We start from the raw sequence: 57,766 nt of genomic DNA, 5'->3' as shown, positions 1-57,766 counted from the left end.
GCCGAATGGCCTCCTCCTGCACCTATTTTCTATGTTTCCCATTTTCTGTCTCCCTCCTTTCTCAAAAAGTGGAATAACATTAGCTACCGTCCAATCCACGGGAACTGCTCCTGAATATATAGAACATTGGAAAATGATCACCAATTCGTCCACAATTTCTAGAGCCACTTCCTTAAGTACCCTGTGATGTAGACCATCAGGCCCTGGGGATTTATCAGCCTTCAGTCCCATCAGTCTACCCAACACCATTTCCTGCCTAATGTGAATTTCCTTCAGTTCGTCCGTCACCCTAAGACCTCCGTCCACTAGTACATCTGGGAGATTGATTGTGTCTTCCTTAGTAAAGACAGATCCAATGTACCTGGTCAGCTTGTCTGCCATTTCCTTGTTTCCTTGATAAATTCGCCTGCTTCTGTCTTCAAGGGACCCACATTTATCTTACCATTTTTTAAACTCTTGACATACCTAAATAAGCTTTTACTATACACATTTATGTTCTTGGATATTAGGTTACCGCTAAACTGTAGCCTTGAAATCAGAGGAATTAAACATCAGCAGGTTGTCCACATTGCTCAAAGATGCAAAAAACATAACATAATTGCCTGTCATATACATTGGTCATTTTTACAATAGTCCTTGATCATTGAAGTGTTTAGTTCAGTGTCTACGAGTGCCAGGTTTGCACTGCACGACGGGAGATTTTCTCGCTTGAACTACTTGATAAATAAGCACACAAATAAAGTCTGCGTGTGTGGCAGCTTTCTCTGTGCCGTTGTGTGGACAGCCCAGACGGATGAGTTGGTCATTTACTCTCAGACCGACCTTGTGGGTTTGGCCTGTGGGTTTGAATTCACATCTACCTGTCGACTGGTCTGAAGTAGTTCACTACAAAATAAACTGCGGATTGAACAGACCCACAGGTAGTGTTCACCGCTTGGAATTAATATTCCCACTGGGCGAAGGGAAGAGCACAGTTACTCAACTCCCCCTTTCTCAGATCTGAAGATACATTTTAATTTTCAGCGTTGTGTATTATTCTTTCAAATGTATGCCGGAGAGAGTTCATTACCATTTCTAACCTGTGTTAATTAAGAAGAAAATAACAAGTTAATACATCTTCAGCTGCCGTGTTTACCAGCGTGGATCGAGCAGGAAAATAGAGTTAGTTCTCATTAAAGTTTAGATTAATTATGGATATTGAACTTGAGTCGACCCTTTAGAGTCGAACATTTGAATTAAAAAGAAGGGATTCTTTCAGAGGATCTGGGAAAAATGGATCGTTTATTTGAGCCATGACACCAACTAGATAAATGCCGAGCTAGATATTGGAAGATTGTGTTATATAGAACTAGATGGTATGTTTGTGCGAATATTGAAATATCTCTAGATAACCAATCATTGTTACTTTTTAATATTTTATTTAGTAAGTGTACCACACTGTCTTATGCATATGCATATATTTATTTATTTATCTATCACCTTTATTTATTTATTCATTTTTGATGTTTTTCTTATTTTATTTTATTTCTGTCGATGATGTACTGTTTTGTATATATCTCTGTGAAAAATCAATAAAATCTGATTGAAAAAAAGAAAGGATCCTTTATTTTACATCGTATCAAATGTAAAACATCGGGGTCAGATTTAATGTGATCATGTCACTGCTTATCCAGACCCATCACTGACCACACTGATAATGTCACTGCTTATCCACACCCATCACTGACCACACTGATAATGTCACTGCTTATCCAGACACATCACTGACCACACTGATAATGTCACTGCTTATCCACACCCATCACTGACCACACTGATAATGTCACTGCTTATCCAGACCCATCACTGACCACACTGATAATGTCACTGCTTATCCAGACCCATCACTGACCACACATATAATGTCACTGCTGATCCAGAGAGAGAGAGAGAGGAGTGTGGGAGAAAGAGGGGAGGAGTGTGGACGGAAAGGGAGGTGTGTGGGAGGTGAAAGGGGAGGAGTGGAAAGGAGGAGGATTGTGGGGAGAGAGAGCGGAGCGATGGGGAGAGGTGGAGGGGAGGGAGCAATGTGACGGGGAGAGAAGAAGTGGGCAAATATTGAGCGACGTGGGGAGAGCAGGAGGGGGAGAAATGGGGGGGAGGTCACTGCTTATCCAGACACATCACTGACCACACTGATAATGTCACTGCTTATCCAGACCCATCACTGACCACACTGATAATGTCACTGCTTATCCAGACCCATCACTGACCACACTGATAATGTCACTGCTTATCCAGACCCATCACTGCCCACACTGATATTGTCACTGCTTATCCGGAGAGAGAGAGAGAGAGAGAGAGTGAGGATTGTGGAGAGGAAGAGGGAATGAGTGTGGAGAGTAAGGGAGGTGAGTGGGGAGAGAGCAAGGTGTGTGGGGAGAGAAAGGGGAGGAGTGGAGAGAAAGGAGGAGGGGTGTGGGAATGGAGGATGGGAAGAGAGGGGGTGTGGGGAGAGGAATTCAATACTGTGGGAAGAGAGAGAAGATAGGATGAATGTGGAGAGCGAGGGGGAGTGTGGTGGGAGAGAGGGGGAGTGTGGGTTAAATGACGGGGAGGAGTGTGGGGAAAGAGGTTGTTTTAGGGGACAGGGGAGGGAGGAGTGTGAGAGAGAGGGAGGAAGGATGGTATGGAAAGAGTGGAAGGATGGGGACAGGGAGGAGGGGAGAGAGAGGGATATGAGTGACTGGATGGTGGTGGAGTATTGGGAGAGATAGAGGGGGTGTGGGGAGAGAGAGGGGGATGAGTATGGGCAGAGAGGGGGGTGTGCGTGGGGAGAGAGATGGGGAGGAATGTGGGGAGAGAGAGAGGGGGAGGAGTGTGGGGAGACAGAGGGGGAGGAGTAGTGAGTGTGTGGGGAGAAAGACGGAGTGTGGGGATGGAGAGTGAGAGGAGAGTTGGGAGAGAGGAGGTGCGGAGAGAGAGGGAGAGCAGTGTGGGGAGAGAGATTAGAGGAGTGTGGCAGGACAGAGAGGAGTGTGGGGAGATAGTGGGGAGGAGTGTGGAGAGAGGGGACGAGGTGGGAAGTCAGAGGGTCGGAAAATTGGTGAGCAAGAGGGGGATTAGTATGTGGGGAGAGTGAATGGGCGGAGGGGGAGGGAGAGAGGCAGAGAGAGTGAGGAGTGTTGGGGGAGACGCATTATGTGTTACTCTATCACTTGTATGCCGGAGAAAGTTATTTACTCATTTTAACCACTGCCTATTAAAATGAAAATAACAAATAAATATGTCTGCACCTGCCAATGCGGATAGAACAGGAAGATGCAGTGAGAGCTCATTGGAGATTAGATTAATTACTGATAATGTCACTGCTTATCCAGACCTATCACTGACCACACTGATAATGTCACTGCTTATCCAGACCCATCACTGACCACACTGATAATGTCACTGCTTATCCAGACCTACCACTGACCACACTGATAACGTCACTGCTTATCCAGACCCATCACTGACCACACTGATAATGTCACTGCTTATCCAGATCCATCACTGACCACACTGATAATGTCACTGCTTATCCAGACCCATCACTGACCACACTGATAATGTCACTGCTTATCCAGACCCATCACTGACCACACTGATAATGTCACTGCTTATCCAGACCCATCACTGACAACACTGATAATGTCACTGCTTATACGGATCCATCATTGACCACACTGATAATGTCACTGCTTATCCGGACCTATCACTGACCACACTGATAATGTCACTGCTTATCCAGACCCATCACTGACCACACTGATAATGTCACTGCTTTTCCAGACCCATCACTGACCACACTGACGTCACACACAGGTATGTTCTTTGTATCATCCATTCCAAGGACATCTCACATACTGTAACAACCAGCTACCCAGTTCCATCGCATGCTGCTCAAATATATTTTCACCACCTTTGACAACATTTGCCCCGTCCTGATTGGTACGGACACCTCTGAACTCACTGGTGGTTTCACTTCCCATCTGCGTATGATTCTGAACACACTTACACTACAAATGATCACCCAAATACAGAAAAATCAAGACTTAACTGCTCTTCCAAGTTCCAGTGCTCTCCTCAGTTGTACTTCAAATATCTGCAAGGCCTTTTTGTGTAGTTCTGGTCATCATATTATAGATATGATGTCCTGTTGCCAGAGACAGTGCGGAACAGATTCACCAGGATGTTATCTGGAATGGACAGCGTTAGTTTGAAGACATAATCAATTGGCTGGGCTTGGTCTTCTTGGAGCGCAGGAGGATGAGGGGGTAATCTCATAGACGTGTTTTAGATCATGAAAGGAATAGATCGGGTAGATGCTCAGCTTCTCCTGCCCTGAGTAGGAGAATCGAGGTCCAGAGGACATACGTTTAAGTTGAAGGGAAAATGATTGAATAGGAATCTGAGGGGTAACCTTTTCACACAATGGGTGGTGGATGTATGGAACAAACTGCCTGAGGAGGTATTTGAGGCAGGGGCTATCCCAATATTTGTGAAACAGTTAGACAGGTTGGGTACATGAATAGGACAGGTTTGGTGGGATATGGACCAAATGCAGACAGGTGGAACTAATGTAGATGGGGCCTGTTGGCTGGTGTGGGCAAGTTGGGCCGAAGTGCCTGATTCCACACCATATCACTCTATGACTCTATGAGTACAGGGCTGAACTACCTCCTCTGGCAGTTCGTTCCACACCCCCCCCCCACCCTTTGTGTGAAAAATACCCCTCAGGTTCCGATTAAATTCCTCCCCTCATCTTAAACCTAGCCCCCCTGGTTCTTGATTCCCCTTTTCTGTGCATCTACCAGATCTATTCCTCTCATTATATTGTCCAGCTGTAGAAGATCATCCCTCATCCTCCTGCAGCAAGGTATATAGTACTAGCCTATATGCATCAAGGGATATAGTACTAGCCTATATGCACCAAGGGATATAGTACTAGCCTATATGCACCAAGGGATATAGTACTAGCCTATATGCACCAAGGGATATAGTACTAGCCTATATGCACCAAGGGATATAGTACTAGCCTATATGCACCAAGGGATATAGTACTAGCCTATATGCAACAAGGGATATAGTACTAGCCTATATGCACCAAGGGATATAGTACTAGCCTATATGCACCAAGGGATATAGTACTAGCCTATATGCACCAAGGGATATAGTACTAGCCTATATGCACCAAGGGATATAGTACTAGCCTATATGCACCAAGGGATATAGTACTAGCCTATATGCACCAAGGGATATAGTACCAGCCTGCTGAACCTGTCCCTCCAGATCAGGTCCACTGTTCCTGGTAACATCCTCGTAAATCTCCTCTATCACCTTTCCAGATTGACACCATCTTTCCTGTATCATGGTGCCCACAACAGAACACAATATTCCAAATGCGGCCTCACCAACCTCTTACACAACGGCAACATAACCTTCGTATATCTATACACAATGCTATGACCGAAGACGGCCAATGTAACAAAAGTCTTTTTGACCACACTATCAACCCGTGACGCTACATTCAATACACGATGTACCTGTCGTCCTAGATCGCTCTGCTCTACAGTTCATTCACCTTTCTGCCTCGGTTCCAGGTCATCGGTACTGACACTTCTGAACTCACTGATGGTTTCACTTCACATGTGCATCTGATAGTGAATACATTTGCACTACAGGTGAACATCCAAATAAAGAATAATCAAGACTTAACTGCTCCTCCAAGTGCAGCGCTCTCCTCAGTTGTACTTCAAATATCTGCGAGGCCCTTTTGTGTAGTTCTGGTCACCATATTACACAAATGATGTCCTATTGCCAGAGGCAGTGCGGAACAGATTCACCAGGATGTTATCTGGAATGGACAGCGTTAGTTTGAGGACAGATTTGATCAGGTGGGATTGATCTCTTTGGAGCAATAATGCAGAGGGACGACCTTACTGAGGCTTGTAAAATTATGTCAACTACAGCAGGGTTGAGTAGATGGTCACAGCTATTTCCCAGGCTGGGAGAATCTAAACCTAGGGAACGTACGTTTAATCGAAAGGGGAGAGATTTAAGGGAATTCTGACTTCAACGATGGAGCAATCTTTTCTTTTGAGACGGTGGGGACAGATACCATCTCAGCAAATAAACAGCATTTGGACAGCCGTTTGTTTCGGATGGAAATGGACGGATCTGGGACAAATACAGGTGAATGAGATTACCGTAGATAGGCATCTCGGTCTGCACGGACGAGTCGGGCTCAAGGGCCTGTTTCCCTGCTGTTCCCATGACTGGAATCAGCGGTTCTGTAATCTCTAATGTGCTCTGTCGTCGGTCTCCCCAGTTGTAGCCACATAGCAGACACATCACTGACTGCACAGCAGTGGCGATGCTGTCATCAACAACGGAGACACGTTGTTCATTTCCCTCGCAAGTGTGCAACATGTTCTTCACTCTCCTCAAACTAAACTCCAGCCTGGAAATCCGAGGAATTAAACGCCATTAGGTGTCGAATTTTATCAAACTTGCAGTTTAAGCAACAACATGATATAAATGCCTGTCATACACGTTGGTCATTTTAATATGTCTCTGATCATTGAAGTGTTTTTTTCAGTTTCTATGTGAGCCAGTTATACACAGCAGGAAGGGAGAAATGCTCTCTTGTATTATTAATAAATAGGCACAGAAATACAGACTGAGTGTGTGTGAGAGTTTGCTTAAATTCACTGGAATTTAGGATGAGAGGGGATCTTGTAGAACATATACAATTTTGTGGAAGGGTCTCCACCCATTCCTTGTCCCCAGAGATACTGCCTGTCGTGCTGTGTTACTCCGGCTTTTTGTGTCTGTCTTCGGTTTAAACTAGCATCTGCAGTTCCTTCTTACACATATACAATTCTTAAGGGATTGGACAGGTTAGATACAGGAAAAATGTTCACGATGTTGGGGGAGTCCAGAACAGGGATCACAGTTTAAGAATAAGGGGTAGCTCAATTGTTACTGAGATAAGGAAAAACTGATCTGTCATCGGCCTCCCCAGTTGAGATGAATTGTGAATCTGTGGAATACTCTGCCACAGAAGGCAGTGGAGGCCAATTCACAGGAGGTTTTCAAGAGAGAGTCAGATATAGCTCTTCGGGCTAACGGAATAAAGCTGCATGGGGAGAAAGCAGGAACGGGGTACTGATTTAGGATGATGAGCCGTGATCATATTGAATGGCGATGCCGGCTCAAAAGGCCAAATGGCCTACTCCTGCAAGTATTGCCCATGTTTCTATGTTTCTAAACCACTGTGGACAGCCCAGACAGGTGAGTTGGTCATTCACTCTCAGACTGACTTTGCTGTCAGGTCTGTGGGTTTGAATTAGCATCAACCTGTCAACTGGTCTGAAGTAGTTCAATAAAAAATAAACTACAGATTCAACAGAATCTTGTGTTCAACGGCTGGAACTAATATTCCCCACTGGGTGAATGGCACAGCTCAATTGCTCAACTCTCCCTAGCTCAGATCTGAAGCTGCATTTTAATTTTCAGCATTATGTGTTATTCTTTAAATTATATGCCGGAGAGAGGCAATTAGTATTTATAACCATTGTTAATTAAGGTGAAAATCACAAATGAAAGCATCTTCACCTGCCGTGTTTACCAGCGTCGATAGAGCAGCAAGATGGAGTTAGTGATCATTCCAGATGAGATTAATTACAGATACTGAACATACGTTAACCCTTTATAGCCAAACATATGCAAAAATGTAAAACACAGGTTTGTTATCCACTTTCGTATGAAATACAAAACACGGGAGTTAAGATGAAATGGAAGCATCGCAACCTGATGCATAGACACAGAAACATAGAGAAATAGAAAATAGATGCAGGAGTGGGCCATTCGGCCCTCGAGCCAGTACCATCATTCAACATAATCATGGCTGATCATCCAAAATCAGTACCCCGTGCCCGCTTTCTCCCCATATACCTTGTTCCCGTTACCCGAAGAGCATTATCTAACTATGCCTTGAAAACATCCGGTGAATTGGCCTCCACTGCCTTCTGTTGCAGAGAATTCCACAGGTTCACAATTCTGCGTGAAAATGTTTTTCCTCACCTCAGTCCTAAATAGTCTAACACTTATTCTTAAACTGTGACCCCTGGTTCTGGACTCCTCCAACATCGGGAACATTTTCTGCATCTAGTCTACCCAAACCCTTTATAATTTTATGTTTCTATTAGCTCAGTCCGCCTTAACCAACCTGATCTCCAGGTGGCTGAGCACGTCAACTACCCGTCCCACTCCCAGTCTGACCTTTATGTCATGGGCCTCCTCCAGTGCCATAGTGAGGCCCATCGGAAATTGGAGGAACAGCACCTCATATTTCGCTTGGGCAGCTTGCAGCCCAGCGGTATGAACATTGACTTCTCCAAATTTAGATAGTTCCTCTGTCCCTCTCTTCCACACCCCTTCCCAGTTCTCCCTCTATCTTCCTGTCTCCACCTATATCCTTCCTTTGTCCCGCTCCCCTGACATCAGTCTGAAGAAGGGTCTCGACCCGAAACGTCACGCATTCATTCTATCCTGAGATGCTGCCTGACCTGCTGCTTTACTCCAGCATTTTCTGAAATAAATACCTTCGATTTGTACCAGCATATGCAGTTATTTTCTTACACGTATGTTTCTATTAGATCGTAAGATCAGTGATAATGTCACTGCTTCTCCAAACCCATCACTGACCACACTGATAATATCACTGCTTATCCAGAACCATCACTAACCACACGGATAATGTCACTGCTTATCCAGACCCATCACTGACCACACTGATAATGTCACTGCTTATCCAGACCCATCAGTGACCACACTGATAATGTCACTACTTATCCAAACCCATCACTGACCACACTGATAATGTCACTGCTTATCCAGACCCATTACCTACTTCACTGAAATCACACACATGTACTTTCTGTGAATCATGCATTCCAAGGACATCTCACATAACAACCAGTACCCAGTTGCGTCGCACAATGCTCAGATATATTTTCACCAGTGAAACCATTGACAACATTGGCCTCGTGCTGAGCCACTGTAGATGATTGGACATGTATGCAGGTTACCGATCAATGGCTAACCATTCAACAGAACTGCTAACTGTTGATGTTTTAAAAAAGTATGATTTACATGATTTGTCTTGAAGTGGATGATCAGCCATGATCACAATGAATTGCGGTGCTGGCTCGAAGGCCCTAATGGCCTCCTCCTGCACCTATTTTCTATGTTTCTATGCTTCTATATTTCTAAGTGAATCTGTTCTCCGATCCCAGGACAGAGATCCATGGACAAGTGTGGAATATCTTACTGCACTATTTGTGCACACACCCTCCAGTTATAGAGACAGAGTCATAGAATCTTACAGAGGCTTCGGCCCAGCCTGCCCACACCGGCCAACATGTCTCCTCCACACTAGTCCCACCTGCCTGCGATCGGCACATTTTCCTATCAATGGCTTATCCATGCACCTGTCTAAATGTCCCTTAAAGGTTGCGAGAGTACTTTTGTGTTAGCACCATTAGTTCGTACATTTTATAGTGAGTAATTTTAGTACCTATGTACCTCAAAGTACCTTTTATAGTTAGCTTTTTGAAGACGTGACCAAAAAGGTCGATCAGGTCAGAGCTGTAGATGTTGTATACATGGACATCAGCATAGTATTCGAGAAGGTTCCTAGTGGTAGCCTGCTCTTGAAGGATAGATCGCATGAGATTCAAGGAGAGATAGCTTAATGGATAGCACATTGGCTTCATGGAAGGAAGCAGAGGGTTATGATGGAAGGTTGCTTCTCGGACTGGACCCCAGTGATTAGTGTCGTGCCTCAGGGTTCGATGCTGGGCCAGTTACTGTTTGTCGACTATATGAAAGATTTGGATGAGAAAACACAGCAGCAAGAATAGCAAGTCTGCAGATGATACAAAAGTAGGTTGTTTTGCGGAAACCAGTGAAGATGGTTGGAATGAAGTGTAATAGGATCTTGACCGATTAGCCAAGTGTACCGAGGAATGGTTGATGCAATTTAATGCAGATAAATGTGAGAAACATAGAAACATAGAAAATAGGTGCAGAGGGAGGCTATTTGGCCCTTCGAGCCAGCAGCGCCATTCATTGTGATCATGGCTGATCATCCACATTCAGTTACCCGTGCCTGCCTTCTTCACAAATTGCTTGATTCCCCTAGCCCCTAGAGCTCTATTTAACTCCCTTTTAAATTCATCCAGTGTATTGGCCTCCACTGCCTTCTGTAGCAGAGAATTACACAAATTCACAACGCTCTGGGTGAAGAGGTTTTTCTCACCTCAGCTTTAAATGCCCCCCCCCTTTATTCCTAGACTGTCGTCCCTGGTTCTGGACTCCCCCATCACCGGGAACATCTTTCCTGCATCTAGCTTGTCCAGACCTTTTATTATTTTATACGTTTCTATAAGATCCCCTCTCATACTTCTCAATTCCAGTGAATAGAAGTCCAGTCTTTCCTATCTTTCCTCATGTGACGGTCCGGCCATCCCAGGGATTGATCTAGTAAAACTACTCTGCCCTGCCTCAATCGCAAGGATGTTCGTCCTCAAATTAGGAGACCAAAACTGCACACAATATTCCAGATGTAGTCTCACCGCTGACCTATACAAATGCAAAAGGTTCTCTTTACTCCTATAGTCCAATCAAATTATAGTATTGCAAAGTGAGGTATTGCATTTTGAGAAATCTATCAAGGGCAGGACCGACACAGTGAATGGTAGGGCTCTGGGTAGTGTTGTAGGGCAGAGGGATCTAGGAGTGCAGGTGCACAGTTCCTTGAAGGCGGAGTCACAGGTAGATCTGGTGGTCAAAAAGGCTTTTGGCACATTGGTCTTTATCTGCCAGAGTATTGAGTATGGATGTTGGGAGGTCATGTTGCAGTAATATAAGACCTTCGTGAGACCGCATTTGGGATATTATGTTCTGTTCTGGGTACCATGCTATAGGAAAGATGCTGCCAAACTGGAAACTTTACAGGTACATTTTGCGATTCATATGCCGGTAAATGGGAATAGTTCAGATGAACTAAAATGCACCATCTCTCCCCATGAAACACGGCAACCTTTGTCTGAAATTTGCGCCAGGTACAGCACTAACAAATAAACTGCTTTTCAATGGCCCTTGGATATTTTGTTACCACTGAACTCCAGCCTTGAAATGAGGGGATTTGCCTGTCATGTACATTGGTCATTTTTAATAACATTCCCTGATCATTGAAGTGTTTATTTCAGTTTCTACGAGTGCCAGATTTGCACTGCATGATGGGAGATATGCTCTCTTGAATGACTTAATAAATAAGCACATAAATGAAGTCTGCGTGTGTGGCAGCTTTCTGTGTGCCGCTGTGTGGAAAGCCCAGACGGATGAGTTGGTCATTTACTCTCAGACCGACCTTGCTGTCTGGTCTGTGGGTTTGAATTCACATCTACCTGTCACCTGGTCTGAAGTGGTTCACCGCAAAATAAACTGCAGATTGAACAGAGCCACAGCTAGTGTTCACCGGCTGGAACTAATATTCCCCACTGGGCGAAGTACACAGCACATTTATCCAACTCCCCCTTTCTCAGATCTGATCCTGCATTTTAATTTTCAGCATTATGTGTTATTCTTTCAAATGTCTGCCGGAGAGAGTTAATTAGCATTTCTAACCTGTGTTAATTAAGAAGAAAATAACAAGTTAACGTATCTTCAGCTGCCGTGTTTACCAGCGTGGATAGAGCAGCAAGATGGAGTTAGCGCTCATTGCTGATGAGATTAATTATGGATACTGAACCTTCGTTAACCCTTTAGAGTCCAACATTTGAAATAAAATAAAAGGATTCCTTATTTACATCATGTCAAAGGTAAAACATCGGGGTCAGATTTAATGAGATGAGGGTCACTGACCACACTGATAATGTCACTGCTTATCCAGACCCATCACTGACCACACTGATAATGTCACTGCTTATCCATACCTATCACTGACCACACTGATAATGTCACTGCTTATCCAGACCCATCACTGACCACACTGATAATGTCACTGAGTATCCAGACCCGTCACTGACCACACTGATAATGTCACTGCTTATCCAGACCCATCACTGACCACACTGATAATGTCACTGCTTATCCAGACCCATCACTGACCACACTGATAATGTCACTGTTTATCCATGGTGACTTGGACAGGTTGAGTGAGTGGGCAGGTGCATGGCAGATGCAGTATGACGTAGATAAATGTGGGGTTATCCACTATGGCGGCGAAAACAAAGACGGAAATTATTATCTCAATGGTGTCAGATTCTGGAAAAGGAAAGAACCAGGGGCCACGGTCTAAGAATAAAGGGGAGGACATTTAAAACGGAGGTGCAAAACAAAATCACCCAGATAGTTGTGACTTTGTGGAATTCTCTGCCACAGAAGACAGTGGAGGCCAAATCACTGGATGCATTTAAAAGTGAGTTGGACAGAGCTCTTGGGGCTAGTGGAATCAAGGGATATGGGGAAAATGCAGGCACGGGTTACTGATTGTGGATGATCAGCCATGATCACAATGAATGGCGGTGCTGGCTCGAAGGGCCAAATGGCCACCTCCTGCACCTATTGATCTATGTTTCTATGTCTCTAATACCCGTTCACTATGTGCCGTCCATTTAATCGACCGGGGCAATTCACCGCAACCATCGTGTCCACATACCACGCAAAGTCAACACCAAGATGGCAGCGGATGAATTATACTCGGTCATGAACTCTCTTTAAGAACCAAACCCTATGGTACTGTTCATCATTTGCGATGAACTCAACCAATCTAGCCTCAGGAATGCACAGGTAACTAAAATCAACAACTCTCTCTCTCCCCCAGCCCATCCCCCTCGGCAGGGCTCAAGCACGACCTAGTAAGTAGGCCTACACGACCAGTAAGTATGCCTGCCGTTCCATTTGACGGTCTCGTTTGTCATCCGATCATCTATTGGTGGTGCTCCTGCTGGCTTTCAGAAAGATTTAATAACGAAGCACCAACGAAAAGAGCAACACCGCAGTGGTCTGAGGAGACCGGGGGTCTCCATTAGGTCTGCCCTCAGTCGATGAAGTGGAACTCTTATTAAGCTATTTGCAGTTTTACAGAGCGAAGGCACAGTAATCGGTCCGATTGGATAAGCGTTGGGGAACATTGAGTCGTAATATGAAGGCGAATTATCAGGAAATCAACTCAATCGAAGTCCGGGCTGCATACAAAAACTGTGGCAAATCTCAATAATCAGCAGTTAATGGACGACGAAACAAATCTGTCATCAAACAATACAAATCTTTCATGTCAAAGGAGAATACAGACGCTGTAATCTAGAATAAAGAGACATAACTCAGCGGGTCATGCAGCATCCGTAGATGCAGCTGACGTAAGTTGAAGATTCGGGGCCATGAGACGGAGCAGAAGGCATCAATGATTAGAAAGATGGAAAGTAAATGATGGGGCCGATCAATGGGAACATGTGAATGTTCCTGTGTAGCGTCGTGCATGGCTGGGGATCAGTGAAGATGTTCCGTCTGCCTGTACGGGAGGACTGGATGAAGCTCATGACGGAACAGATGGGGAGTGAAGAGAGAGGTTCCACTGAATGGAATAGACAGAGAGCGGGTGGTGAACAGATTGGCGTCACTTGGTGTTAAATATTATCTGGGCATGTTGGGATCTGTCCTCGTCTGGGGTGGGAATCTGCAATAAAGGGATCAGGAAGATGCACTTCCGTTTACAGGGCAACGGATCTTGAATGGAAATTCCATCCCCGATGCACAGACGACCTCACAGTGAATAATAATTGCCTATGGGATCCATTTTACTCCAGAACACCTTCCTGCATCATTTATAGGTTTAAGGTGAATGTGGAAAGATTAGTAGGAACCTGGTGGGTACATTTTTCACGCAAAAGATGGTGGATGTATGGAACAAGCTGCCAGAGGAGGTCGTTGAGGTAGGGACTGTCCAAACATGTAAGAAGCAGTTCGAAAAGTACATGGATCGGACAGGTTTGGAGGCATATGGGCCATACGCGGCCAGGTGGGAGTCGTGTGGCTGGAACATGTTGGCCGGTGTGGGTAAGTTCGGCCGAATGGCCTGTTTCCACTCTGTATCATTCTATGACTCTATGAGTCTATGCATGAATTGCTATCGGAATTAAGTATCTGTGCTCCCTGAAGGCAGATTTCCCGTGCATTGGGAATGTTGCGGTGATCGGAATCGAACCCCGGCCACCTGCTCGGGATTCAACTGGTGAGGCACCGTTGCCGATTGATGAAAGGAGACGCACAAATAGCACAGTGTTTCCCCCGGAGCGGGAGCCGGAATAATGACAATCTGATGCAAAAACTCAGGAAACATAAAATCGGAAAATATGCGAGGATTTCTCACGGAATGATATCGCGCGTCCGGACGCCGTGAGACCAGCGGTCGGCGGTCTGTCGAGGGAAGTGTTCGGTTTCATCAAGAAATGCACGTGACGACTGTTTTACAATAGAAACATTTAGGTCTCGTCCTAATCAGAAGCCTTGGATGAAAAGGGAGATTCACACTTGGTTAATGTCCTGATCTGAGGCTTTGAAGCAAGATGACCCTGAACGGAACACGAAGGACAAGTGTGATCTCCGCAAGTCAAACAGGGATAAGAGGATTCCAAATCAGGCTGGGGGCTCAATTCAAGCAAGCGGATGCCTGGCGACTGCATTGGCTCTGATGACCACCACGGTTTACGAGCCGAACAATGTATCGTTGGATAACCCGCTTTGAACAGGAAAACACTGTTTCATCAATGCGTATTCACCCACCACCCGATGGTTCTGTCTAATAGATCCCGATGGCAGAGATCATAAAGCATGGAGACATATAGCGCGGAAACAGGCCGTGCCGCCCAACATCCACATGTCGATTAAAATGGACCATCTGATCTAATTCGGGTTGCCTACATCCCCGAAAACCTTTCCAAACCATGTACCCGTCCAAATGTCCTTCACATTGTGTGTGCCTCGGCATGTTTCTGGGCAGGTCGTTTCACATTTCCCCAACCCTCTGAATGAAATAGTTGCCCCTCACGTTTATATTAAACATTAACACCTCTCACCTTAAACCCATGCCGTATCGTGCTTGATTTTCCTACCCTGTTAAATAGACTGTGCCTTCACTCCATTTGTTCCCCTCATACCCTTTTCGCCTGCAGAGGTCACCTCTCAGGCCCCTGTGCTCCTAGGAATAAAGTCCAAACATGTCCAACCAAGCCCTGTAGCCCAGGCCCTCGAGTGCTGGCAACATTTTCATAAATCAAGCATGATGGCATTTTTCACGAAGATCAATTCTCAGTGAGCGGTCGGTCCGAACGTACCATCTGGCCCGGTTTTGAAATCGTGCGCCTTTCAACGTATTCGCCGCCATCTGTAAAAATTGGTTCGGTGTCAGTTGCAAACATACTAACTATGGGCGCACAAGTAGAGTTGCTGCCTTACAACGATTGCAGCTGAAGACCCGGGTTCGATTCCGACTACGGTGCTGTCTGTTCGCAGTTCGTACGTTCCCCGTGAGTTTTCTCCGAGATCACTTCCTCACTCCAAAGACCTACAGGTTTGTAGGTTAATTGGATTGGTATGAGCCAAGTGCATGTAGGATTGAGTTAATATGCGAGGATCACTGGTTGGAGCGGACTCGATGGGCCGAAGGGCCTGTTTACGCGCTGTAAGTTTAGACTGTGGCAAAGGACAATGATCAGCAGGTGATGGAAGAGGATAAAACAAATATCTTCCACCGACCCAGAAAAAAAGTTTAGTATCAAAAGGGAATAAAGATACTAAACCTGGAATCTTGAATCTTGGAGGAACTCAGCTGGTCAAGCAGGTCTGTGAAAGCAACAGGTCGAATTCGACGTTTCGGCCCTACTCCCAGTGAGGTACAGCACAAGGAGCTGAATTATTATAAAATAGGTAAAGGGTTCACTGAGATTGTCAGGGAGAACATGGGATGTGCTGTGTAGCATAGCGTATGGCTGAGGGTCGGAATTAGATGTTCCGTCTATCTGTTCGGGAGGACAGGATGAAGGTCGTGACGGAACAAATGGGAAGTGAGGAGAAAGATTCCACAGAGAGAAATAGACAGAGGGAGGGTGGTGAACAGACTGACGACACTGGGTGTGAACATATCGCCTGAATGTTGAGGTCTGCTCTAGTTAATTGTGGAAAGCTGGAATATGAGAGCAGAAAAACGCACTAATGCTAATATAAGAAAATAACTCCAGATGCTGGTACAAATCGAAGGTATTTATACACAAAGTGCTGGAGTAAATCAGCAGGTCGGGCAGCATCTCGGGAGAGAAGGAATGGGTGACGTTTCGGGTCGAGACCCTTCTTCAGACCCTTCACTAATGCTAATGGTATGTTGGCCTTCATAACGAGAGGATTTGAGTATAGGAGTAAAGAGGCCATTCTGCAGTTGACCCGGCCCTGGTGAGACCACAGGTGGAGTATTGTGTGCAGTTTTGGTCTCCTAATTTGTAGAAGGACATCATCATCATATCATCATATATCTACAGCCGGAAACAGGCCTTTTCGGCCCTCCAAGTCCGTGCCGCCCAGCGATCCCCGTAACATTAACACTATCCTACACCCACTAGGGACAATTTTTACATTTACCCAGCCAATTAACCTACATACCTGTACGTCTTTGGAGTGTGGGAGGAAACCGAAGATCTCGGAGAAAACCCACGCAGGTCACGGGGAGAACGTACAAACTCCTTACAGTGCAGCACCCGTAGTCAGGATCGAACCTGTGTCTCCGGCGCTGCATTCGCTGTAAAGCAGCAACTCTACCGCTGCGCTACCGTGCCGCCCATCCTTGCTATTATGGTAGGTCCGGAGGATAATCCCCGGAATGGCGAAACTGACATATGGGGAAAGTTTGTAAAGATTGGGCTTGTCTTCACTGGAATTCAGTAGTAGCTGGCTGCCCTGATAACTAGATGGCTGGATAACCAGTGAGCTACATTTCTAGCCAATAGGATGGACAGCCAGAGAGCATATTAGCTGTCTATATAGAAACATGGTTTGCTACCTGGGTAGCTAGCTACCCGCATTGCATAACTTGAAAGCTAGATAGCTGGATGTGTAGATAGCTGAATAACTAGATTGCAAGATCGCTAGCTAGAGATATAGGCAGCTCTCTGTGGGGTGCGCTCTCTCTCTCGCGAGGCCCACAGAGGGAGATCTAGTCATATCTAGGTTTGTAGATAGCTACCTTGCAACCTAAATTGACAGATAGATCGCTCACGCCGGCTATATATATATATGGCTGGATGCCGAGATGGCTAAATGGCTTTCTGGCTAGATGGTTGGAAGGCTAGCTGGCTACTTGGGAAATTGTTCAGCTTGGAAGCTGGCTCGCTAGGTAGATGGCGAGCTGAATAAAGCCAGATGGCTGGATGGGCAGATGGCGAGATGGCTTGATGAGTAGATGGCTAGAAAGCTTGATGGCCAGCTGGCTAGATAGCTAGATAGCTTAGCAGCTAGCTAGATAGATAGATGACTACATGGCTAAATGGCTTGATAGCTAGGTAGCAATAGGTGGTAGGTAGATAGCTAGATAGCCAGTTTAAGAAACAAATAGCTAGATTCATTGCGACAGAGATAAATGGATAGATAGCTCTATAATTAAATCACTAGATAGCTCGTTAGACTGCTAGCTAGATAGCTGGATAGCTAGATAGGTGGATTGCTAGCCAACAGGATAGATAACTAGGTAGATAGCTAAATATATAGTAAGCTAGATAATAAGGTAGCTCGCTTGGTAAATTCCTACAAGACTAAATAGCTATATAGCTAGGTGGATAGCTAGATAGGGAGATAGATAGACAGATAGACAGATAGATAGATAGCTAGTTAGTCTGTTAGCTATAGAGCTAACAGCTGGATGAATAGTGAAATTGATAGGTAGCAGGCTCCCTACATAGGTGGATAGCTGTTTAGCTAGTTAGCATGACAGCTAGGAAGCTGCATATCAAGTTATATAGATTGATTACCAGCGGGAAAGAGCCAGATAGCGTGTTAGCTTTCTAGATAGCCAAATACCTGCATTGCTAGATAGCTTGAACGCTAGACAGATTGATGGTGTGATAGCCGAATCTCTGCATAGCAAAAATAGTTAGCTAGTTGCGTAGGCAGCTCTTTGTGGAGTGCGGTCTCTCGCTCGCTCGCTCTCGGGGGGGGGGGGGGAGGGAGAACGAGAGAGACCCATTTCGATCTAGCTAGATAGCTCATTAATCGCTATAAATCTCTCTTGCGATCTGGCTCTTGAGCTATCTACTGGTATAGCTGGCTAGATGCCCAGCTCACTAGCCATCTAGCAAAGCTTCATCAAGCTAAACCGCTATCTGGCCGCCAAAGCTGTTGGCTAACAACCTAGTTATCTAGTTATCTATCTCTCTAGCCCTCAGGCAAGTTAGTGACCTAGCTATGTTGCTACCAAAATAGTTAGCTCTTTACCTATCAATCAAGCTATCTCGAGAACTGGATTGCTAGCCAGCACGATAGACTGCCAGACAGCGTGTGAGCTATCTCGATAGCAAGATAGTGAACTACTTAGATAGCTATCTACATGCAATGCTAGACAGCTAGAAAGCTGGATATCTGTACATCAGCTATCAGCGAGATAGCTGGAGATATTGATAGTAAATAGGTAGCTCTCTATCTAGGCAGCTATTTGAGGGGTGCGCTCTCTCTCTCTGATCCTCTGTGGGCCTCGTGAGAGAGGGAGATCTTGTTGAGTGGGAACGATAGGTGAGCCATGATAGAATGCAGGAGTGGACGCGATGGGCCTTGGTGCAATAACTCTGCTGCTATGACTTTTGTACCCAGTGTTCTTTTTTAACAGTGCACTGCAGCATCCTCACAAAGCGCACCCTAGTGGATATACAGTGGCAATAGACTGTCACATCGCTCTCCCGTGGATGAACATCAGCAGCACACGGCAACATCCTCACACAGCGCACCTCAGTGCATGTACAGTGGCAATATACTGTCACGGCGCTCTCCCCTCGATGAACATCAGCAGCACTCGGCAACATCCACACACAGCGCACCTCAGTGCATGTACAGTAGCAATAGACTGTCACATCGCTCTCCCGTGGACGAACATCAGCAGCACACTGCAACATCCACACACAGCGCACTTCAGTGGATGTACAGTGGAAATATATTGTCATGGCGCCCTCCCGTGGATGAACATCTGCAGCACACTGCAACATCCACACACAGCGCACCCCAGTGGATGTACAGTGGAAATATACTGTCATGGCGCCCTCCCCTGGATGAACATCAGCAGCACACGGCAACATCCACACACAACGCACCTCAGTGCATGTACAGTGGGAATAGACTGTCACAGCGCCATCCCGTGGATGAACATCAGCAGTACACTGCAACATCGAGGCACAACAGCCCTCACTGTCTGTACAATATAAGTGCATCGCAGCATTAGCATTGCTTATGATGAACCATGAGTTCCCAATGCGAAACACGCAAATCGTGGTAGTACGTTTAGAGTAATAAATAAGCCACGTACAATGCTTGCTATATTTGACAGAGTCATTGAATATGAGTCAGATGTCAATATTCAACTTTAGAGAACTTTACTTCAGCCGCTTTTGCAGCATTGTGTACAGTTATGTTCGCTCTCGTACACGAAGGATATGGGCGCTTCGGAAATCGTGTTCAAGACGTTTACAAGAACATCGCCTGGAGCGTATGAACAACCCGTTGTTGGACTGATTCATCGGAGGTCGGGCAGTAACCTGATAGATCGATAGCAAATTATGAGAGTCAAAGATATGGTAATTAGTCAGAACATTCCTCTCAAGATGGAAATATCAAGTATTGAAGGCCACCCCTTTATGGTGAAAGGGATGAAGTTTAAACGAGGTGTGCGGGGAAAGCAAGGGGCAGTAAGTGCATTGAACGCATGGGTGATAAGGAATATGAGTAGAATTAGACCATTCGGCCAATCGTCTTACCGCCAATCTTTTGCCCTCCAAACCCCATTCTCCTGCCTTCTCCCCATAACTTCTGATACCTGTATTAATCAATAATCTTTCTGTCTACGCCTTTAAATATCCACTGACGTGACCTACACAGCATGTTGTGGCAAATAATTCCACAAATTCATCACCTTCTGACTAAATACATTTCTGATCAACTTCAAAAGAGAGCATAGATTAATTCTGAGGAAATGATCTCTTGTCCGAGACGCTCCCACAAGTGGAAACATACTTTCCACATCCACTGGATCTAAACCATTCACATATCTGTATGTTTCAATGAGGTCCACCCTCATACCTCTAAACTCCGAGTGCAAGCCGGGAGCCGACAAACGCTCGCCATAGGTTAACTTATTGTTGGGATCATTCTTGTAAACCTCCTCTGGAACCTCTCCAGAGCCAGCACACCTTTCCTCTGATATGGTGCCCAGAATTGCTCACAATATTCCAAATGCGGCCTTCCCAGCGCCTTGTATAGCCTCAACATTACATCCGTGTTTCTGTGTACAAGTCCTCTTGAAATAAATGCTGGCAATGAGTTTGCTTCCATTAGACAATAGACAATAGACAATAGGTGCAGGAGTAGGCCATTCGGCCCTTCGAGTCAGCACCACCATTCCATGTGATCATGGCTGATCATTCTCACCGATTCAACTTGCAGATAACATTTGGGGAATAATAATAATAATAATAATAATAATAATAATAATAATAATAATAATAATAATAATAATAATAATAATAATAATAATAATAATAATAATAATAATAATAATAATAATAATAATAATAAACATTTATTTTTTATAGCGCTTTTCCAATTGCCTAAAGACGCTTTACAAAACAGTCAAGACATATAAACAAACAAACGAACAAAAGATTTGTCCTGACGGAGAAGCGGCGAACAAATAGCGCCAGCGTCCTCTCACGTCAGGGTCCGGCAGTAGACAATAAAGAACACAAGACACACAATTACAAATGTAACACAAACAGCCATCACAGTGATTGCTCCAGGCCCACTCTCACTGTGATGGAAGGCAAAGAAAAGTCTTATTTCCTCCTCATTCTTCTCCCGTGGTGCCACGAGGCGATCGAGGCTCCCGACTTTTGAAGCGATGGAAAGTCCCAGGCCGAGCCGAGCAGGCCGATGAAGGTCCTGAGCCCCCACCGGGCGATGGAAAGTGCCGCGGCCGAGCCACGCAGGGCGATGAGGGGCCTGCGAGCGGGTCGATCGAACCTCGTGCTTCGGGGCGGTCGAAGCTGCTACGGCTGGAGCTCCCGAAAGCCGGTCGCCACCCAGGGACCTGCGAACTCCCGATGTTGCGGTCTGCAGGGCCCACGGCCGAAGCCTCCGAGATGGTAAGTCCAGGCCCTGCGACCGGAGTCTTCAAGGTCGATCCCAGCTGGAGGCCGCCGACTCCACGGTGTTAGGCCGTAGCGCGAACGGAGATACGACACGGTAAAGGTCGCATCTCCGTTGAGGAGATTGGAAAAAAAGGTTTCCCCCCCCCCCACATAAACAGAGTTAAAAATAGATCAAAGCATACATTTAAACGATAACAATAGACAAAAACCAAAAAAAAGACAGAGACTGCCGGTGAGCCGCAGCTGCAGAATGTAGCCATGCCCCCAAGATGTAGCTTTTGTACAAGAAACTCACCTTCTATTCTCAACTCATGAACAACTCAAATCCGGATGGGTCGGCAATGTATTGAATTTCTCCTTCACTTCCAACTCGAGAGGTGTTGCAATTCTCATCAGAAGAAGTCAAATCTGATTTTTTTTAAATGGTCGATTTATCTTTGTCAGGGGCCTTCCTGACCAAGTCAAAATCATTTTATTAAATTGTCATTGCCGTAATTATTATCAGCCCAAATTCATTAATGATCTTACATTGATGGTGACATAATTTAAGATTCCCATTTTTTGGCTGCGGGTGATTTCAATCACATTTTGGATGCTAATCTGGACGTGTGTGGGGGACTGGGGGTCAGGGTGTCAGGTGTTTGGGGGCTGGAGGTCAGGTGTGTGTGGGTGGCTGGGTTTCAGGGGGTCATGAGTGTAGGGGGGCACGTGTGTGGGCACGGGTGGGGGTCAGGTGTGTCAGGGTCAGTGGGTCATGTGTGTCTGGAAGGTGGGGTCAGGTGTCTACAGGGTCACGTTTGTGGGGTGGAGGTCATGTGTGTGAATGGTCAGGGGATCATGTGTGCAGGGGGACATGTGTGTGGGAGGCTGGGGGGCCAGGTGCTTGGGGGCTGGGGGTCAGGGCTCAGGTGTGCATGTGTGCAGGGGGTCACGTGTATGGGGACGGATGGGGTCAGGTGTGGGGGGTCATGTGTAGGGGGTCACGTGTGTGGGGGCGGTTGGGGGTCAGGTGTGTCGGGTCAGTGGGTGATGTGTGTACGGGGTCACGTTGGTGCGGGGTGGGGGTCAGGTGTGTGGGGGGTCAGAGGATCATGTGCCTAGGTGGTCACGTGCGTGGGGGGCTGTGGGTCAGGTGTGTGGGGGCACGTGTGTGGGGGGCTGGGGGTCAGTGGGTCACGTGTGTGGGGGATGGGTGTCAGGTGTGTGGGGCCTAGGGGTCAGGTGTGCGGGGGCTGGGGTCAGGTGTGTGGCAGGTGTGTGGGGGCTGGGGTTAGGCGTGTGGGGGCTGAGTGTCAGGTGTGTGGGCTGTCTGGGGGGTCTGGGGGTTAGGTGTGTGGGGTGTCAGTGGGTCATGTGTGTAGGGGGTCACGTGTGTCTGGGGGTAGGGGTCAGGAGTGTGGAGGTCAGAGGGTCAGGTGTGTGAGGGCTGGGGGCTCACGTATGTGGGGGCAGATGGTGGTCAGATGTGTCGAGGGTCAGTGGTCATGTGTGTAGGGGGTCATGTGTGTCTGGGAGGTGGGGTCAGGTTTGTGACGGGGTGTGGGGGAATCAGGCGGTCATCTATGTAGGGGGCACGTGTGTCTGGGGGTTGGGAGTCTGGTGTGTGGGGGTCTCGGGGTCACGTGTGGGGCTGGGTGTCAGGGGGTCAGGTGTTTGGGGGGGCTGGGGCCAGGTGTGTGGGGGGCTGGGAGTCAGGTGTGTGTGTGGGGGGCTGGGAGTCAGGGGGCCATGTGGATAGGGGGTCACAGGAGTGGGGGTCAGGGGGTCTTGTGTGTGTGTGTGGGGCTGGGGGTCAGGTGTGTGGGGGGGTCAGGGGGTCATGTGTGTAGGGGGTCACGTGCGAGGGGCCCCTGAACCCCATCCGCCCCCACAAGTGACCACCTACACACCTGACCCCCAGCCCCCACACACGTGACCACCTACACACCTGATCTCCAGCCCCCACATGCGTGAACACCTACACACCTGATCTCCAGCCCCCACACGTGACCACCTACACACCTGATCTCCAGCCCCCACATGCGTGAACACCTACACACCTGACCCCCAGCCCCCACATGCGTGAACACCTACACACCTGATCTCCAGCCCCCACATGCGTGACCCCCTACACACATGATCCCCTGATCTCCCCACACACCTGACAGAGAGAGAGAGAGAGGTGGGGGGGAGTAGAGAGAGATGGTTTTGGGGGCGGGGCCGGGATGCGGCGCGGGGGCGCGGCTGAGCTGAGCCGGGTTTCAGGGCGCTGGAGCTTCAGGGCGGTGCCGCTGTCAATCACCGGGCAGGTTCGTCACCGCCCGGTGCGCGTCACGCATGCGCGGCTCGCGCGGAGACGGTTTAACGGCCGTTCGCCCGCGCGCCGCCGCCGGTCACCTGACCCTCCAACCGTCAGCGCAGGCCGCGCCCGCCCCTCTGCTCCCATTGGTTGTCGGCGGTGTCCGCCAACTGCCTTAGCCAATGGTGGAGGCCGAGGGGGGGAGTGTCCCCGCGGGCACCGCCCCCGGACAGTCCCGCGCGCAGGCGCATTGCGGCTCCGTGGATCCAGGGCGGGCGGGGAGAGGGACCCCGCTGTCCGGGCGGGCGGGGACAGCCGCTTCCCATCGGTGAGTATTTGCCGCCGGCCCCCAGTGGACGGGTCTAATCTTGGGGAGAGACTGTGGGTATATCTCCCCATTGAGTTTGATTTGTTGTTGTGAGGACTTTGCATTGATTGTTGTGACTAAATGTGTCCCGGTGAGAGTTTGAAGCAGGAAAGTCATGTCCAGCACCAGCTGCGCGTTGTTATGGGACGTGTTGGTGCAGGTGCTGCACAACAATCACACAGAGTTGAGTGAAGTTGGAGCTAACAGTTGATGTGTTGAGGGCGCTGAGCGGTCTGGTGCTGTGGAAGCAGATGGCCCAGTTTGGTTCACAAAATGGCTGCATGTTCAGGGCACTGTTTCACAATGAAACCATCAGCTTGTTATTTCCGGGTTCCGTTATTTTTACTGATAACACTTCCTCAGTTGCCGGAGTAAAGGCCTTTCTGAGCCTTTGTGTGAGGAGAGTGGCACATTGTTATCGCCGTTTGGTCACAGCTGAGACTGAGTGATCCGAGGACAATAGACAATAGGTGCAGGAGGAGGCCATTCAGCCCTTCGAGCCTGTACGCACCGCCATTCAATGCGATCATGGCTGATCATTCTCAATCAGTAACCCATTCCTGCCTTCTCCCCATACCCCCTCACTCCGCTATCCTTAAGAGCTCTATCCAGCTCTCTCTTGAAAGCATCCAACGAACTGGCCTCCACTGCCCTCTGAGGCAGACAATTCCACACCTTCACCACTCTCTGACTGAAAAAGTTCTTCCTCATCTCCGTTCTAAATGGCCGACCCCTTATTTTTAAACTGTGGCCCCTTGTTCTGGACTCCCCCAACATTGGGAACATGTTTCCTGCCTCTAATGTGTCCAATCCCCTAATTATCTTATATGTTTCAATAAGATCCCCCCTCATCCTTCTAAATTCCAGTGTATACAAGCCTAATTGCTCCAGCCTTTCAACATACGACAGTCCTGCCATTCCGGGAATTAACCTAGTGAACCTACGCTGCACGCCCTCAATAGCAAGAATATCCTTCCTCAAATTTGGAGACCAAAACTGCACACAGTACTCCAGGTGCGGTCTCACTAGGGCCCGGTACAACTGTAGAAGGATCTCTTTGCTCCTATACTCAACTCCTCTTGTTATGAAGGCCAACATTCCATTGGCTTTCTTCACTGCCTCGACAAGGTGCAGCAGAATGAGAGAAAGAGCAAAGGATACTGTGAGGATTTCAGATTTGCAACATGGAATGCATTTTGTACATGTCAGTTCTCATTTCATTATTCAAATGAGTTTTGGGTTTGTGAGTGGAAGTATGAAAATGACACAAATCTGTTGACCACTGTAAGGTAACGTGTGACTTTTGCAACCAGTTTTTTGGGCATGGAAGTTTTAAAAAATCGCTATTCCAGAAGATCTGAAGGAAAAAGAGAAAATGCCAACATGCTGGAAACACTCAGCAGTTTGAGCAGCATTTGAATACAGTCCCAGTTCTGATAGTGGATCATCCACCATTGCACTTCCACTGTTTTCTGCATTCACTGTTTTAATCAATAATGTAAATACACATTGTCTTTATTACATTGTCGGAAAAATGGCAGTCATTTGTACTTGGCCAGATCACGCACAACGTTAAGATAACGTTGTACGTTGTAAGTTTGTACGTTCTCCCCGTGACCTGCGTGGGTTTTCTCCGAGATCTTCGGTTTCCTCCCACACTCCAAAGACGTACAGGTATATAGGTTAATTGGCTGGGCAAATGTAAAAATTGTCCCTAGTGGGTGTAGGATAGTGTTAATGTACGGGGATCGCTGGGCGGCACGGACTTGGAGGGCCGAAAAGGCCTGTTTCCGGCTGTATATATATGATATGATATGATATGATAACCAAATATGTTTGACTTAGATTGCTGGAGATTGTTTAAAGGGAGGGAGAGATCACCTGTCCACAGCTGGGATAGTTCAGGACCAGACGTAGTGCCATTAAATGCAGAGTTGTATCTTTCAGCTATGATAATAGAGAATGTCTGCAAGATAGCAAAGGATAATCTCTGTTTGTTGAGGATGAATCAATTGGAGAGCTGTGTGCTGAGAGGAACAGATGTTCGGTAATTCAATGTGCAACTGCAGAGTGAAATTGTTTTAGCACATATTACACATAATAATAATAATAATAATATTCATTTATTGTCATTGCAATGAGTACAACAAAATTAAAAAATAGCCAATTCTGACGGTGCGTACAAACATATATGCAATAAATGCAAAAACAAATAAATACATAAATACAATTAAATACAATTATATTAAGTACAAGATTTTTTAACGGTGTTGCCTAGTGCAAAGGTAGTGTTCAGTTCTCGTATGGCCCTGGGGTAAAAACTGTTCTTAAGTCTGTTTGTTCGGGATTTGATCGACCTGAAACGTCGACCAGAGGGCAGATGAACAAACAGACGGTGGCCGGGGTGGGATGGATCTTTTATTATTTTGCCTGCTCTACTGAGGCAGCGTAGGCTGAACAGGTGCTCCAGGGAGGGCAGTGAGCAGCCGATGATCTTCTGGGCCGTCGTGATGACCCTCTGGAGGGCCTTCCTGTCCTTTTCTGAGCAGCTGGCATACCATGTGGTTATACAGTATGCCAGCACACTCTCGATGGAGCAGCGATAGAAGGACATCATGAGCTTCTCCTGCAGGTTGGTTTTCCTGAGGATCCTCAGGAAGTGGAGTCTCTGCTGTGCCTTCTTTACTGTGGTGATGGTGTTGGTAGACCAGGTAAGATCCTCTGCGATGTGCGTACCCAGGAACCTGAAAGCTGGTACCCTTTCCACACAGACCCCATTGATGTAGAGTGGGTCGTAATCTACACTGGTTTTTCTAAAGTCAATTATAAGTTCCTTTGTTTTGGAGGAGTTCAGGACCAGATTGTTCACTGAACACCATGCTGCCAGCCTTTGGATTTCATCCCTATAGGCTGTCTCATCTCCTTCTGAGATGAGTCCAACCACAGTCGTGCCATTTTCAAAGTCGAAATCCAGTCTGCCCACGAGCTTGATGTGTTGGTGCAGTTCCTGTGAACAGACCTCCCTGTCCTTAACCATCTTTGTGTTCCGCAGGGCGCCTCCACCTACCCTGAAGGCACTGTAGGCATGAACCCAGTTCACCCTCATCGTGCCTGACGTCTCCAGCTCCCTCCCAGTAATGCTGTCCTGTGAACCTTTGGGCGGGTTTCGTCGTGTAGAGATAAGACGGATGATTCTCTTGTGAAGTGGGACTGGTGGTGGTTATTGCAGACAGATACCTGACATCATGGAGACAGAGCAGAGTCTAGGCATGTGATATAATCCTTCTATTCTGGAATGGACACTCCAGGGATGGCGCTGGAATATGCCATGGGAGCAGTGGGGACTACAGTTTCCAGTAGAGTTGGGACGTTTGTAGTTGGCCCATGAAATGTTTTATTTCCCGTTCCAGCCAGTGGGGATTTGGCAATAGCTAACATGGTGGTGTAGAAGCCTTTATCCTGGATGGCAAGGTTAGAAACATAGAAAATAGGTGCAGGAGGAGGCCATTTGCCCCTTCAAGCCAACACCGCTATTCATTGTGATCATGGCTGATCATCCACAATCAGTAACCCGATTCAGCTCGATCTTACTCTCTCTTAAATTCATCCAGTGATTTGGCCTCTACTGCCCTCTGGCAGAGAATTCCACAAATTCACAAATCTCTGGATGAAAAAGTTCCTTCTCACCTTGTGGTAAGAATAGGGCCAGCAGAGTGGACAGTAATTCCCCATTAGTGGGTATTTTTCCTCTTTCTCTGTGAGTTGAAGCCTCCAAACAGGTGAGGTGTGTATGTTGGGGATTGACCGTGTTTGGTCTGGAATAGTGATACGGTGATCAGGGGTTTGAAAGCTTCAGGGATCTGGCACAAATGATGAATTGCTGCCTTGGATAGATCAGGGATCTTTGGATGTCAGGGCAGACATGAATAGCTCGGTGGACTAATCCTACTTTTATGTTTTGTTAATTTGCAGGGGTATAACTTGTTTGGATGGGGTGTTTTCCACACCTCCGCTGCACTGTAATGCTGTTTGTTGGTTCACAAGGCAATGTCTTTCTTCACATTTAATTGTCACCTGATGGTTCTGTTAATATTGTTTATTTCAGAGCTACAGAGTTTGCGAACGCCTGACGACATCATGGCTGAAAGTGGTGACTGTGGAGGTGATTCAGTGACCTCTACATCAACAAAACAAAAAGGTTTGTGAGCCTTCTGTGAAATGTATATGTTGCCCTGACAGTGCGTGGACACCTGTTGTAAGATATGGAAGTGGGACTAGGGATGGGGGTGAACACAGAGAGTTGACATCTCCAGGGATATCACCGTTACAGGTGGGCGGATGCAGGAATTGTCTGATATATTAGCACTCTTTTTAGAAACAAATTATTTGATTAGCCGCAAACGTTATAATATCAGAGTCCAGAATCAGATTCTGAGCAGAAATTAGCCTTTGACCTATCTGACACCTGACAATTTCTCTGCATTAATCCCATTACTGAGCACTAGTAGTCTATCACCTGCGATTCATTTGCATTTGGAATGGACACCCAGATGCTCCTACAATGTTGTGACAGAGTACCAGCCACCACCTCACCACCTCAGGCTGTGTGTCCTAGCTGCAGCCATCACTACTGAAAGATTCTTCCTGAAAGATCATCCTGTAAACCTCATGGTCCACGCATTAAATCGATGACCCCTAGTGTTAACCACCTCTACTATGGAGAAAACTATTTTTCCATCAACGTTGCTTCTCGTAGTATTCTGAAAATCTATCAGATCACTGCTTGTCTGCCCCAGCTTCAAGGAAGACCACTTAAATCACTCCAGTCTCAGTTGATATTTGAAATATTCATTTCCAAGCAATATCCTGATGGATCTCCTCTGTAGCTTCTCCAGTGCAAAGGCATCCTTCCCACAGTATGGAGATCAGAATTGCACACACTCCTCCAAATTAAGGCTTAATCAACTCCATGTAAATTTGTAACAAGGCCTCCCTGCAGTTGCATTCGATGCTGCAGCTGATGACAAGAATGCTAAATGTTGTCTTTTTGTGCACTGCTGACTTTAGGGATCTATGAATTTGTACGGGTGTTTCTCAGCGGTCTATAGGCCCTGTCATTCATGATGAATATCCTGGTTTTATTTATCCCTCCATCATGCGTCAACTTGCCCGTATCATGATTAAATAGGAAATGTAATGTCTCCGCCTACACAAATACTGGTTCAAATCCAGTTGCGGGGGTAGAAATGTAAATTTTGGCAGAAAGGCTAAAATCGCTAATACTTGGAACAAAATTATCAGATTATCTCGAAAGTAACAATCATCCAAATTTTATATTGGATATCTGGACATAACATAGCACCTGATTCGAGGGCTTCTACGCTCTTATCAAATTTGTGAACGAACCTCGCAGAAGCTAGGGTAAACACAAAATGCTGGAGTAAAGCAGCGGGTCAGGCAGCATCTCTGGATAGAAGGAATGGGTGACCTTTCGGGTCGAGACCCTTCTTTAGATGCCAGGGATGTATTCCTGTTCTCCGAATTTACTTTTTTAACTATTTACGCATACCGCATCAAGGACATTGGACTTTGTGTAAGGGACTGATGTGCTACAATGCTGCAAACTACATTCTGCACTCTGTATCTTAACCTTTGCTCCGTCTGTTCTTGACTTTCAACCTATTATATCTGTGTGTGGTATATCTGATCCTTTTGGATTACATGCAAAACCAAGCTTTTCACAGTACTTCAGTACGTGACATTCATGCACGTCCAGTTAAAATGAATGCACGACTGAGGAGTTGGTGCAAGGGTCGGATAGTCAGATATTTGAATAATTTGGATCTTTTCGGAGACAGAGGTGACCTGTAGACGAGGAACTTGAACTGGAAGGAGACTAACATCCATCCGTGTGGCCAGTTTTGAAAGTTCTGCAAAGGAGGGTTTAAACTGATTGGCTGGGAGACGCAATCCAAAGTAGTATTCAGACAGTTCAAACTGAGCTGTCAGTGGACGAGCACTTTGTGACCAATCACAACAATTCAATTAGCTTTGAAACCCTGTGTAAAAGAACAGTTCTGGCCTTCAATATGAAATTCTACATTGGGTGGTGACAGTATGAGATAGGAACAGTGATTGGAGTAAGTTGTATGTGGGCAAAGGGGCATCTGAAAGGGGAAGTCTTTAAATTGTGATAGTGAGATTTCAAGATATGCATATTGCCAGTGAAGGACAAGTAAGGAACCCTTGATGATGAGAGAAATTGAGGCTCTGGTTAGGGAAAAGGAGACATGGGTTAGGTATAGGCTGCTCGGATCAATGCTTTCCTGGTAGAAGTGTGAGAGATAACTGAAAGGCGAAAATCAGGAATACTTGGATACTTTAGCATACTTAAGAACAAAATCAGTAGGGCAAAAATGTGTGCACAAGGTGGCTCTTATAATTAAGGAGAAGGCAAATATATTTTCCAAGTATATTAAAGGAAAAGGGGTAACTGGAGAGTGAAAGGATATCCTCAGTGATCACCTGTGTGTAGAGCTGCAGGAGATGGGAAAGGTCTTCAATTATAATTCCTCCTCTGTCTTTACCAAGGAGGAAGGCTTGAAGTCTTGAGTGCAGTTGTATTACAGTCGAGGTGGTGCTGGATGTCGTTAACCGTATGAAGATACGTAAATCTCTGGAGTCTGTGATTAGATGTATCTAAGGCCGTTATTGAAAGTTCGAGAATAAATTGCAGGAGCCCTGGCTGAGATATGTGAATCGTCGTTAACCGTCGGTGAAGTGCGGAACATTTGAGGGTAGATAATGCTGTGCTTCTGTTTGAGAAGTGTTGCAAAGAAAAATCTGATAGCTCAAGACTGGGAACCACATGTCAGAGAGTTATAGAGTGACACAGAGTGGAAGCAGGCCCCTCTGCCCAACTTGCCTACACCTGCTAACATGTCCCAGCTGCACCAATCCCACCTGCCCGTGTTTGGCCATATCCCTCCAAACCTGTCCTATCCATGTACCTGTCTAAGTCTTTCTTGAAAGTTGGTATAGTCCCTGCTTCAACATAGAAGCTGGAACATATGTTACAGTTGTACAAGACATGGGGCGCACTTGTATTCTGTTCAGTATAGTCACCATATTTCAGAAAAGATAGCATTAAGATGGAAGGTTGTGCAAATAAGATTTACGAGGATGTACCGGGTACCCGAGGACATGAGCTATAGAAAGAGGTTGGGCAGGCTAGAACTTTATTCTTTGGTGTGCAGGAGCCATTATTATTTGTTCATCTCGAGTGTGGTGCTCTTGGGTCTGTCCAAAACATGTTGTCCTCCCAGCTCAGTTGAAAAGTTCAGGAGTGAATGTTTGCCCATTCCAGATTGCAGGACGACAGGAGAGGAGGGACTCGGCGGGGTGGGGGGAAGGTGATGAGGTAGCCCAGAAGAAATGTGGGACCGGGCAGAGGTCCACCGGATAGAGGGACCAAGGGTAGATCGCCGGTTATAAAAGGGGAACCATCGGGGACGGCGAGAAAAAAGGGGGGCGGGGGGATGGGGTGGGGTGGCGTCTGCGGCCACGTGCAGCGGCCGGCCTGGTTCGCCGCTGCGAGCAGCAGTTAGATCTGTTTGATTAACGCGGCGACTCTTGTGTACTGCCGAGGCGAGTTCTACTGTGTGATATTACCGGGTTATGTGCAAAACAATGCATTTCGCTGTACCCAGGGACATGTGAAATTAAGTATGATGACATATTGAGATTGAAGGCTGATTTAATAGAGATGTATGAAATAATGGGGGGAAATAGAAAGGGTGTACGCACAGGTATTTTTCCTCAGAGTTGAAGGATCCAAAGGGAGTGCGCCTTTGATGGGAGGGGAACCATTTAATAGGAACCTGAGGGTTAACATCTTCTCACAGATTGGTGGGCATATGGAACAAGCTGTCCGTGGTAATAAATTGAAGCGGGCAGAATAATAACATGTCAGAGAGTTATAGAGTGATACAGAGTGTAAACAGGCCCTTCTGCCCAACTTGCCCACACCGGCCAACATGTCCCAGCTGCACCAATCCCACCTGCCTGCGTTTGGCCCATATCCCTCCAAACCTGTCCTATCCATGAACCTGTCCAAGTGTTTGTTAAAAGTTGGGATAGTCCCTGCTCCAACTACCTCCTCTGGAAGCTTGTTCTAGACACCCGCCACCCGCCACCCTCTGTGTGAAAAAGGCACCCCTCAGATTCCTATTAAATCTTTTCCTCAAAAGACATTTGGACAGAGTGGTTTAGAGAGATTATGGTCAAACGTACTGTTGGGACTAGCATAGATGGAGCATTTTGGTTAGGTTGGGCCTAAGGGCCTGTTTTCTTGCTCTATTTCTAAGACGATCATTCACTTCCACTTGCCCCAGAAAGCCAGCTCAAATTGCTACCAGTTATTCCGAACCTGTGCGTCTCGATTTGAAAATGCTCTGCAACCTACACTTAATGTTTTTTTTCAGGTGGGAAATTAACTCAAGCTGGCAAGTTCCTCAAAAGAATTTGGCCAGGCACCTCTTCAAAGAAAGATGGTCAGAACACAGGAATAACGACAGAAAAGCAAAGTCGGATGGAGAGCAGAACCTCAATGGAATGTGAACCCGCCGAAGAGGAAAGGGAGGAATGTCAGCCCAGAGGGAGAGGAATAGGAGACATGGTTCACAGCCCTGGAACTGACCCAAGTGGCGAAATCCATCATGACCGAGAAATATCAAGCAAGGAATCATCGAGTCTCATCCAAGGAGCAGGTGAGTGACATGGGTGGGGAGGGAATGCTGCAGAATGGTGAAGACTGCAGGGAGAGAAAAAGAAAACTAAGGAGTTAGGGCGAGGGGAAACAGGAGAGAGGAATGGTGGTGGAGCAGTGTTATACTGACTTGGTTAATGACGCTACCGTTTTCTGCGAGGATCAGTTCTGGAACCTCTGCAACTTCTGATCATCTCTATGATTTGGACAAAAACGTAGGTGGTCGAGTTAGTAAGTTCAAAAACATTCAAAACTATTTGCAGAATTGTGGATCATGAGGAAAGCTGTCAAAAGCTCCACTAGAATACACATCAGTTGCAAATATGATCTGAATGAAGGCAGACAAAGATTGGATTGTTTTCTCTGAGTAATGAAGGCTGAATGGAGGCCTAATAGGAGTATAGGATAAAAGGGGCATAGATATTGTCAGTCTTGTTCCCAGGGTGGGGATGACTCTTACTGGGGAGAGGAATGTTCAAAGGGGGCATGCTGGACAAGTTTTTTACGCAGCCTTCGGTCCGTTCCTGAGGACCTGGTGGAAACGCTGTTTAGACTGACGCATGACTGACACAGTCAGGGAACAGAAGGATCCAGTCCATGAGCAAGTAGATGGGATTAGTTCAAATTGTCATGATATTGTTAGTGCAGATATGGGGGATCTAAGGGCCAGTTCCCGTGCTGCACTATTCTATGTTCTATGTATCATCTCCAGGTTTGGCTACATTAATCCAAATCATAAAATCATGGACTCGTGCAGCAACGAAACAGGTTCTTCGGCCCATGTTGCCCCATCTGTACTGGTCCCACCTGCCTGTATTTGGTCCGTACCCTTCTAAACCTGTGCAAATATATTTTAAATGTTGTGGAAGCAACTGCCCGAACTACCCCCTCCGGTAGCTTGTCCCATATGTCCCCATGATCTGTGAAAACATTCTCCCCAGATTCCTATGAAATCTTTATCCACTAACCTTAAATCTATTTTCTCTGGTTCTTCATTCCCCTGCTGTGCGTCTAAGACACTATCCACTCCCCTCACGAACTTATCCACCTCAATAAGATCATCCCTCGTCCTCCTGCGCTCCAAAGAATAAAGTCCTCGCATGCTCAACCTCTCCATGTCATTCAGGCCCTCGAGTACTGGCAACATGCTCTTAAAGCTTCTTCGCACCATTTCCAGTTTGGTAACATCTTTCCTATAACAGGATGTCCAGAACTGAACGCATAAACATAGAAAACATATAAAACATAGAAAACCGGAGCAGGAGGAGGCTATTCGGCCCTACGAGACAGCACTGCCATTCATTGTGATCATGGCTGATCGCCCCCAATCAATAACCCGTGCCTGCCTTCTCCCGATATCCCTCGATTTCACTAGCCCCAAGAGTTCTATCTAACTCTCTCTTAAATCCATCCATTGATTTGACTTCCACTGCCTTCAGTGGCAGACAATTCTACAAATTCACAATACTCTGGGTGAAAAAGTTCCTTCTCACCTCAGTTTTAAATGGAATCCCCTTTATTCCAAGAATGTGGCCCTTGGTTCTGGATTCGCCCAACATTGGGAATATCTTTCCTGCATCTCGTTTGTCCAGTGCTTTTATAATTTTATGTTTCTATAAGATCCCCTCTCATCCTTCTAAGCTCCAGTGAATACAAGCCTGGTCTTTTCAATCTTTCCTCATATGTCAGTCCCAGGGATCAATCTCGTGAACCTACGCTGCACTGCCTACGTTACTGTAAATGTGACCTCGCCCAAGTCTTGTACACCTGTTACATAACGTCCCAACTTCTATACTCAATATTCTGATCGATGAACCCTGTCCTTCACCGAGGTCCTGTCCTGCTTTGACTTCCCAAAATGCAACACCATGTACTTATCTGTATTAAACTCCATTCAACATTCCTCAGCCCAACGGATGAAGGCCCCATTGCAACACTTGATAACTATCGTATTAATCATGTCTTGTGTACTCATCCAAATCTTTGAGATAAACCACAAACAGCAATGGGACCAGCAACGATCCCTGGGGAACACTACCAGTCACAGGCCTGCAGTCTGAAAAACAAACTTTCATCGTCACCCTCCGCCTCCTATTACGGTCAATTCTTTATCCAGTCACCTAGCTCTCCCTGGATCACTTGCGATGAAACCTTCCAAAGCAGTCTATCATGTAGAACGTTACGAAATGCCCTGAAGTCCATATGTAAAGTCTACGGCTTTTCCCTTATCAATCTTTTAAGTTACTTCAGAAAATTCAATCAGATTTGTGAGACATGATCTCCAATGTACAAAGCTATGCTAACTCTCCGCAATCAGTCTTATCAATCCCAATATGGATATATCGTTCCCCTCAATATTCTCCAGTAATTTGCCTACCACAGACGTTAGGTTCACTAGTCTATACATCCCATGGTTTACGTTGCAGCCCCTCTTAAATGCAGACATGGCATAGCTACCCCCCCCCCCCCCGCACCTTACCTGTATCTAATGATCATTCGTATAGCTGAGCCAAGGCACCTACAATTTCTAGTCTACCTTCCCACACTGACCTCGGACATAACTGATCAGACCCTGGAGATGTATCCACCTTCATACACCTTGAGGTATTCAGCACCTCCTCGACAGTAATATAGACTGTTCTCGACACTTCCATTAATTGTCCCACGTTCCCTGCTTTACCCATCTTTCTCCACATTAAACACAGAGGTAAAATACTCAATAAGAACGTTGTACATCTGTGGCTCCACACTGAGATGACCGCTTTGGTTTCTAAAGGGCCCTATTTCCCTTAATATAAATTAGAACTTTGAATCTCCCTTAATATTATCTGCCAGGGCTACCTCTTGATCCCTGTATACCCGCCTGATTTCCTCCTTTGGTATGCTCCTCAATTCCCAAAACTCCTCTGGGAATAGACTTGATCCCACGTTCCCAGATCGATCCTAAGCTGCCTGCGTTTCCCTGACCAGAGCCTCAGATTCTCTCATCATGCAAGCTTCGATGCTCCCACTTGCCTTGCCATTCTCTTTAATATGAGCATGCATGCCTTGAACTCTTGTCACAACATTTTTCAAAGCATCCCAATTTCCGGATGTTCCTTTGACAGCAAATATTTGGAATTTATAAACATATTTAGAAAGTCAAAATCCCCTAAAATGACTACCTTATTAGCCGTATAGCTACCTGTAATCTCTTGGCATTTGCGCTCCTCCAATTACCGCTGACTATTTCCCCCCCGCCCACCCACTCCCCCAGCAATTCATGCACCCATCAAGGTGATCAGCACCTTTTTAGTTAATCACTCCACCAATACAGACTTACGTGAACGACCCATGAGCCATATCATCTCGGTCTACTGCCGCAACATTCTTCCTAATCAATAAAGTCCTCTTTCGCCCTCACCTCACTCGCTACATCCTGGAACATTAAGCTGCCAGTCCTGTCCCACTTAGCCAGATTTCCGTAATGGGTACAACATCCCAGTGGCACATACGTATCCACACCCTCAGCTCATCCGCCTTACCCCTCAGACCTCTCACATTAAAATAATTGCAATTCAATCAAACAGCCCTCCCTCGCTTGTTGTCACGTCTATATTGTCCACCCCCACCCCCCAAACTTATTTGAATCCCACCACGATGGGTCTTCCAGGCACGATGCTGCCTTCTGCCTAATATTACTGCTCTTCGCTGATGGGTCATCGCCTAACAGTCAACATAGCATCCCAGTCGCACACACCTATTCACACCCTCAGCTCATCAGCCTGACCTTATTGCAATACAATCATGTAGCCCTTCCTGGCTCGCTGTCATGCCTATTTTGTCAACTGAACTTTCTCTGAAAGTTCGCCTCCTGTTTCTCATCTGCCTCAGTATTGCATTGGATCTCATCCTTCAGCCAATCTAGCGTCGATCCACCCACATAGCTTCAGCAAACTGCCGGTCAGGATGTGTAAGAAGGAACTGCAGATGCTGTTTAAACCGAAGAAAGACAAAAATATGGGCAATTGGGGGAACAGCACCTCATCTTTCGCTTGGGCAGTTTATACCCCAGCGGTATGAACATTGTCTTCCTCCACTTCAGGTAGTCCCTGCTTCCCCTCTCTATCCCCTCCCCTTCCCAGTTCACCTACTAAGCTTCCTGTCTCCGACTACATCCTATCTTTGTCCTACTCCCTCCCCTGACATCAATCTGAAGAGGGCCTCGACCCGAAACGTCACCCATTCCTTCTCTCCTGAGTTGCTGCCTGACCCGCTGACTTACTCCAGTATTTTGTGTTTACCTTCGATTTAAACCAGCATCTGCAGTTTTTGTTTCCCGAAACAACGGATACAGTAGATAAGTTTGGATGAGGTGCAAATTAGCTTTTGCCTAACCTGAAAGGACTGTCAAAGTCCCTGGACAGAGTCGAGGGAGGAGATATCGCAACAGGTGTTGCATCTTGTACGGTTGCAGCGGAAGGTACCTGGAGAGGGGGTGGTTTGGGTGGGAAGGGATAAGTTAACCAGGGAGTTGCGGAGGGAACGGCCTCTGCGGAATGGGACAAGGCGTGGAGATGGGAAAATGTGGCTAGTGGTGGGGATACCATTGGAGGTGGCGGAAATGTTGGAGGATTATGTGCTGTATGTGACGGCTGATGGGGTGGAAGGTAAGGACGAGGAGGACTCTGTCTCTGTTGCGAATAGGAGGGGGGGCAAGGGCGGAGCTGCGGGGTACTGAGGAGATACGAGTCAGGGCCTCATCTATGATGGGAGAGGGGCACCCCCGTTCCCTAAAGATGAGGACATCTCAGATGTTCTAGTATGGAACACCTCATCTTGGGCGCAGATGCGGCGTAGACGGAGGATTTGGGAGAAGGGGATGGACTCAAAGCAGGAAGCAAGGGGGGAAGACGTATAGTCGAGATAGTTGTGGCAGTCAGTGGGTTTCTAATAGACGTCAGTCAGTGGTCTATTTCTTGTGATGGAGACTGGGAGCTGCCGCTCAGGATATTGGCGTTCCCTTCAGGTTCAGCTGCAACTCATCCCCCTTGTACAGGTCACGTCTGCCCCAGAAGAAATCCCAGTTGTACAAAAGTATGAATCCCTGCATCAGCTCCATTGCCACGCATTCACCTGTCCTTGTTTTCCCTGTACCTACACTCACTAGCACGGAGCACAAGCAATACGACGGAGATCACTGCCCTGTATTTTTACATCTTTCTGAACATCCTATGTCATTTTTACCAACATGCACAGTGATTTCTGTCTCCTCACTCTCCCCCTTGAGAATATCAAGTAGCCGCTCCGAATCATCCTGGACCCTGGCACCAGAAAGCAATACACAATACAGGAGTCTCGATTGCTTCCACGGAATCTCCTGTCCACCACTCTCCCCTCTCCCCAACAGATGTATATCCTACCACTATGGCTTTGCCAGGCACGGAGCCTCATCCTGCTGATACTACTGCTCTTCCCTGACGGGTCATCCCCTAACAGTCCCCAAAACTGTTACGTGTTTTGAAAGGGAATGGTCACCTTCACCCTTTGCTAACTAGAGGTCCTGGGGGTCACCCACCTCCATTCATCCTGGTCTTTGGGCATGACCACCTCACTGTTAGTTTTGTCCAAAAGGTCTTTCAGATGATCCCGGGGTCATCCATCTGCATCTCCAGTTCCCAAATACAGCCTGCAAGGAGCTGCACCTGGACACATTTCCCACGGGTTTAGTCACCAGCGACACCAGCAGTTGCTCTGACATCCCAGGTGCTGCAGGAGGAACGTTGCATCGTTCCACCTGCCTCTTGGTGGCACTGAAATAAGAACCAACAAGCTCACCAATATCACACAACTGGCTAAATAGCAGGTTCAACAGACTGTACCTTTATCTGCAGCCCCCTCTCCTCAGACTCCTTGCCGAAGACTCATGAGCTGAAGACTCACACTTGCCCTCTACACAGCACTTTACCTCTACACAGCCTCTCTACCAACACAGCCATTCCCAACAGGCTGCTTCGCTGGAGCTTGCTTTTTTATTAGTTGCTCAATCAGCCAATTTCGATGCTCCAAACAATTTGCGCGCCATATTTTCAAGTGCTCTGCTAAACTGCAAAGTCCTTTTATCCGCGTCATTAATGTAGGTTGTAAAATAGGGAGACCCAGCACTGGCCTTTGCAGCATCGGTCTAGTTATTGACCCATTTATCCAAGTGAATGGGCTACAACGCAAGTCAGGCAAGTGGTCAGTGTTATCCTGGATGGTGTAGGAGCCGCAACGTCTCTTGACGTGTCCCTTGTGGTCCATGGGGAAAGGTTTGAATGTGAAGAAGCGAGTCTCTCAGTGTAACATTTCAATACTGTTATACCACCAGGCCACAGGTTGGAAATGACTGATTCAGTTTAGTTTCTGGATCAATATTGACATTCCACGCCCCTTCCCACAAAACCTACCCGCTCCCATCCCCAACACCGTAAGATTGATAGTGGTGGATAGTAGTTCACGATTCACTTAGCAATCTTTTCATTCTTGTCTTAATCATTGCCTGATCCCACTGTTCTTATTCGGTTTACTTCAGAGCAGCAGAATATGGTAAAACCTATCCACACCGTGGCTGAAGTTGCAAACAGGACTGCGGCTCCAGTAACCTCAACAACAAGGACGGACACAGGTGTGCTGCAGACTTCTTCAAGATGTAAATGTTGTCTTGAAATCTGGTTTTCATCAAATGCATGGTCCACAGGTCAGAAGGATAAGGGAATAAGGAAGGGACTGAGAAAGAGAGGATGTTACCCTGCAGGCGGTAGTTGAAAGGACAGAGGGAGTGATCGCAGAGGTGATGAATCATCCTCACTGAAGATTCAGATGTGCATTAAAGCAGTGACTGGGGAGAGGCTTTCTGAGAAAGTGAAGAGTAGAAGATGGCGCATAAAACGTGGCAACTCTTGTGTTTGAACTCTGTGCAATACGCACTGTTAGAGTTATTATGGTCCAAGTTGTGCCTCAGAGTCATAGAGGCATGTGGTATGGAACAAGGCTCTTCGTCCCACCTTGGACATGTCAAACAACATGGCTCAACTACACTAGTCCCACAAGCCTGCGTAAGGCCCATGTCCCTCTAAACCTATCCTGCTCATGTACCGATTTTGTCATAAAATCCCCTACTCCACCTGAAACCTATGTCATTTGTTTCTTGATTCTCCTCCTCTGGGTAGAAGACGGTGTGCATTTATCTATTCTATATAACAGATAGTGTATCGATTCTTCTCCTGATCCTCGTGTACAGGAGGATGGTCACTGAACTTGGGTACACATGACAAAGTATCCATTGAAGCCAGGGAGCATGAGGCCACAGAGAGTGGAGTGAAGCTGGGTGGTTCATGCATGTGGAAGATAATCCTCGGAAGATTAGCTGGCATCAACTACAATGTTGCCTCAGGCGATATGTGCATCTGCACCTCTTCATCAGTGCATTCGTTTAATGTGCGTTTTTTTGCTGTGATCTGTTCTCTGTCTGAACACCGGCTATGGAGATGATCACATTCCCCCAGTGCCCACTCTTCCCGTGTCCAACGCTGCCCCATCCCCCTGGGGCCCATGTTCCCTGGTCACACCATCACATCCTCCTCGGTTCAGACGCTATCCAACTCTCCCCTGCTCACACGTTGCCTCAGTCTCTCCGATTCTTCAGACTGATGGCAGAGTTAGCCGTAAGCTGGCAGAGAGGTGCGGCAACACAAAGCCTGGCAAGTGAGATAGATGTTATTGAGGAGGGTTTTTTTGATAGGTAGGTGGTTGAACAAAGGCTAGAGATGAAACATCAAGATGTTAGGCAGAAGGATTGAGTGTTGGAGATTGTGAAAATAAAGAAAGGAATATCGGAGGAAGGAAATGGGGAGGGGAAAAATCGGTGCGAGACTGTGGAGAGAGTGGGCGGAAATAAGGCGGGTGTGCGGTTTGGATTGTTACTTAATCTTGGGGAATTCAGTGTTCATACCATTGGATTTAATGCGACCCAAGCGGTATGTGAAGTGCTGTTTCTTCAGTGAGCATGTGTCCAAAGACAGAGGTTGCTATGGCAATGGGACGAGAGTTGCAATGTTTGGCAATTGGCGAGACAAAGCATAGACTCGGCGACTGTTTTGCCGAACACTTCCGTTTTATCCGCCAAAACCTAGTGGATTTTCCGGTTGCTAACCATTTTTGCTCCTTGCCCAAATTTCTCCCACCCCCTCCCTTTCCACTTACATGAATTCATCTCACTGCACAATTTGCAACTCTTCACTCCATTTGTTTCACACCTGTCTTTTCATCTCTGGCCTTTCCCCAATTATCAGCCTATCAAAAACTCCCCTCACCTGTATCCACCTTACTTACAGTCTTTCACCTGTTCTTCCTCTTGTCCACATTTCTCCCTACTCACCGCCACCACAATCAGCCTGAAAAAAGATCCAGACTTGAAACGTCACCTACCATATTCTTCAGAGATGATGGTTGACCCACTGAGTTCCTCCAGCAAATTGTCTTATTCCGATATTCTTCTTGGATCATTCTCATTAGGAGCCTGGAACACTCAGGGTGGGGGTTGCTGTTGTAGCGGGAGCCAAGGGTACTGATTCAGATGATGTTTTGTTTCTCTCTTTGAATACACAGATCTGACGCCTACATTGTCTAAGCTCCTGACACAGTGGAACGAGTACCAATTGTTCCAACTAACAAAATTCTATCGGGAGAGACTAAAACAGGCGATTGAAGAAGGGGTTGAAAGTCTCAGCTTCATGATGAGACCGGAGGGACATTTCACTAAACAAGAACACGTGGTAAGTGGAAGGATCACTTCTGTTTCCCGTCACAGAACTGACGGCATTGGGGAAGAGTGACCAATGCCAGTCTCACTCACCTCACACTCCCTGGGCTGAACAATGTAATGGACAATGCAATAATCTCTGATCGGTTTGTGTCCTGTAGATCTGGTATTAGGAATAAAACCTGTGACATGGGAACTTCTGAGAATTGTCCATTCTGATCCAGCTGTTCTTCCCACACATGCATCTTAGCACAACGGTCAGGGAGCAGTAAACTTGTAAACGAGAATCAAAAACGATAACACGTTTTAAGTGGCATCGGTTTCATTGGTCGCATTTAGTTCAGTTCGTTAAACCACAGAGGGCATTAGGCAAAAGCACAAGAACTGCAGATCCTGGTTTACAAAAAAAGAACATACTGTGCTGCACTAAATAACTCTGTTTTTGGAGATACTGCCTGACCTGCTGAATTACTCTAAGACATTAAACTGTTCGCTTGTCATTCAATCTACAATCTGAACAAACAATATTCAGCAGGTCAGTTATGCGCGCATCTGTGGGAAGAGGAGCCGAGTTAATATGCAGTAAAAGGAGGGGATGAGCTGCAGGAAATGTGCAAGAGAGGGATGTCTTTGATCGGGTGTAACTGGGGTAGGTATAGAAATAAAAAAGTTATCTGGTCAATGAGTGAATGCGGGCTCAGAGTGTAGGAAAATAACTGCAAATGCTGCACAAATCGAAGGTATCACAAAATGCTGGAGTAACTCAGCAGGTCAGGCAGCATCTAGGAGAGAGGGAATGGGTGACGTCAGGTCTAGACCCTTTTTCAGACGGATGTCAGGGGGCGGGACAAAGAAAGTATATAGGTGGAGACAGGAAGACAGTGGGAGAACTGGGATGGGGGAGGGGGGAAAGAGAGAGACAGAGAAACTCTAAAGTTGGAGAAGTCAATGTTCATATCGTTGGGCTGCAAGCTGCCCAAGCGAAATATGAGGTGCTGTTCCTCCAATTTCCGCTGGGCCTCACTATGGCACTGGAGGAGGCCCATTACAGAAAGGTCAGACTGGGAGTGGGAGAGGGAGTTGAAGTGCTCAGCCACCGGGAGATCAGGTTGGTTAAGGCGGACTGAGCGAAGGTGTTGAAACGATCGCCGAGCCTGCATTTGGTCTCGCCGATGTAGGGAAATTGACATCGAGAGCAGCGGATAAAATCAATGAAGTTGGTGGAGGTGCAGGTGGACCTCTGTCTAACCTGGAAAGACTGTTTAGATCCTTGGACAGAGTTGAGGGGGGAGGTAAATGGACAGGTGTTGCATCTCCTGCGGTTGCAGGGGAAAGTGCCCGGGGAGGGGGTGGTTTGGGTACGAAGGGACGAGTGGTTTGGGTACGAAGGGACGAGTCGACCAGGGAGTTACGGAGGGAACGGTCTCTGCGGAACGCAGAAAGGAGAGAGTTGGGAAGATGTGGCCGGGAGTGGGGTCCAGTTGGAACAGGGATTGTTCGACGTACCCGTCAAAGAGGCAGGCGTAGCTGGGCCCATGCGAGTGCCCATAGCTACGCCTCTGGTTTGGAGGAAGTGGGAGGAGCCAAAGGAGAAGTTGTTAAGGGTATGAATCAGCTCTGCCAGGCCGAGGAGAGTGTTACTAGATGGGGATGGGCTGGTTCTACGGTCGTGGAAGAAACGGAGGGCTTCAAGACCATCCTTGTGGGGGATGGAAGTGTAGAGTGACTGGACATCCATGGTAAAGATGAGGGAGTGGGGGTCTGCAAACCGGAAGTTATCGAGGAGATGGAGAGCATGTGAGGTGTCTTGGACGTAGGTGGGGAGGGATTTGACCAGCGGGGATAGGATGGAGTCGAGGTAGGAGTCGAGGTAGGTGGAAAGAAGTTCGGTGCGGGCTCAGAGTGGGTAAGAATGTAGATGAAATAACATAGTAGCTTCAAAATGCTGAGCAGGAAGCAATGCAGGCTGGACTGGACACATCCATTTCTAGTGGGATAGTGTCTATGTGAGCCCAAAATGAATTGGATAAATTTCCCATCCATATCAACACAGCCATCGTTGACCTAAATGGCCTGTTCCCGTGCTGTACTCTGCTGTGTTCTCGGACACTGCCAGGTGTGAAGCGCGTTTCACACTGTCAGGACTCTGGGAGTGCACAGTTGGTTAGCCCAGTGTCATGGGTGTATGAACAGGCAAACCAATGCTTGCCACAATGCTCAATAATACCAGAATATCCCATTACTGAATCGCTAATACCCCCCCATTAGCACTGTCTCATTCACTTCTCAATATATTCATTGTTGTTCTTCACAGAATATCAGTGAGCTCGCGGTCAAGGGAAACCGGAGTGACTGTTCGACCCTCTTCCTAAGTCTGGTGATGGAGAAAGGCAACCGGCCCCGGCGGGTGATGTGGGAATCCTTTGTGAAAATGCAGAATGAATTACCAAAGCTGGACAAAATACTGAAAGAAATCCAGAAGCTCGGTACGGCAAATCAACACACTGAACTGAATATCACTTAGGAACACTGGTGTTAACAATGTCATTCAAGTCTGGTTTAATGAATGCTCTTTGATTTGAACAGGTCCTGATCCACAAGAATACATGAACATCACCAGTGGTTTATCTGAATTATCCTCTCATATGGAAGGTGAGTGTTGAAATGTACAGTTCACACCAATGGCTTGTTAAAATTGATGTAATACTGAAACTGTTTGTTCAGAGCTTTGCAGAATCGGAAATCAGAAGATCAAACCTGAAGCAATTGTTTGACTGAAAGTAAGCATGCAGGTACAGCAGGGAGTGAAGAAAGCTAATGGCATGTTGGCCTTCATGACAAGAGGAGTTGAGTATAGGAGCAAAGAGGTCCTTCTGCAGTTGTACAGGGCAGGTCCTTCTGCTGTTGTACTAGTGAGACCACACCAAATTTATGTCTCCAAATTTGAGGAAGGACATTCTTGCAGCAAGTGCAGCGTAGGTTTACTAGGTTAATTCCAGCAATCGCGGGATTGTCGTATTTTGAAAGACTGGAGCGACTGAGCTTGTATACACTGCAATTTGAAAGGATGAGAGTGGATCTTATTGAAACATAAGATTATTATGGGATTGGAGAAGCTAGAGGCAGGAAACATGTTCCCAATGTTGGGGTAGTCAAGAAGCAGGGGCCACAGTTTAAAAATAAGCTGCAAGCCATTTAGAACGGAGATGCGGACATTTTTTTTCACTCAGACAGTTGTAAATCTGTGGAATTCTCTGCCTCAGAAGGCAGTGGAGGTCAATTCTCTGGATGCTTTCAAGAGATTTAAATAGATCTCTTAATGAAAGCGGAGTCAGGGGGTAGAGGAAGAGAGCAGGAACGGGGTACTAATTGTGGATGATCAGCCATAATCACATTGAATGGCGGTGCTGGCTCGAAGGGCCGAATGGCCTATTGTCTATTCTCTATTGACACGGGGATTCTCTATGGATTTCTTCTTTGTCTGTGGATTCAAGTGCAGCTTAGTTTAGTGTACTGACACATAGTGACAGTACTGTCATATGGTGAGGTACAGTGAAACGTTTTTGTTGCGTGTTACCCAGTCAGCAGAAAGACAAGACGTGATTATAATCGAGCCATATACAGTATAGATAAATCATGAGGAAATAACGTTTAGTGCAGGGTAAAAGGAGGAAAGTCCGATCTAGGATTGCCCACGTGTAACCAAGGAGGTAGATGGTAGTTTCCAGATCACCCGATCTCTGACATACACAGGAACTATTACACTGCATTATTTCAACTCCTCCAGGCGTTAATTGTACAAGGCTTTGCAATGCATCAAGTTGTGGGTGAAATCAGTGATATCCAGTGCACACCTGGGGGAGAATGTGTGCGCAGTGATGCCCCACACACTGCTGGCAGGGTTCCTCACACACGGGAAAACCCCACACACTCCTAGATGGGTCCTGACACACTAACCCCACACACTCCTAGATGGGTCCTGACACACTGTGTAACCCCACACGCTCCTAGATGGGTCCTGACACACTGTGTAACTCCACACACTCCTAGATGGGTCCTGACACACTGTGTAACCACACACACACACGCCTACATGGGCCCTGACACACTCTTTCTCCCTCTCTCTCTCTCCCTCCATCCCCCTCTGTCTCCCCCTCTCTTTCTCCATCTCTCTTCTCTCTCTCTCTCTTCTCTCCCTCTCTCTCTCCCTCTCTCTCTCCCCCTCTCTCTCCCCCTCTCTCTCCCCCTCTCTCCCCCCCTCTCTCTCCCCCTCTCTCTCCCCCTCTCTCTCTCCCCCTCTCTCTCCCCCTCTCTCTCTCTCTCTCTTCTGTAACCAGGTTTACCTCACTCCACTGAAATCCATCAGGAGTTCAGGAGCATTTAACCCATTCTTGTAATCGTGACTGTTGAGTTTTGAGTTGAACCATCTAACATTGTGTCCATTATCTGCCTATTCCCGTGCAAGATGTTCAACGTAAACACAAGGAGACTCTGCGAGCACAGACGGAAACACTGAGCGTGAAGACGATCCTGATGAAGGAGAAGGTGAAGGTTTTCCAGCTGCTTGATCGATACGTTGAGCTCACAGTCATCTCCACTGTTCGAGATCGGACACAGGTGGAACATGAGCTGCTGGCAAGAGGCCGGGACCATGAAGAATGGAGAGAGAAATGTCTCCGGATAGAACTGGAAAAAATCAGGACAGATCAATTATTCCACAGCAGCTTTTCCAGAAGTAAATCCCGTTCTGGGAGTTCAGCATCTGTGGCCGGAGTCCCGGGGATCGGAAAAACAACAATGGTGCAAAAGATTGTTCATGACTGGGCCACAGGGAAAATATATCAAGACTTCCAGTTTTCAGTTTTAAATTCCGAGATTTAAACACTATTAACTGCAGAGTGACCCTGAAGGAACTGATTCTGGATCAGTATCCTTACTTTAGGAATATCCTTGAAGAGGTCTGGAAGAACCCAGAGGGATTGCTGTTTATATTCGATGGTCTAGATGAATTCAAGGGCAGGATCGATTTTGCTGACAGTCGGAGAGACACAGAACCTCAGCACAAGTGTCCAGATCCCGAGTTGCGATGTGAAGTGTCTGACATTGTGTACAGTTTAATCCAGCACAAGCTGCTGCCAGGGTGTTCAGTGCTAGTGACCACCCGCCCCACTGCGTTACATTTACTGGAAAAGGCAGAGATCAGTGTCTGGGCTGAAATCCTGGGATTTGTTGGTGAGGAACGGAAAGAATATTTCACCAGGTATTTTGATGATCAGTCGGTGGCAGCAGCTGTTTTCAAACATGTGGAGGAGAACGAGATCCTGTACACCATGAGCTACAACCCCTCCTACTGCTGGATCCTCGCCCTGACACTGGGCCCCTTCTTCACACAAATACACCGGGACCCGCAGCGAGTTCCCAAGACCATCACCCAACTATATTGCTACTTTATTTACAACATCCTGAAAAACCACGGCCGTGAGATTGAGAGCCCCCGTGAGGTGTTACTGAGGGTTGGTCAGATGGCCTGCACTGGAGTGTCCGAGAAGAACATTGTGTTCACAGATGGAGATTTGATCAAGTACAAACTGCAGCCTTCCCAGTTCCTGTCCGGGTTCCTGATGGAACTTTTGGAGCGAGATAATTCAGCCCGGAGCGTGGTGTACACCTTCCCACACCTCACCATCCAAGAGTTTGTAGCCGCACTCGCACAATTCCTGACTGCAGATACCAGGAATACGCTGAAACTCCTGTCTGAAGCCCACAGCACGACAGACGGGCGATTTGAGGTATTTCTCCGTTTTGTCGCTGGCCTCTCCTCCCCACGGTCAGCTCGGGTCCTGGAGGAGTTTCTGGGTCCATTTCCTCATCAAACAATCTGCCGAGTGATTGACTGGGTGAAAGAGGAGGTTAAACGCCAGGCTAGAAACACAGTGAGTGAGTTTGGAAAAAGGAGGCTCCTGAACGCGCTGCACTACCTGTTTGAGTCTCAGAATCCTGCACTTGCTCAGCAGACATTGGGATCTGTGGAAATACTTTCATTCAGTGGATTGGGACTGACCCCGATTGACTGTGCGGTCCTGTCTCATGTCATCAGGCACTGTGATACAATCAAACACCTCGATCTGTGGAACTGCCGCATTCAGTGTGAAGGTCTCCAGCGGCTGGGACCGGTTCTGCACAAGTGTCAGCACTTGGGGTAACTGTCCGTTTGACGCTAACACTGACCTGTAAAATTGTTTCACTATTTTGTTCTTACGTCCAGCAACCTTTCTATGGTGTTGGCCGTCACTGTGCACGGCACCCCTCCTCTTTTACACTACCAGGATCGCCGGTGGTCTACTCCGTCCCCCCCCTCCATCGGGTCGCCGGTTTTCTACTCCGTCCCCCTCTCACCCGGGTCACCGGTGGTCGACACCGTCCCCCCTCCACCAGGTTACCGGTGGTCGACTCCGTCCTCCCTCCCCCAAGTCACCGGTGGTCCACTCTGCCCAACCCCTCCCCTGGGTCACCCGTGGTCGATTCCGTTCCCCCCTCCTCCCTCCCCCGGGTCGCTGGTGGTCGACTCCTTCCCGCCCTCATCCCTCCCACAGGTCGCTAGTGGTCGACTCCGTCACCCCCTCCTCCCTCCCGCGGGTCACCGATAGTCGGCTCCGTCTCCCTCTCCCGGGTTGCTGGTGGTGGACTCCACCGCCCCCCCCTCCCCCGGGTCACCGATGGTAACTGCCGTTCTCCCTCCCCCACGTCACGTGTGTTGCAGGCGTTCTCTGCACGGGGAACTTTCCCCAGTCGTCGGGGAATGAGAATAAATGGTAAAAGTCACCAAACACCACAACGACAGAGATTTATTCAACAATTTGCTGAGGCGCTTCCAGAAATATCAGTTTCGGAGAAGTTATCTCAGCCCCGGGGTTTGTATCAGTTTGTTCCTTACTCTGTCTGTTTGTGTTTAGACTGGTGTTCAACGACCTGGGTGATTCAGGAGTGAAACTGGTGTCTGCGGCTCTGAGGAACCCGGCCTGTAAAATACAGAGACTGGGGTAAGTCCCAGACTGTGAGAGATTGTGTTTACAGTCACTGGGTGTCTGACACTGAACATTAATATGATCAGTAATTGTGTCACTGATAAACACTGGGGATTTGCACTGTCTCCCTGTGTCCCTCACCCTAACTCTCTCTCATCTCCAGGCTGGACAGTGTCGGTCTCACAGATTCTGGAGCCGAGGATCTCGTCTCCGCTCTCAGTACAAACCGCTCACTGACGGAGCTGGACCTGAGTGGGAATAATCTGGGAGATTCCGGAGTGAAACCGGTGTCTGCGGCGCTGGGGAACCCGGACTGTAAAATACAGTCACTGTGGTAAGTCCCAGACTGTGAGAGATTGTGTTTACAGTCACTGGGTGTCTGACACTGAACATTAATATCATCGGTAATTGTCTCGCTAATAAACACTGGGGATTTGCACCGTCTCGTGTCTCTCTGTGCCCCTCACCCTCACTCTCTCTCATCTCCAGGCTGGGCAGTGTCGGTCTCACACATTTTGGAGCTGAGGATCTCGCCTCCGCTCTCAGTACAAACCCCTCACTGACGGAGCTGAAGCTGAGTGGGAATAATCTGGGAGATTCCGGAGTGAAACCGGTGTCTGCGGCGCTGGGGAACCCGGACTGTAAAATACAGATACTGGAGTAAGTCCCAGACTGAGAGAGATTGTGTTTACAGTCACTGGGTGTCTGACACTGAACATTAATATGATCAATAATTGTGTCACCGATAAACACTGGGGATTTGCACCATCTCCTGTCTCTCAGTGTCCCTCACCCTCACTCTCTCTCATCTATAGGCTGAACCATGTCGGTCTCACAGACTCTGGAGCCAAGGATCTCGTCTCCGCTCTCAGTACAACCACCTCACTGACGGAGCTGGAGCTGGGATACAACTCCCTCACAGACCGATCTGTTCCCCGTCTCCGCAGCCTCATACTGGCCCTCCCGAGACTGAAGCGGATCTGGTGGGTGTTTGTGTTAATGTTTATTGTGATAAAATATCAGGGGATGTGCGGGCTTCTCCTGTGATTTAGTTCTGTGAGTGTTGTTGAAATATCAACCGCAGTCCCTGTTCCTGACACTGATGTTTAATCTGTTTATTTTGTCTTTATTCTTGGGCTTGTTTCAGGCTGTTGGGGAATAAGTTCAGTGCAGATGGACGGAACCAGCTGAAGAGTCTGCAGGGAATCAGATCCGGACTGAGTGTGGATGTGTGAACATCTCGGGGTGTAAACGTCACCGCCCTGGGGACGGGAATATTGTTGGCCGATTCCCCGCCCTCCCCTTTAAACGGCCGCCCTCCCCTTTAAACTGTCGCCCTCCCCTTTAAACTGTCGCCCTCCCCTTTAAACTGTCGCCCTCCCCTTTAAACTGTCGCCCCCCCCTTTAAACTGTCGCCCTCCCCTTTAAACTGTCGCCCTCCCCTTTAAACTGTCGCCCTCCCCTTTAAACTGTCGCCGTCCCCTTTAAAAGGCCGCCCTTCCCTTTAAACAGCATTTAAATCCGGTGCTTCCCCCCAGTGGGGGACCGGGGAATTGCATCTGGACCTGCAGGGTCTCGGATGTGTCTTTCTTTATCATAGACAATAGACAATAGGCGCAGGAGGAGGCCATTCGGCCCTTCGAGCCTGTACGCACCGCCATTCAATGTGATCCTGGCTGATCATTCTCAATCAGTACCCCATTCCTGCCTTCTCCCCATACCCCCTGACTCCGCTATCCTTAAGAGCTCTATCTAGCTCTCTCTTGAATGCATTCAGAGAATTGGCCTCCACTGCCTTCTGAGGCAGAGAATTAATCGCACAGATTCACATCTCTGACTGAAAAAGTTTTTCCTCATCTCAGTTCTAAATGGCCTACCCCTTATTCTTAAACTGTGGCCCCTTGTTCTGGACTCCCCCAACATTGGGAACATGTTTCCTGCATCTAACGTGTCCAACCCCTTAATAATCTTGTACGTTTCGATAAGATCTCCTCTCATCCTTCTAAATTCCAGTGTATACAAGCCTAGTCGCTCCAGTCTTTCAACATATGATAGTCCCGCCATTCCGGGAATTAACTAGTAAACCTAGTAAACAATAGCAAGAATATCCTTCCCTCAAATTTGGAGACCAAAATTGCACACAGTACTCCAGGTGCGGTCTCACTAGGGCCCTGTACACTGCAGAAGGACCTATTTGCTCCTATACTGAACTGCTCTTGTTATGAAGGCCAACATGCCATTGGCTTTCTTCACTGCCTGCTGTACCTGCATGCTTCCTTTCAGTGACTAATGCACCAGGACACCCAGATCTCGTTGTACGTCCCGTTCCTAAATTGACATCATTCAGATAATACTCTGCCTTCCTATTTTTACCACCAAAGTGGATAACCTCTCACTTATCCACATTAAACTGCATCTGCCATGCATCCGCCCACTCACACAACCTGTCCAAGTCACCCTGCAACCTCATAGCATCTTCCTCACAGTTCACACTACCACCCAGCTTTGTATCATCTGCAAATTTGCTAATGGGACTTTTAATCCCTTCATCCAAGTCATTAATGTATATTGTAAATAGCTGCGGTCCCAGCACCGAGCCTTGCGGTACCCCACTAGATACTGCCTGCCATTCTGAAAGGGACCCATTTATCCCCACTCTTTGTTTTCTGTCTGTCAACCAATTTTCTATCCATGTCAGTACCCTACCTCCAATACCATGTGCTCTAATTTTGCCTACTAATCTCCTAATGAAAACACTCAGCCAGAAAAGAAGACAAAATTACTTGAAAATGACAATGTAACTGATGCAGCCGTTTCACCTGATGCTGCATGTGAAGACATTTCAAAAGATATTGAAAAATGTGATCTTCCGGACTGTTGGACACAAGAAATGTACTTAAACATAAAGAAAGAATATCCCTAGCTAATTGTTAAAAACAGAAAACTGGGATGTTGTGTATGCAGCAAGTGTCATCTTGGACTTGAACGAACACAAGGAATTCATTTGTCTCGTGAGTGGTGAGGGGTTAATGTAGTAGGAGTGAGTGGTGACAAAGCAAAACAGTTCATGAGTTTAAGAAAAAAGATTTTTAAGCACAAAAATAGTGAAGCTCATATCAGAGGCCAAAAACAGCTGGAAAAAAGCAATTGAAAATGTAGTGTATATGTCACTGAAAAAGGACGAAGCAAAAACAGGTGGAGTTTTTAAAACTGTATATAATATTGTACACAATGGTAGGCCCTACACAGATATGTCTTCTGATATTGAACTGCAAGAAAGAAACGGCATCGACTTAAGGTACGTCCTACACTCTCGTAAGTCATGTGCAGATGTTTCTCACCACGTAGGGAACCAGATGAGAAAGACAGTGGTGGAAAATATAATTTCAAAACAATCTAAAATTCTATTATGATTGATGAATCTACTACTATTAATGGGAACACTGGTCTAGTAGTCTGCTTGAGACCAGCATTTAGTGAATCTTCCGAACCTATATCATTCTATTTTGACTTAGAACATATCAAACTTGGTGCAAATGCAAAATCTATATATGATGGGCTTCTAAGTTGCTTACAAAGAGGTGTTTTTTCAATACAATACCCAAAAGAAAATGTGATATCACTTGTAACTGATGGTGCATCAGTAATGTTAGGACGAAATGCAGGGGTTGCAAAACTATTTCTTGATGATTTCCCTAATGCAACTGTTTGGCACTGTGCCAGTCACAGGCTTGAACTCAGTGTAGGTGATGCTATAAATGAAGTTGCAGGTTTGAATCATTTTCAGATATTTTGTGATGAAATGTATTCCTTATATCATAGGTCTCCTAAGAATCAGGATGGGTTAACTGCATGTTCTGAGGCTCTTCAGTGCCAACTGTTGAATATTGGTCGTGTTTTCAGTGTGAGATGGGTTGCTTCGTCTTACCGAACTGTAAAGGCAAAGTGGCAGTCTTATAAAGTTATTTGGGAGCATTTTGGAAATGCACGCTGTGATGCTTCAAGATCTAGTGCAGAGAGAGCAAAGTACGAGGGGCTGATAAAAGTATTAGAGTCATCAGCTTCCGTAAATAATTTGTGCTTGTTGATGTACAGTTTGCTAGAATTGTCTGAACTGTCACTTCAACTGCAGAACCGAAATTGTACACTTAGTAAAGCACATGAGGAAATTAAACGAACTATCAAGGTCAAATGTCAAATAGAGAAGCCAGGAAAGTTTTATACTCAAGTGGAGAAAGCAACAAGCCAGATGATATTTAATGGAATAAATTTGAGAGCTGGTAAAGTACCTACTATACATAGACAACAGTTTTTGAGGAGTTTGGTCAATAATATGAAATCCAGGCTGCTTGAATCTACAACAGCTTCCAATGATAAATGTAAAAAGTTAATTAACAAGTCGAAATATTTGGATATTAACAATATTCCAGAAGATTCACTTTTTACCTTTGGGGATAATTATGTAGAAGAAATGGCAGAACAATTTGGCTTAAATGGTCGGCTTTGTGTCAGACCATTCAGAGAATTCAAGGACTCTAAAGGGAAGATAGTTTCTGCAGATTTTCAGCAGCTGGTAACGGCTGTAAATACAATTTCGGTATCGAGAGCAGAATGTGAAAGGAGCTTCAGTGGCATGAATTTCTGCATGTCACCACGACGTGCAAGACTTCAAACTAATCATCTCTCAACTCTTATATTTATTGTTGGTGGGACATCCTTTGTCAAAATTCAACCCCGAAGAATATGTGAGGGCATGGCTTCTTAGTGGCGGATGGCGTGCTGAAGAAACGGCATGCAGAAAGATAGAGGAGGTGACAGAACAAAATGGAGATTATATACCATTATGGAACATTTTGTAATGTAAACAGAGAGAGAGAGAGATGCCAGAAAGCAGCTATGACATATAATACACAATAAACTATATTATAAATACACTGCAGGTCCTTCTGCAGTTGTACAGGGCCCTAGTGAGACGCACCTGGAGTACTGTGTGCAGTTTTGGTCTCCAAATTTGAGGAAGGATATTCTTGCTATTGAGGGAGTGCAGCTTAGCTTTACTAGATTAATTCCCGGAATGGCGGGACTGTCATATGTTGAAAGACTGGAGCGACAAGGCTTGGCGGGGAGATTTGCTAAGGTAACTGCGGAGACTTTAAACTAGTACGGTTGGGGGGAGGGACTCAAACACAGATAGCTAATAGGCAGTATGTGAGGCAGGAGGCAGAAAAGGGAAACACTCCGACCCAATATGTAGGAGAGAAAGAAGTGAACCAGACTGGTCACCAAACTTTCTGACTTTGGATTTTCCCAAACCATCTGCCAATGGATCAAGGACTTCCTGACCAACCGCCCCCAGACCGTCAAAATAGGCCCTCACCTCTCCACCATTACACTGAGCACCGGCTCACCACAGGACTGTGTGTTGAGCCCCATCCTTTACTCCCTCTACACTCACGACTGCGCCCCCACCCATCCCACCAACACCATCATCAAGTTCGCGGATGACACGACTGGTTGGATTCATCTCAGGAGGAGATGAGACAGCCTACAGGGATGAAATCCAAAGGCTGGCAGCATGGTGTTCAGTGAACAATCTTGTCCTGAACTCCTCCAAAACAAAGAAACTTATAATAGACTACAGGAAAACCAGTGCAGAACACGACCCACTCTACATCAATGGGGTCTGTGTGGAAAGGGTACCCGCTTTCAGGTTCCTGGGTACGCACATCGCAGAGGATCTTACCTGGTCTACCAACACCATCACCACAGTGAAGAAGGCACAGCAGAGACTCCACTTCCTGAGGTTCCTCAGGAAGATCAACCTGCAGGAGAAGCTCATGATGTCCTTCTATCGCTGCTCCATCGAGAGTGTGCTGGCATACTGTATAACCACATGGTATGCCAGCTGCTCAGAAAAGGACAGGAAGGCCCTTCAGAGGGTCATCACTACGGCCCAGAAGATCATCGGCTGCTCACTGCCCTCCCTGGAGCACCTGTTCAGCCTACGCTGCCTCAGTAGAGCAGGCAAAATAATAAAAGATCCATCCCACCCCGGCCACTGTCTGTTTGTTCTTCTGCCCTCTGGTCGATGTTTCAGGTCGATCAAATCCCGAACAAACAGACTTAAGAACAGTTTTTACCCCAGGGCCATACGAGAACTGAACACTACTTTCTGCACTAGGTCACACTGTTAAAATTTTTGTATTTAATATATTTGTATTTATTTGTTTTGCATTTATTGCATATATGTTTTTACGCACCGTCAGGATTGCTAATTTTTAATTTCGTTGTACTCGTTGCAACGACAATAAATGAATATTATTATTATTATTATTAAAAGAAATAAACTGATAATAAGAAATGATGGGTCCCTTAAATGTGTATATTTTAATGCTAGGAGCATTGTAAGAAAGGTGGATGAGCTTAGAGCCTGGATTGACATCTGGAAGTATGAGATGATGTTGTGGCGATCAGTGAAACATGGTTGCAGGAGGGTTGCGATTGGCAATTAAATATTCCAGGATTTCATTGTTTCAGATGTGATAGAATCGGAGGGGCAAGAGGTGGGGGTGTTGCATTGCTTGTCAGGGAGGATATCACAGCAGTGCTTTGGCAGGACAGACTAGAAGGCTCGATTAGGGAGGCTGTGTGGGTGGAACTCAGAAATGAGAAAGGTTTAGCAACACTTGTAGGGGTGTATTATAGACCGCCAAATAGGGAACGAGAATTGGAAGAGCAAATATGTAAGGAGATAGCAGATATTAGTAGTAAGCACAGAGTAGTGATTGTGGGTGATTTCAATTTTCCGTATAGAGACTGGGAATCACATTCTGTTAAAGGGCTGGATGGTTTGGAGTTTGTAAAATGTGTGCAGAATAGTTTTTTGCAGCAATACGTAGAGGTACCTACCAGAGAAGGGGCAGTGTTGGACCTCCTGTTAGGAACTGAGACGGGTCAGGTGACGGAGGTATGTGTTGAGGAGCACTTTGGGTCTGGTGATCACAATGCCATTAGTTTCAATATAATTATGGAGAAGGTCAAATCTGGACCAAGGGTTGAGATTTTGGATTGGAGAAAGGCTAATTTTGAGGAGAGGAGAAAGGATTTAAAAGGAGTGAAATGGAACTTTTTGTTTTATGAAAAGGATATAATAGAGAAATGGAGGATATTTAAAGGTGACATTTTGAGAGTACAGAGTCTTTATGTCCCTGTTCGGTGGAAAGGAAAGAATAATAATTTGAAAGCCGTGGTTTTCCAGGGAAATTGGACACTTGGTTCGGAAAAAGAGGGAGATATACAATAAATATAAGCGGCAGGGAGTAAGTGAGGTTCTTGAGGAATATAAAGAATGTAAAAGGAATCTTAAGAAGGAAATTAGAAAAGCGAAAAAAAGATATGAGGCTGCTTTGGCAAGTAATGTAAAAGTAAACCCCAAGGGGTTCTACAGATATGTCAATAGCAAAAGGATAGCGAGGGATAAAATTGGTCCATTAGAGAGTCAGAGTGGACAGCTATGTGCTGAGCCGGAAGAAATGCGGGAGATATTAAACAATTTCTTTTCTTCGGTATTCACCGAGGAGAAGGATATTGAATTATGTGAGGTAAGCGAAACAAGTAGAGTAGTGATGGAAATTATGAGGATTAAAGAAGAGGAGGTACGGACACTTTTGAAAAATATAAAAGTGGATAAGTCTCCAGGTCCTGATAGGACATTCCCTAGGACATTGAGGGAAGTTAGTGCAGAAATAGCAGGGGCTATGACGGAAATATTTCAAACGTCATTAGAAACGGGGATGGTGCCGGAAGATTGGCGCATTGCGCATGTTGTGCCTTTGTTTAAAAAAGGTTCTAAAAGTAAACCTAGCAATTATAGACCTGTTAGTTTGACGTGTGTGGTGGGAAAATTAATGGAAAAGATACTTAGGGACAATATATATAATTATTTGGATAAACAAGGCCTGATTAGAAACAGTCAACATGGATTTGTGCCTGGAAGGTCATGTTTGACTAATCATGTTTTGTTGGTGCGGGTGAGGAGAGTCCGCGCGTGCGTGCTGGCCGCTGATCGCGGGCGAGCGGCTTCCGCTTTTTGGTGCGAGTGAGGAGAGGCCGCGCGTGCGTGCTGACGTCATACGCACAGACGCACAGCAGCGCCACGCTGAAAACCTTCAGTAGGAGGGGGGGGCAGAGTGGGCATTTTGACGTCACACGCTGAAGGCCCTGAAAAAAACGGTTAGGAAAAAAGTTTTTACTAAAACCTCTGCAGCTTAAAAAATATACCACCAAATTAAATAAAAATTAAGTGGAAAGAGCAACTCTGATTGTCCGCCGCGCACATGCCTTTTGCGTCTCCTGTTGCCCTGGGCAGAACGAGACCGCTGATTGGCCGCCGCGCCTATGCCTTTGTCGTCATCTGTTGCCCGGGTGGAAAGAGCAACTCTGATTGTCCGCCGCGCACATGCCTTTTGCGTCTCCTGTTGCCCTGGGCAGAACGAGACCGCTGATTGGCCGCCGCGCCACAGCGCAGAGCGTCATCTGTTGCCAGGGTGGGGGAAAATGTTTCTATCTGTAGGATTCCTAAGTTGGACTAATACAATCTGCATTTTGGAATATGCAGCAATTTAAATAAATATAGAGAGTCAGAGAGACAGAGAGAGCACTTGCCTCTTTTATTGCTTATGGGATAAAGAATAAACAAGAGTTGTGTGTTATCCAAAATATTTATTTATGTAGGATTCATAAATTGAACAAATACATTCTGCATTTTGGAATATGTGGCAACTTAAATATTTTTTTATTTATGTAGGATTCATAACTTGAACTAATACAATCCGCATTTTGGACTATGTGGCAACTTAATTAAAATTTTATTTATGTAGGATTCATAACTTGAACTAATACAATCCGCATTTTGGACTATGTGGCAACTTAATTAAAATTTTATTTATGTTGGATATAGACAATAGACAATAGGTGCAGGAGGAGGCCATTCAGCCCTTCGAGCCTGTACGCACCGCCATTCAATGCGATCGTGGCTGATCATTCTCAATCAGTACCCCGTTCCTGCT

The 57,766-nt window shown here is 46.6% G+C and overlaps 1 protein-coding gene across 1 annotated transcript; it reads left to right on the top strand.

Moving 5' to 3' along the window:
* The first annotated feature begins 23,996 nt into the window (after positions 1–23,996).
* LOC144612505 (NACHT, LRR and PYD domains-containing protein 3-like) lies at positions 23,997–52,475 on the top strand. Its single transcript, XM_078432089.1, is given in 14 exon segments — positions 23,997–24,085; positions 28,230–28,322; positions 32,608–32,892; positions 39,445–39,537; positions 41,520–41,686; positions 43,988–44,159; positions 44,260–44,325; positions 46,139–46,525; positions 46,528–47,872; positions 48,627–48,713; positions 48,862–49,032; positions 49,188–49,358; positions 49,514–49,681; positions 49,846–52,475. Coding segments are annotated over 13 exon segments (3,261 nt in total). The 5' UTR covers positions 23,997–24,085; positions 28,230–28,261; the 3' UTR covers positions 49,934–52,475.
* Positions 52,476–57,766: the final 5,291 nt, after the last annotated feature.

Source organism: Rhinoraja longicauda, unplaced genomic scaffold (assembly GCF_053455715.1).
Source record: "Rhinoraja longicauda isolate Sanriku21f unplaced genomic scaffold, sRhiLon1.1 Scf000049, whole genome shotgun sequence".
Taxonomy (NCBI): Eukaryota; Metazoa; Chordata; class Chondrichthyes; order Rajiformes; family Arhynchobatidae; genus Rhinoraja; species Rhinoraja longicauda.
Note: the sequence above shows the minus strand (reverse complement) of the source record. Positions and strands in the feature narration are given on the sequence as shown.